The sequence below is a fragment of the Nelumbo nucifera genome, chromosome 4 (assembly GCF_055504915.1).
Source record: "Nelumbo nucifera cultivar China Antique chromosome 4, China Antique-T2T, whole genome shotgun sequence".
In the NCBI taxonomy this organism is placed as follows: Eukaryota; Viridiplantae; Streptophyta; class Magnoliopsida; order Proteales; family Nelumbonaceae; genus Nelumbo; species Nelumbo nucifera.
In genome coordinates, this window is record NC_142652.1 from 7,364,337 (window position 1) to 7,423,377 (window position 59,041).

General features: G+C 37.2%; 2 protein-coding genes across 4 annotated transcripts; both read right to left on the reverse strand.

Moving 5' to 3' along the window:
• Positions 1-875: 875 nt before the first annotated feature.
• On the reverse strand, positions 876-24,290 carry LOC104591589 (lysine-specific demethylase JMJ705). Of its 2 annotated transcripts, none has more exons than XM_010250478.3 (7): positions 23,229-24,290; positions 21,691-21,769; positions 21,482-21,549; positions 19,069-19,219; positions 9,970-10,667; positions 3,428-4,249; positions 876-2,430 (listed from the first exon to the last, which is right to left on the reverse strand). In XM_010250478.3, the coding sequence occupies exons 1-7, from the start codon at positions 24,076-24,078 to the stop codon at positions 1,133-1,135; spliced, it is 3,966 nt and encodes a 1,321-aa protein (XP_010248780.1). In that variant the 5' UTR covers positions 24,079-24,290; the 3' UTR covers positions 876-1,132. The 2 variants fall into 2 exon arrangements, with proteins under 2 accessions (XP_010248780.1, XP_010248779.1); XM_010250477.3 differs by having other exon boundaries at positions 3,428-4,282.
• Positions 24,291-33,800: 9,510 nt separating this feature from the next.
• On the reverse strand, positions 33,801-57,637 carry LOC104591586 (DNAse I-like superfamily protein). 2 transcript variants are annotated; one of them, XM_010250472.3, is made up of 9 exons: positions 57,187-57,637; positions 54,093-54,185; positions 45,712-45,856; positions 40,407-40,608; positions 39,023-39,101; positions 37,124-37,185; positions 36,135-36,221; positions 34,831-34,934; positions 33,801-34,167 (listed from the first exon to the last, which is right to left on the reverse strand). In XM_010250472.3, the coding sequence occupies exons 1-9, from the start codon at positions 57,433-57,435 to the stop codon at positions 34,097-34,099; spliced, it is 1,092 nt and encodes a 363-aa protein (XP_010248774.1). In that variant the 5' UTR covers positions 57,436-57,637; the 3' UTR covers positions 33,801-34,096. The 2 variants fall into 2 exon arrangements, with proteins under 2 accessions (XP_010248774.1, XP_010248775.1); XM_010250473.3 differs by lacking the exon at positions 54,093-54,185 and having other exon boundaries at positions 57,187-57,572.
• Positions 57,638-59,041: the final 1,404 nt, after the last annotated feature.

Below are 59,041 nucleotides of genomic sequence, written 5' to 3' on the forward strand. Positions count from 1 at the left end.
ACAATTGGATAATTTGTCTTTATGGGAAAGTGATTTGCCCACTTAGAAAATTTACAATTATCTAAAAAATGGTTTAAAAATTTACAAAAGAGTATTTTCTATAAACCCTATAATTTTGTAGGAAAGAATGTAAGGAAAATAACGTAAATTAACTCTCCCCAGCCCCCTCCCTTTGTTCCCAACAAAAGGACAAGACCTAAATGTAAAGTGGGTTGTATAGAGCACAAGACAAAAACGAATGATTCACGAAAGCACATTAGGCTCAGTTTGGAAGCAGTACAAAGGCTCAGTTTGGAAGGAGTACAAATGCAAATAGGTAGAGTGCAAAGCCTTATATTTTGTATATATTTGCACTGTACATATTTGCATTTGTATTCCTTCCAAACTGAGCCTTATAGTAAAATTTTGGTGGGGGACACACATGCCGTGTGTTTAATAAAATGGAACCCAAAAATGATATCGATGTGTGGTGTGATTCGCTTTTAAGAACAAAAGATGAGAATTCCGCGAGATACATATATACAGTTATAGTTGGGAACCGGGAACTTGGGATGCTTCAAGCCAACAAGCTTTCATTTCAGCAATCAACACTGATAACTTGAATCTGAATGGGTGGGTCGTGGGTGGCAACCACAAACTTGGCAAGCTTTCACTTTCAGCACTGTTCGTGAACCTCAATTGCAGACTAGTTGCAAACTTGCAATTCCACCCAATCAGATGAACGATTATCCGACCGAATCATCTTCGTGTGCACGTATTCCATTCCATCTTCCATTTTTCATTAGAAATCTTCCGACTACGGAGGAAGTGACCTGAGCAGTGACCATCCCAAGAGTCCCAACTCCCAACCCATTTCATCATTTGGAATATATCTGTTTTGGATGGAAATAATTTATCTGGTTTAAGTAAATTAACGGGCCCAATGAAGACCCCACAAAACAGATTCAGAGTGTCATCCACTCATCTTTGAGGAAAGAAAAAAGAGGGGCAGAAAATACAAAAAAAATTACAGAGAATCCTTGATTGATTCCAACTCTAACCATCTATCTATCTCTACCCCTGTCAATGGAATGGAACAACAGTATTAATCAGCCAATGTTATGTTACAGCCCTTTGTGTTCCTCAGGTTCTCCTATACCTTACCCTTCTTTACCGAGTGGCCAGTCTTCCGCTTGTGACGGCTAAAATCTGACACAAACCGAAATGTTTGACCACAGCCTGGTTCATGGCAAACGTAAGGCCGGGCACCAGTGTGCACTCTTATGTGCTCAGTCCGTGCCCATGCCCACTTGAACGTCATCTTACACCCCTTCCATGGGCATTTCAGGGGGCGGTCATCCATGTGGACACGCCTGTGCTGCACCAGATACTTGTGGGAGAAGAATTTCTTCCCACAACCTTTTACCGAGCAGATGTTGCGCTTGTGCAACACCAGCTCTTGCTTTGAGCTAAAACCCATTGTGCATCCCTCCATATCACACTGGTATTCTGCTTCCTCATCTTTCATATCTATTTCATTATTACTTGGAGCTTTCTTGGCTTTTTTCTTCTTTGTTTGCTTCTCATGCATCATCTCCTTCACTTCTCTAGAGGGCTTCTTCGGTGGTCTCTTTCTTAGGCGTGTGCTGGGTCCACCTTCAAGGTCATCCTTCTCATATGAATCCTCCCATCTGATGTTATTTTCACAATCATTACGATGCCGTATGGTCTCTTGTCTCATCTGTCCACTTCTGACTGTTCTGAGATTCTTCACACCAGACGGTGTATCAGGTTCAGGTGGCTCATCTACAGTTGCTTTATGGTTCTCTCTTTGCAGACATTTCTGTTTCTTGATTGCTCCCTTCTCAAATCTTTTCCTCTTCCGTCCAGACTTTTTGGCTACCATAGTGTTTATTCCACCTGAGGATTTCTTCTCTGAAAAATCCGGTTTTTCCTGGCAGTTAATGTCTAGTTTCCTCTCTGGCTTTTCTTTTGGCATTGCTCCTGTGGAATAGCTTTTTGCAAGTTCTTCTTCATAGTCATCTATTTGACCTAAAAAGGGATGAACCTGGTTCGACATCCAGACCTTCCCACACCATCTGCCCGCAACAAGTATCTTCTTCTGCTTGCCAGGCCTCTTCCCAGAAACCTTTGGTTTTGTTGGAGAGTTGACTGGAGAACTCCGTCCAAATGCCTTGTATATGACTGAATTGTATGGCATCTGTTTGCTGTAGAAAGGAGTGTAGCTGAGAATGGCACTGTAATACAGATTGATTCCTAACTTGGCAGCCCAGTCCCCATTAGTGGGAATAACTTCATCATCATCAAGGGCCAAACGGATTCTCTGCTGATCTTCTTCAGTGGCCTCCCTGAATGGAACATCCTTCCATATATAATCAATTCCCATTTCTTCTGCTAACAATTTTGCTTCTGCTTCTACCTTCAGATACTCTGCAAGGTGAAAAAGGAAAGAAAAATGAATGCTTGCACTTTTTATTTTTCCTTTCTTTTTCTGAAAAGACTGTTCTCAGTAAAATAATTAAAATAAAACGACAATCATACGCAGCAGTGATATGTTTTACTGCTCATGCCCACTGAATTTTGGGAAAGCTTTTTATCTGAAGCTAAAAAGAATAACCAAGCTGTCAGAATTTTAGTCAAATTTATGATTGGACAGTGAGTACAGTGATGGAAGTACAAGGCAGTTATGGAAGCATCAATACATTAGACTATGAGTTGATCAACAGTTCAAACAGTAAATCTTATTATAAACAGAAAACCTTTGTTTCCACACCATAATGTTCCATAACAAGGAGATTGTCTGTAGATCAGAGGATAATATTCCCTGAGCAAACAGTGTAATATTAATAACAAAATCAGCACCATATTGTGAATCAGCAATCATCCCAATGTCTCTGGATAAATACAAGTATCCTCTCAATGAAATGGGATCAGTCCCCTCATTATAATTAACCATTGTCGTCATAACCATCATTATTATGGGGTTGGCTACATGAACTTGTTTCGCTATTCCGTTCTGTTCAGTGTCATATCTATCATCAAGTCATAGGTGCTTAAACCATTTCTTACTGCTTCCACCCAGGTCCTTTTTGTCTGCCCCGAGCTCTTCTAGACCCTTCCACTAGTAACAGATCACTTTTTCTAACTGGTGCTGTAGATGGTTCTTCTTTGTACTTGACCAAACCACCTCACTCTACTTTCTCTCACTGTATCACCTATTAGAGCTACTGCTAGGTTCTTTCCTATGATTTCATTTCTGAACCTATCCATCTAATAAATATATAATATTTTATTTTCATAAAATACATAAACCATTACATTATTTTCATACAAATGGAAAATATACTATATACTTAACATATATTGCTAGTTTGATTTAATACAACATGGAGGACTTTTCATGCGTCAAATTCAAACCATAACTCACCTGGATGACACAGAAGTAAAACATGCACTCCACCTATGGGATGAAGTTGCTTTTCAACTTCCACAGCATGCTCAAGACAGAATATATGCAATCGAGAAGAATCACTATCAGGCCTTTGCATCAGTGAACTGGCTTTGCCCTTTACCGATTTATCAGCATCACTGAACTCAGCTCTTTCAGCCAAATTAGCAAGAGGGAGACAGTTTGAGATAGCATTTGAGGAAGTAGAAGGCCTATATTGAGGACCGGACTCTGAATTCTCCAACTTTCCATCTCTGTAACAAGTTTCAACAGATCTACTTACAACCCTCCTAGAAAGTGCAAGTGGATCCCTGTATGTATCATCTGAATTGTTCGATTCCAAGGTCACTAAATTCTCTCTGTCACTCTCAAGTGGGATATCAATACTTTGTTGATTATTCATGAAAGTAGCACTTGGTCGTCCAGGAGTCCTTTCTGAAGCATAATCTTGAACAGAAACTTCATTCACATAACTTACTGTATTGCTGGTTGCTTCATCCTTGTGGTTTGGCTCAGGCAAAAGAGGTGATTTATGTTTAGATGGGGGGTCTGATTGTGCAGATCCAAGTTCTCCTGAAGAGTCTCTAAAATCATTTTCGTCAGAAAACACAGGTTTCTCAGTTTTGTCCTGATCATCTTCAGAGTCTGATGAGTCATAGGCAACTGCTAATAGATCGAGGGAGGAAATGCCTTTCTGAGCTTCAGCATCTGCAGCAACTTTACTACTTCCACCTGCCACTTCAAATTGGTAATCACCAGACTGGACTGGGACATCATACAGACCACCCTTCCCCATTTGTCCTGTGTATGAAAAAGTAGGTATGGAATTAATATCTGCACCAAGGTAAACATAAAATGAATCATAGGCAAAACTAAGACAAAAAGCAACCGTTGCAAGATAGAAAACAGCACTGTTTCCAGGTATAATTCAGTTGTTTGAACAAATGGATAGGAGGATCTTTGAAAGTGTAGGTAGATGCATGCCTGTGATGCATTGAAATCGCATCAATGCCTTTAAATCAATTGATTCTTCTGAACACCACCCAACTTTTACATTCTTTAGTATCACATGCAAATCCATGAAAGCATAATTTGTTCAAAAAGAGATTAGGAACTTTTCATACCTAAAGCCCGCAATTTTCTTGTCAACTAGCCTAGCTTCTTTCCAGGTTAATTTTTCTTTTTCAATTGATTCCAAGTAGCTTAATATGGTTTTTTTTTTTTAGGCTGTACAACCATTTAGGTTTTTCTTTTTCAAAATAAATGCATATCTGTGTAGTATGTAAAAGGTAATTTGTAATCATCAACAGTTCTCTCCCTTTCAGCAATACAATTATTTTACTTACCTTTCAAAAAAAATGGTAATTTGTTGAGGATTATATAATAAAAAAAGGGTTCTAGTACACTAAACTAATACTGGCTGGTAACCAAAAAAATCTAGAAAGTCCACTACATAATTTGAAGGTATTTGAAGAGGAATATAACAAGTTAAAAAGAGCATTATTGAAATGTTTTCAACATAAGATTTTTTTATTTTATCTATAGTGGCTACAGCCAGGGGCCATTACTTGGTGTAAATGTGTAATGATAAAATCTTCAACTGGCAAGCATGAGAGGGCAGGTTCAAGTCTGAGAGCAGCCATTTTGTGCCCAAAAAGAATGCCAAATGCTAGGACTGTATCCAAACTACCCCTCTCAAGGCCCCAGATAGCCGGGACCAACATTGGGTAATGGCCTATTGTGGCTACAACCATCTACATAGATCAAGGGCTAGGATAGTCTGAAGCTAAGATTTAGTATTTTTATTAAAAAAAATTGAAAAGCAGCCATACACTTCTTTAAGGATGAGAGAATATCTAATTCTTTTTTAATAAAAATCTCTGATCAATTACCAATTAAAAAAAGGGTGGGAGGATACAGATAAGTTGTTTATTTGCCTTATCCAACAAATATTGTCAAATTTCTTTTGCTAACTCTCTTTTGCACAGATACATTTGACACTTGCTACTGATCTGGATGGAGGACTTCATGAAAGAAGAAAATAAAATTAATGTTGTAAAAGAAAATATCCCCCTTTATTATTTCGATACTACCCATAAGGATGAGATTGGAAGTGAGAGAAGTGGGATCAACACATCGTCAACCCAAGATGATGATGGAAACGGATTACCTACTGATGAAACACATCTAGTAGTAAAGGTGATTCAAAACTGGTAGTGGAATGGCTGCAAAAGGAAGAAACTGGATTCTGGAATTTCAATAGTGAAAGGAAGATATTCAAGTAGCTGACACAAAATATGGATGTGAGACTTGGTTGGGTTAAAAGAACTGCTAATGCTTTTGCTGATGTTCTGGAAAAACAAGGGGTGGGAAGAAGTCAACTGTTTCTTTTTTTTTTTTTTGATAAATAAGAAGTCAACTGTTTTGGGCTCAATTGTAACTTTTAAATTTTTCTTGAGGAGAGTTAAGAAAGTTAACCCCTCCACTTTCTTGTATCTTTTCTCCCTTTTTAATCATTAATGAATTTTGTTGTTATTGATAAAAACACATGTAGTAAACAAAATAAAAAAAGATTGTAGAGAAAGGGATTCAAATTGGTAAGAAGTTGAGATTACTTTTTCTAGGAGGTAATGGCTTGCAAGAAAAGTTTTCATGGAACCTGAAGATCAAGAAAGAGATAGAGGTCAAGTTAATCAGACCACATGGGTTTGGTTTATATGAGCTAATGTTTGAGGATCTAGGAATGTGGAGATTTGATTGTCTTAGGGTCAGTTATTTGGTGATGACTTGGTGGAGTGCGTTTAAGTGGGTAGGAGAGTTAAGTAGATCAGGGGTGTTTGAGCCTTTGAAGTGAATGATAAGTAGCACATTCCTAATTCCATGTGTAAGAGCACAGAGTTGCAAACCGCCATAGACCCGGTTAAGTCTACTTGGTTTTGTCTTGTCTAATAATCAACCAGGAATTTGTGCATATGGTCTAATAATCCACTCCCCCCCTCCCCCTTCTCTTTTTCCCTAGATTCTTTCTCAAACCTTTTTCCCTCAGATTTCAGATCACCAACTCACATGGAACTATGACAGCCTGATCCCTCACCGTAGGGTATGTAGTGCAGTCCTCCAGGGGTCCGACCCTCAACCTTTGGATACAACTAATCATCACCAAACCCATTGACTTTACATGACTAATGTAAATACTGTGGATTTAGTACTTTTGGTCAACTCCGAAAATTTGATGGAAATAGGATGAATTGAGAAAGCCAATCAATGGCTAGACCCCCAAAGGGGCTGCACTACATACCCTCCAGGTATGAGAGACAGACAGAAAAATTGAGAATCAATAGAGGATTAACAAGGATGTCTCCTTGGAAAGCTATTAGCAAAGTCCTACCTAAATTCCTTCAATTTTTATCAGGTATGATATTTGCTCAGGTAATTTAGTTAAATTTTGGGAACATACCTAGGTAGGTTCTATTCCTCTGAAGGATCGGTTTCCATCTCTGTTTGCTCTTTCATCCCTAGAAGGGGAGCCTATATCAAAATTTGTTTTCCCTTCACCTTCAAGTAATGGATTTGGTTGGGATTTGGGTTTCAGATGAGGACTAAGAGACTCTAACCTTCATCTGTCACTAGATCTTTTAAACACCCTTAATGATGTTTCTTGGATACTCTAAAACCTGATAACTGAATTTGGACCCCAACTCCTTCAGGATCCTTCTCGTGTGCCTCCTTTTTCAACACCCTAGCTTCTCCTTTGACCCCTCTACAACATTTTCCAGTAAAGAGATTTAGGCTAAACCAACCCCACCCAGAATAGGAGCCTTTGATTGGGAGGTTTATCATGAGAAAATTAACACTTGTGACTTGCTACAGAAAAGGAGACCTCACTTATGCTTATCTCCTCATTGGTGTGTCCTTTAAAAGGCCAATGGTGAATCATGCTTTCATTTACTAATATCTTGTCCTTTTTTTATCAATAACTAATATCTTGTCCTTTCGCTACTGCCATTTGGGAGTGGTTTCTTACTTTGTTTGGTTGCAGATGGTTTCCCCCTTCTAACATGTCAAGCCTTCATGTTTCCACTCTATTTGGACTATTGGAGGAAAGAAATGCAAGAATTTCCCATGAGAAAGAAAGTAGGCCTTATAGAATGCATATTCATTAGAGTTGTATATTGGCTAAAGACTTTAAGAGCTATTTTCTGATTTTTCGATGGATGACTTCCATAGAAAATGGCTGGCTAGCTCCTCAATGGTGACAGAGTTATCATCATGGACACCACCAGATGAGGGTTTCATAAAGTTAAATTTTGATGGTAGTAGTAGGGGGAACCCTGGACCTTCAGGTATAGGAGGCATCTTCAGAAATGAGCTAGGTCATGCGGTGGCACTCTTCTCAGGCCTAATTGGCACTGGAGACTCTTTTAAGGCTAGACGTCTGGGCAGTTGTGGAAGGGTAGTCAAAGCAAAGGAATTAGGCGTGCAAAAGCTGATTACAGAATGCAACTCTCAAGCGGTGATCAAGTGGTTACAAAATTATGGGAATGATTTCTAGTTGCATCGAAATGAACTAAAGAAGATAAGATGGTTATCTAGGAAAATGGATGTGAGAAACCATTGGGTCCAAAGGATGGCTAACAGTATGGCTGATGCTTTGGCAAATCAAGGAACTGGAAGATCTCTTTTGTTTTAGGCTCTTTTGTAATTCTTGATCTTGGAGATAAGCTGTTTTATCTCCAAGTGTATTGTATTCCTCTATCTTTCTTTAATTAATGAAAGTTTCAGTTATTGATAAAAAAGGAGTCAATAGAGGATTACCCCATTAATTTCTAAATATTTATTATTTATACTTTCTACTCATTAAATGAAGTGTTTATGCAACTTTCCATGCCTCATCAACTAAAGTGGAGAGTTGTCAGCCACTTAACTTATTCTTACGACTTGCTCCAAATTGCTGCTTGGTGTCCCAAGTTGGCAATTGTTTGAGACTGAATGGACTTGGTATGGGTCAAACCAGGTCGATGGTGATTTGCAAGTCTATGCTCTTACATCATGAATTTTCCAGGGAAAAATACTGTTAATTTCAAGGATCAATTTCGCAATGTATTGGCCCGTATCAGCTGAAATGTATCTGAACGCTATTGTAGGGAACTAGGGATGGTTTCGGAGTTTGACCTGTTTCAGGGGGTAGCCAGGCCTTATACTGACCCCGTGAACATGTTTGGAAAAAAAAACTAAAAAATAAAAATTATAAAGTGCCTACCGATGGCATATCAGTCTGTATCGATATATAGAACCTTGACAGTTTTGTTCTTTTGACATCTAAGGTCCTCCATACATTTGTACTAGATGGTTAACATAACATCTACCAACAGAAAAGGACACAGATACAAGTGATTATGAGATGCACATGATAAGTAATAGAAGACATGTGCGTATGTGTGAGAGAGAGAGAGGGAGACAGAGAGAGAGAGAGAGAGATTTGCAACAGGATAAAGCGGAGGGTCAAGATCACATGCATTCAAGAAGTTGGAAGTCAAAAGAACAGCACAAAAGTTTCTGTGAATTTAACATCTAAATGATCAGACCTACATCTAACCACTGATTCAGCAAGAAAATCATGCACAATCAATTGTGACTTGGAAAAGACGTATTGATGTCATTGCAATGATATAATTCTAAATAATCAGAAGATGATTCATGCACACCCCTCATTTTTATAAAGAGGGGCACATTGTTAAATCTTGGTCAAGAAACATAAGTTTTAAAAAGACAAAAGCACTCCTTTTTTTTTTGAGAAAAGGTAAAGTATATTTGTATTAATAAAAGGTCCTGCGTACAATGAGTAGCTGTACAAAAAAGCACTCCTAAATCAGTACCTAATATTTAACATAATTAAAAAACTTGAAAACATTTAGTCACAGACAGCCATCCTATGCCTTGAAAGCTTCCTTCCTTGCCTAAAAATGAAAAAGAGCCTAGTATCTGAGAATGTACAGATGAATCTCAAGAAAAATATTAAACAGAAATGTAACTTATAGAAGAATAAGAAAGAAAGACATCATGTAACTTGTCCCAACTCCCAACTATATAGGGTCAGCTATGGACAGATACCTGACTAAGCATGGTAATTACAATAATAAAGAAAATCTGCTGACAACAGAAAGAAATGACCCATATAGCAAGTTCATATTAACATCTCATGGTCAACCCAATGTCATGTGAATAGCATATCTAAATAACAACAAACTTCTAGATAATAATTAACAACATGTCTAGTTTTGTCACTATAGTAATGTGCTAGAAATTAATGCAAAAGTCCAGAAAATAGACAACCTTTGCATCCATTAGTACCATAAACACAAATAGGCTAAGGCCTTTAATTGCAATGAAAGAAACCATCATTGCACATAAAAGACCTTGGAAAAGAAGAAGATTGGGAACTTGCTTACGGCATAGGTTAACCACTGATGCATTCATCAGATGCATGATATTATGGAGAACGATCATCAATCACAGCCTACCTGAACAGGAATTCAACCCAGTCATACTTGCATCTCCAACTGAAACAGTATATCTATCACTAGTTACTTCAGAACCAACAATCCAATCATTAAAGACGCTACAATCAGTTGACATGAGGTACTGAGCAGCCGCCTCTCTAGGCTGAATGATAGCTGTACATGCAAAGGTCAAAATCCCACATGTCACACATGAAAATAGCCCCTGGTCTACTAATCCATCACCTTTCACATTACTTTCTCTTTCAGTATCTGTGCTCTGCTTTTCTGTAGTGGAACTGCAAAGATCATCATTCCCACATAATGCATGAAGGCTTTTCTGTCCATAGACAGACGAAGATTTTCCTTTCACTGAATAGAAACCACTCAAATGCCTTAGATGTGCATTTCTTTCTCGCATGGCATCCTCTGAAAGTAAATCTTTCGAAGCTTCCATTGTTTCATCAGGACTACACAAGCTAAGTGGCAATCGGGGTTTTACCTTTTTCTGGGAACCAACACGCAAATTTGAGCATACAGACATATCTGAAGAATGTGGAAGAAGTACACATGAGGAACCTTTCTCCAGAAGAATATGAAGAAGGTCATTATTATGCATGATATTTTGCACAAATAGCTCTTTAACCATAGCATCCCCTTCACCCCTCTTCTTATCTTTTAGTCTAGAGCTCCGAGGTTCAGTACCAATGCTTGTAGGTATGCTGAAAACATCAAAACCAGGTACAGATTAAAATAATTAGAAGATCATCTGCAAGCTACTTTGTATTTCTTGAGAAACTTATTCAGATTAGGGATTTTATTCCTTCAAAAGTTGAGTAAACAAGGCTCAAGAAGTATGATGACATGCAGAAAACCACTATTCAACAGGGTTCGCGTTTCTAAGAGAAGGGTTCTAATCTTACCAGGAGGGGGGAGTGGAAATGAATATACAAACATATATGTGCCAATAAGGGGATTTTCTTGTATCTATTCATTATTTTAATGGAATTGATGTTATTTATCAAAAAAAAACATATATGTGCCAATAAAAGAAGCGAAAAGTGGAGGTCAGAAGAACCAAGTTCTGTCAGAATATAATTTTATTGAATGGGCATAAATGATGATAAAAGTTGTTTTTTAGATCCATGAAAACAAACAAATTCGTTAGGGTGTGTACTGAGTCCGTTGTTGTGTTCACCTTTCAGATGGTTCCAGAACAAGAAATCCTGTTTCAAGCATTCAGTGATTGGTGGTTCTACAACCAGCAATCCATGGTTCCAGAACCAGGAAAAAAACTCTTTTTTTAACACACTAATTTATAGTGTTCTAACCCAGAAAACATGGTTCATTGAAGTAAGCATGACATGGCAGTCATATGGTGTACCTCATGCACCAATAAAGCTCCAATCTTTTTTTTATTGGAAACGGTAACTTCATTAATACAACTTAAGCATAACTCTCCAGAGTTAAGTACAGCTGTCAACCCCTAAAAAGGTGTTGAGACCCCAGTAATCTTTCTTACAAAACTTCCCAGAACATTCTCTCCCTAACAGTCCCTTGTTTAGCTGATCTTCTTGTCCATTTGAGCCCCAGTAATCTCTCTGTCTCTCTCTCTTTTTGGCTCAATAATGACCATATGATATGACCAAAAGTAAGTGGTGAACATGTGTGTACATTAGGCATACAATCAATACTCACATATTATAGTTCAGAAAATGAACCACAAACAGAACAGCCTCTTTTGTACTGTCTGGTTCAGAGATGTTTTATTCAATTTGTTTAGGTCCATCATTTAGTTAAATCAACAGCATGAAATTGCTGTTAAGATAGATTACTTACACATGGCAGCTGAAAGGGCAGGATCAAAGGGTCCATAAGCCCAACCACTTCAACCCTTCTTCACCTGTCTCAGCTCAAGGACATTGTCAACTTTCCATATGCAGAGCACCTTCTCTCAGGTTTTTCTTTACTGTTCACAAATTTTAGAAACAAAAACCATGAGCTACTTTCACATTGGCAAACACAATGGCCAATGCAGAATATTGGACAAGAGAACTGTTAACAATGAACTTCTCTGTAGTGAGAATGGGCTGAATGGGCCTTAGTGTTCTTTATTTCTTTTAAGTAGTATCTAAAAGTTATGTTTCTTAGTTATGGGCCTTATGGGCCTTTTTTTTATGAATGAAGATAATTTTATTAAGCCAGAAAATTAAGGCATTACAGGAAACCCATGAAGAGCATGAGCTCTTACCTCTTCTAACAGAGTATTACATCAAGTTAAAAACAGGAATTAACAGAAATAAAATTACAGTGCAGCCCAAAATAAATGTTCCCTTGAAGCCCCTTGGTTAGCTAACCCATCCGCTAAGGTATTTTCTGATCTTCCCACCCAAAGAGAGGTAACAGTCATGCTTCTTGTGAGCCAATTGACTTCCTCAATAAGTCTCTGTGTCGCCACATTGCTGAAGCCGGATCTGTCAGCCATCCCACAACAATTTTGGAGCCTCCTTCAATTGCCAAATTCTGAACTCCTAATTGTTCTGCAATCTGAATACCTTGTACAGCCACTAAAATCAGCTCTATTAGAGTCTCCCATTCCCACGGGGCCTGAAAACAAGGCTAAGATGTTGCTGTCCTTATCTCTCAGCACCCCTCCTATCCCCGATGGGCCTGGATTTCCTTGGCTGCTACCATCAAAATTCAGCTTTGCCCAACCTTCAGGTGGAGGCACCCACACTGCAGATTCCCTGTCCTTCCTCATATGACTATTAGCCACCGCTATCCAGTTTCTCCAAATATCATCAAAAGAAAATGTATGAAAGAATTCCATAGTTCTTATAACCAATGGATGGCCCTAGTGAAGATACAATCCTTTCCTTTTCTTACAATCCTCCACATAGTTTTTCCTTTTTTGTAAGCCACACAAAAAATGAAGGATCGAACAACTGACTCAAGTCTATGGTCAGATTCCACCTGCATCCAAACAAAGCAAAAATCCAACTCCAAATAGCACTAGAAAAGGAGCAAGATACAAGTAAGTGGGAGCAATCCTCACCACTAGCCCTGCAAAGTACACACCAGTTAGGGGAAAACACATGAAAAGCCTTTTCTTCTGCAAGCAGCCCAAGGTATTGATCTTTCTATAAAACACCTCCCAGCAAAAAATAATAATTTTAGGTGGAATAGGTCTAGACCATATCTCCTTGGTTGGAAAACCCAACTGTCTCGAGGAAGAGAAAAGAGCCTTAAAAGAAGCACAAGTGAAGTAACCTTTTGGATGAGGGGACCATAATCTCACATCCAAACTAAGAGGGTCCAAAAAGACATTGCCGAAAAGAGACAACAGATCTGAAACACTACTAAGTTCATCATCCCTCAAGCCTCTCCAAAGACCAAAGTCCCAACTTAAGGATGAGGGTGAGGAAAGAGTTGGGAGAAAACAAGAGATAGCTTTTTTCTTGTAAAGGGAAAGGGAATAGAGAGACGGGAATCGGTCCTTAAGGGCAAAGGTACCTACCCAAGTATCTTCCCAAGATAAAACAGAGTTACCAGAGTTGACATCATACCTAACAAAGTTGAGAAATTGAGGGAGGATATTCTTGATTGCTTTCCACGGAGATGCCAACGTAGCTTGACGCAATACACCCGATCCCATCCATTTTCCAATCTGCCATGTATACTACCTATCACTTCATGCCACAACCTCTCCCTTTCTCTAAGCCACCTCCACAACGATTTTCCTAAGAGAGCTTTATTCTTGAGAGCTAACCTTCCTGGCTTCCTCTTTATTCCTACAAACCATTTCCCAGTTAATTAAATGATCCTTCTTTTCCTCCCCAGGCTCCCAAAGAAAAGTTCTCATTAATCTCTCCAACTTCTTAGCATCCCTAACAAGAATCCTAAAGATAGAGAAAAAATAGACCAGTAGGTTTGCTAGGGTAGCTCTCAATAAAGTCACTCTACCCCCTAGAGAAATGTAGTTCTTTTCCCAAGTAGCTAATCTTTTCTCAAACTTTTCCAAAACTAGGGTCCAAAAACTACATATGTACTGCAAGGGCCAAGAAGAAATGGTACACCCTAAACAATCCGCCACAGACTCAAGAATCCTCTCATTCATATTAACACCTACCACACAACTCTTATCTAGGTTTATCTTCAGATTGGAGACATTCTCAAAGTGTTGTAGCAAGGCTCTAAGATTCCTCACTTCTCGCCTATCACCACCTTCACAAAAGATTATGATGTCATCGGCAAACTGTAGGTGGGTCACACAGACAATGTTCCTTCCTATCCTCCAATCTCTCACTTCCTCTTCGCTATCTACCTTAGAAATTAATCTACTAAAGACATCTGCAACTAAGGAGAAAAGAAAAGAGGAGAGTGGGTCACCTTGTCTAAGGCCTCTACAAACTGGGAAAAAGTCTTTCACCACCCCATTAACCAAGCATGAGTAATGGCAAGAGATAATACAACCCTTTACCTAATTGCACCATCTACCTCCAAATCCACAACACCCAAGGACCTCCAGTAAAAAGCTCCAATCCACAAGATCATAGGCATTTTCTAAATCTAGCTTACATGCAAAACCTTGATTCCCTGACTTTCTCATGTCCTCCACGCACTCATTTGCTATTATGATCCGATCCGTTATTTGCCTTACTTGCACGAAAGCACCTTGTGCTTGACTAATGATGGAGGGTAGTACTACTCAAATTCTCATAGAAAGCACTTTAGCCAGGATTTTATAGATGCTTGTCACCAAACTAATCAGCCTAAAATCCTTAGGGTCCTTTGCATAGTTATCAAGGCGCCGCCTAGGCGACTAGGTGCCCTTAACTGGGCGCCTCACCCAAACGCCTCGACATTTAGCAACTAGGCACCCTTCTAGGCGACTAGGCGCCCGCTTAGGCGACTAAGGGCCCCGCCTAGGCGACAAAAATGACAAGGTGGGCACCTTTTATAATGTCATTTATATTGATATATCTTATTAATGTATGTGTTAATACATTTTATTATATGCTATATATATCAATTATACTATGTTTTAATGTTTTACTATTGAAATTTAAAAGATCAAAGGGTTTTGAGGAGAGAAAAAGAAAGAAAGAAAGAAAGAAAGAAGGAAAGAAAGAAAAGAAAGAGGAAAGAAAGAATAGAATAATAAAGTTCTTTTTTTCTATTCTCTCTCTCTAATTAAATAAAACAAAAACTCCATCCTTGTTTTTTTTTTCTATTTTACTTTATTTGAATATTTATCATATAAAGTTAGTAAACTTCTTAAACTGCTAATTAATATGAACTTGCTCTATTAAATACTTATTATAGTAGTATTATTTTTGAAAATAATGAAATTAATACATGTAAAAGATTTTTATCTTTTAGATGTGATGATTTGCCACATTTTTAGAGGAAATTTAATGCTCTTATTATTTTATTAAAGAGAATTGCTATTTTTTCAATTAACATACATGCTGAATGGTATATAAAACTAGGAAACTAGCCAAAAGTCAGTTTTTTATATTATAAAACTTTTATTGCCTAGGCGACTAGGCGCCCCAATGTCACCCAAAATTGCCTAGACGCCTTGAAAACTATGGTCCTTTGCATCTATCTTCTTTGGTATTAGGGCTAAGACAAATTCCTAAAACACCCTAACAAGGTCTTCTCTAATCACATCCCAACAGTCCAGATAGAAAGCCATGGTGAAACCATCTCAACAAGACCCCCCCCCCCTTTCAACTAATGTTGTGCATCTTTATTCTTCTTGATATAAAAGACTTTTATTAAAAATAAAGAAAAAATGAGATCCCCCTTCCTCTTCATCCTCCACCTAACCCCCCTCCCCTTAAGGAGGCTAACACCTCCTTGTGTTCAGGAGACTTACGCCTCTTGCGTTCTGAACTACGCCTCACGCCTCTAGGTAGTGGAACACCTAGCGTCACACCTCCGCGTTTTAAAACAGACACATTGTGGAAGTTGAAGGAACATTTCTTTTTGTTACCCATGTTCCTGTGAAGTTTTGGGGTGACGTAGTTTTAACAGCTACCTACCTTATTAACTGCAAGCTTTCTCGAGTCTTGGGGTTAAAATCTCCTTTTGCAGTCCTTTTTCTTGTTGTTGAGATTTTCTCTATTCATCTGAGGGTCTTTGGTTGCACTTGTTATGTCCACACTCCCAATTCCAAAAGACACAAGTTTGACCCCAAGGCTCGAAAGTGTATCTTCCTTGGTTATGCCTCCACACAGAAAGGCTATTGTTGTTTTGACCCCATTAGTGGCACCCGATTTGTTCCCATGGATGTCACCTTTGTAGAGTCAGTTCCTTTCTTCAGCCATCCTTCTGAGGGGGAGAGATCTCTCGAGTTGTTCTCTTCATCCCTTCCTTTGCCAACTCCAGTTGAGTCTTCTATCAATCCCTCCATAGTTACCCCCATTCCCGTGGAGGGATCCTCTCCTTTGAGGTCTTCCACTCCTACAGCCCCCCCTCCTCCTACTAGTCCTCCAATTGTTTCAACTTATCCTATTCTCCAGAGGTGGTACCAACAGCAAAGGCTAAGGGAAACACAGGTTGATCCCACACCTCCAGTTGAGTCTCAAACGCTCTCGATTATTGAAGAGAGGATATGTCCATCACCTCCTCCACAAGCACCCTCGTTTCCAGACCTTGACCTACCCATTGCTTTGAGAAAAGGTAAGAGGAAATGTACAACTCATTGTATTTCCAAACACCTTTCCTACAACTTGTTGTCCCCATCCTAGTATGCCTTTCTAGCCTCCATCATTTCCTCTCAATCCATCCCAAAGTCTGTTTCAGAAGCCTTAGCCACACCAGATTGGAGGGATGCTATGAGTACTGAAATAGAAGCCCTTCATAAAAACAATACCTAGGATATTGTTGACTTGCCAGCTAGGAAGGAACCTGTTGGGTGCAAGTGGGTTTTCACTATCAAGTATCGTTCAAATGGGTCAATTGAGAGGTATAAGGCTTGGCTTGTTGCCAAGGGATATACCCAGGTATATGGGATAGATTACACTGAGACCTTTTCTCCAGTTGCTAAGAAGACTTCAGTCAGAGTCCTTTTATCCTTAGTAGTGAGTTATGATTGACCTCTATATCAATTTGATGTTAATAATGCATTCCTTAATGGTAATCTCACTAAAGAGGCATATATGTCCCTTCCTCCTGGTATATATGGCAAGGAAATGCAAGGCAAGGTGTGTAGATTGAAGAAATCACTTTATGGCCTAAAACAGTCTCCACGTGCTTGGTTTGACAAGTTTATGGCTGCTCTTGTTCAGTTCGGCTACACTCAAGCTCAATCAGATCATACCCTCTTTGTTAAGAGAAAATGCACTATAGTGACATTTCTTATAGTTTATGTAGATGATATTGTGGTTACTGACAGTGATACAGAAGAAGTTAGTGCTCTCAATAAGTTTCTCAATTCTGAATTTGAAATTAAAGATTCAAGGGAGTTGCGATATTTTCTGGGCATTGAGGTTGCTAGGTCCAAGGAAGGTATCTTTATTTCTCAACGGAAGTATGTGCTAAACCTTCTTATTGAGACTGAAAAACTTGGTGCTAAACCTGCCTCTATCCCTATTGATGTGAATCATAAACTCTCAGCTAATGATGGAGAACTTTTAGCTGACAGGAGAGTGTTTCAGAGATTACTAGGGAATTTTCTTTATCTATGTATGACTCGTCCAAAGATTTCATATGTTGTGAGTGTCATCAGCCAGTTCATGCATGCTCCCAGAGAGACACATATATGACTGCTGTAGAAAGGGTGTTTTGCTACCTTAAGGGAACCCCCAAGAAGGGTATATTATTTGCTAAACATGGACACATGAAGGTAGGAGCATATACAGATGTTGATTGGGCAGAAAATGTGGATGACAGGAGATCCACATCAGGATATTGTGTTATGGTATCCGGAAATATTGTTTTTTGGAGAAGAAAAAAGCAATCAGTGGTTGTTAGATCTTCAACTGAGGTTGTATTGTGATAATTAAGCTGCTATTAACATTGCTCACAACCTAGTTCAGCATGATAGAACTAAACACATTGAGGTAGACAAACACTTTATACGGGAGAGAGTGGCTTCAGGAAAGGTGTGCCTACCTTTCATTGCATCAGAAGAGAAGCTAGCAGATTTTCTAACTAAGGGAGTCCCAAAGGCAAAGCTTCAACATCATGTAAGCAAGCTAGGCATGATTGACATCTATGCTTGCTTGAGGGGGAGTGTAGTGAGAAAGGGCCTAATGGGCCTTAGTGTTCTTTATTTCTTTTAAGTAGTATTTAAATGTTATGTTTCTTAGTGATAGGCCTTCTTTTGTTTTCTTTAATTATTTCTTTAGTGCTGGCTGCCCCATTAAGGGCATCCAAGTAATTGTACTCAGACTTAGAATTATTAATAAAAGTGATGAAAAGGGGCTAGAGAGAGGTTCGAATTCTTCTTTTCTTCTTCCACAACCTATTGCTGAAACTTCTTTCTTCTTCTTTCTCTTTCTCTCTTTTCTTCTTTTCTTGCTTTGAATTACTGTAAGTGTAATTTTCAACTCTCCTATTAGGGTATATGATCACTCAACATGCCCTCCATGTATTAACAGGCAAGAAAGTTTGATCCCTTACTAGATGCTAACTCCTTTAAAAAACTACTGTCATGACATTCCCATTACTTATTTCAGGGTATTACTGATATACATAGGACCACAGAAATGATGATAACTAGTTTTTCTCATGTTTATTGTTTACAGGTGAGGAAAGAATACTATATTTACCACAAAATCAAAGCTTGGCAGTGTCAACACATGAGTTATTTTTCCAAACAATTATTTAAGGGTTGGAAAACTTGGAATTGTAGAGATTTCTTTAGCAATCAATAAACAAACATTTTTTCAATGTGTTCACCCTCTTGTAAGTTGTAACACAAACACATTGCAGCATTTCCGGTTCAAACTTTTGCTACTACTCAGTTCAAGCCTGACCAAGTTCAAGAAGAAAGTGAATAGGAATCCACAAGGGCATAACCAGAGGAACTTATACTAAATTTTTTTATTGGAAACAGAGAATCCAATTTATCATAAGGGAAGGTTGCCACACAATGATAAGATAACAAACCTTGAACATAATGCTAGTGCAAGAGAATAGAGAAGCTGAAAATGAGACACCATGGGAGGATAATTTATTGAAGCCCTACGAATTGCAGCTTCTTTTGCAACCTTCAACCATTCAGGAGTAGCAATATTTGCTGCCTCTCCACAATTAAATCCTGGAAAGAAAAGTCCAATGAAGGGGTGAATGTTCCAAACAGTAAAACAAATATTTGCTTTCATCACAGCAAGCACTAGGGCCAATATCAGGAAATAAAAGAAGGTGCCAGTTTCCATCATCAGTAACCAGAATTCTGGAAAATGCTTAGATCTAAAACATGGGGATACCAAGCACAGACAGCAGGAACAACGAAGATGCTACTAGATCTTTCCTCTACAATTCTGCATGGAAAGAGCACCTAAAAGAGATACAAGGAACACAAACAAATAAAACAAATGGCATATGATCAGTGGGCACAAATTCTAGTGCCCATTAAGACTGCAATGCAAATCTGAACCGGATATAAATTATGATCCAGTTTAACTTTGCATTTGTAAAAATGATTTGCACTCCTACCTGATACAAAATTTGCACTTTTTGTCTCATTTGCACTCACTGGAAATACAAATTTTGCATCCCAAAAACTGATGCAAAATTTGCACCACCTTCCTTCTACGTCAATTCTCTATCATATAAAGTGGGGACCAGATCATGTTATTTCTTACCTCACTCCCCAATAAATAACCCTCCTATCTCCATCTCTTTTTATATAGAGTAGGGGGTTACTTTACTTAATTTTTCCTCTCATTTTGCTTCTCACAAACAAATAAAAAAACCAAACCTAAAGCGACAGTAAACCAAAATTATACTCAGCCTATTTGCATTCCCATGTGTTTATACCAGTGCAACTAAACTTACATGTAAACAAATGAGCCTAAATAACAAATATTTGGAAAATATCATCTACAGAAATAAACCTAAATTCATAAATTCATCTGTTGATTGTAAACCAAAATCAAGAATTATTTTATCAGTAAAAAACCAAAAAAAAAAAAAACAGTAAACCTAAAAGAAGAAGCCAGTAAACTCTTTAGAGTCTTCCCAATTGCAGTACAACAGCCAACAACTTGAAAAACTTAAACATGCTTAGTATAGCCATGTCATAGTGCATGGGTATTGAAAAAGATACTTGGCACAATGCTTAGTATATTTTGGCAACTTATGCCATAACAAACCTAGTAAACGTTTGGAATTTCATTAAATCAGCATCAAAGAAGTATTGAAAAAGATACTTGGCACAATTGAAAAACAAACTTAAACATACCCTATCGTCACATTAGATGAGATGCTCATATCAGCATCCATTTCCTAGATTTTGAGAAACAATGCATGGAATTTAATTAAACCTAACACGAAAGAAGTATTTAAAAGGATACTTAGCACGGTTGAGAAAACTAACTTAAAGGTACCCTATCAGCATATCAGATGGCATACTTATATCCATATTCATTCCTTAGATTTTGAGAAACCACAAGTCAAATTCCCATATCCTACATCTGTGTCCACATAAATGTCTGTATCTGAGCATCTCAGAGACAGAAACAGATGAACTTGATACAAAGAACCAATAAAGACCCTATATAGTTGGGATAAAGCTTAGAAGCTAGTCTCAGCTGGGTTTTCTTCGAAACTTCAACTCAAGTAAACCAAATGGTTAAACCGTTTGACCCATGACCCAGTGACAAAAATCAGTTTGTGCCCAGCTCAAGTCTAACAACACTGTGTGTGACTAATCCACATGTGTAAGAAAGATTTCTAGGTTCAGGAATGGGAGCTCAAAACTAGAAATTGGAAGGAAGCTTTGATTAAGCCTCCTGTTTTTGGTCTTTCTTGAGCTTTAACTTCCACGGGGCTGTGTCTTTCAAAGAACACCTTACCAAACAACAAATGATTTTCTTGCCCTTTAATGGCTTTCAAAACCTTAGCCATAGCCTAACCAAGCAGGGCCCTAGTAAACAAGGTATTTATAATGCCAATTTGACAGCCTAATAGCAACCAATAAACAATACCCAAATCCAACTCAGGTTGGGCTATGACTAAGCACCTAAGGTTAGCCTCCAGGTTGTGTCAAATTATTGTTCAGAGTTTGGGTATTCAGTTTACACCTGTTTTTGGCTTCTTCATACCTGACCGGAGGTGCTCAATCTAGGGGTGCAACTTATACGGGCTCAGGTTGGGGTTTTGTTAAAATTTGAATGGACGCAGCCTGGTAGCCTGGCCCTGATGCAGTCTAAAATCCTCAAATAAGGTATCTGACTTGCACCCCTAGCTCAATCTGAGGTTATCCAGTTGTGATGAATTAAGATTTTGATTTTAGAACCAAGCACCATTTTCCTGTGGCTAAGCTAAACACAGTTGTTCCAAGTGAAGGATGTCTCACCATGGCTGAACCCTGAATGATATGCCCTTGGGAAAGTGACAACAAACTCCCCCGCATTTTGCACCAATCTGATTTTAGGATAAAATAAATGAAGTAAGAGAAAAATAGAAAACAGATTCGTGCAACCACCCAAAACACTTTCTTTTCTTTTCTTTCTTGAATTAGTAAGCTAAACACTAAATTTCTGTGCAGTGTAAGTTAAGGACTACCTGCAGCATGGAATCCCTAAACTGACGAGTACTTCAGGTGACATCACTGTGGTCTTCTCACCAAGAATAGCAAAAGTAACTGCACAAAATCATCAACATCAGAATAGGAGATAGCTGAATTTCATAAAATGTTCATCTTCATTTACATGAGAATATTGAAGTTCATTGAATAACTACCAAATAAAACCAGAGTTGCTTGATAAGTTATAGTCCTCTATAACCAACAGGATCATTTAATTCTACTCAGTATACAACCCTCATAAGATGACTAGCTGGATCACAAGTGAAGAGGCCTATGGGACAAGTATATCAATCAAACAACTCAGATCACAAAAGCCAAAAAGAGAAACAAAACAAACGAGTGGTAGAATGTAGAAAGAGAATCGTTCTTTCACAACCAGGAATGAGAAGAGGGGAAAATTGAAAAAAGAAAAATGATGTACATGCACAAGCATTACAGTCATGACAGCTCCCACTCTCACCCCCCCCCCAAATGCCCCCACACATATGCTCCCTTAATCTTTCTAAGCCCCAAACCAATGATGATCCATGATGCCCATTTTAACCCTGTAGCACATGTGGCAGCTAGGAAAGCCCATCATGGAAGAGAATAAAAGGAAAATATTCTAGAGAACATGCCAAGGATATGTCTTGCATTTTTGTTTCTTTTGTAATTTTCCATAACACCAAAAACAGATTGGTGATATCCCAACACCTATGATCAACTGGCTTTTTGTCTACCATGTAGAGGATTCATATACCAGTAAACTTCCCAACACATATAAACAAAGGATCCTTAGAGAATACTCTATAAGGCATGTTGAATAATCATACTTAGCGGACAGACTTCCATGCCCCTCATCCCCTGCAGCCCTATGGAAAATCTGGCCTCTAAATCTCTAATCACTCCATCCTAGTTCTTTAGAATTGTTCCCAAATTTATACTAATAATGCAGAAAGTAAATTACTAGCAGGTCAAAGTTCAAAGTTCAAACTTCAAACATGTCACTGACTCAAAATTAACTATCTAAGCATATCATCCACCCAAGCAAACTCTAGCCTCACCTCCAAACAGGAAGTGAATGTTGTTATAAACTCCAATACCACCTGAAATATAGTATGGATCATCTCCAAACCCTACTCCTAGAAACTCAAACAGAGTATACCATCTAAGAAGGGTTCATCCGATAGGAATTGGCCTTCCTTGCAAAACCTCCACAACTGCCATATGGATAGGGCCTCACATCGAAATAATGAGCAATATAATGTAAACAGAGAAATACTGGAAAATGAAATGATACATGGATGTAAAAAGAGTAAAACAGTCGGATATTATAGTAAGCAAAACAAAACACAACAGCAGTCCAAAGGCAATGTAAACATACAAAATCAATTAATAGCAAAAGTTCAAAAAATAAAAAACAGAAAGCGAGGGAAGGTCATTTTTTATTTGACAACGATATAGAAATTAACTCTAGGAAAGATAAAACAGGGAGAACTCGTGCTTTTAATTGATCATGATGTAGCAAAGAACTGACCAAGAGGATTGACTTCTCCTCCATATCCATGGACTCGGACAACTTCCTCGAAAGCAACAGCTGCTTCCCTCGGCACTCCGTACCAAGTCTTCGCTGACCCCATATGCAAATAGTTTAAACTGTGCAAATCATGATCTTCCACATGCCAGGCAAACCAACTGAACATCATTGCTATATACACCATAGGCGAAGTCACACCAGGTATTTCCTCCTTCATAAACCGTAACAATGAACCTTTAGCCCTCGAAACACCTCGCATATTCCACGCTGTATCTCCAACTGTAGTGGCTTCCCCTGATTCCCTCCATTTCTTACCATTAACCGGCACAAAGGCTGAGCCAGGCATGTCATTGGCATACTCCACCGAAAAGGGTTTGTCCACACTCGCCTTCCAAAAAAGGGTTTCGATTTCCAACGGTGAGAGCGCCTTCTTCCCAGTTTTCCTCAGATGGGTCTTCTCGAACTGTTTGGCTTTGGCTTCAAATTCCTGAAGAGTGTAGGTCTCTCCACTCTGCCACACGGGTTTCTGAACGGGTCGAGACTTCCGGGGACAGAACCCGATCTGCTGCTGCCTGGTGGTGAATGTAGGTGGTGATTTCGGGTTGGAGTTAGGGCTTCGAGCAGCGAGGGAGCGGTTGAGGTTGGCAATTGCGGTTTTCTTCGGCGGTGGTGGAAGCGGAGGAACGATCTTACAGATGCCAAACTTGGACGCTTCTTTCTCGATCTTGAGAATGTACGCGATAGGGTCCTGGAATTCTGCAACGGTAGGATGGTATTCGGGAGCTAAAGGTAGGGTTTTGAGCCACGGAAAGATCTCTGGAGGAGACTCTGCTGCCGATACTGCTGCCATTAATTAATAGTGGGTCAGAGGGATATTGAGAAACTCATTTACAGACTCTCATGACATTGAACAAGGAGGGAAGCAAAGAAGAAGAAAAGAGCATATCATATTTTCTTTGGCTTCTTTCCTTCCATGAGCTCTTCTTCTTCTTCTTTACTTTGCTCTGCTTTCCTTGTAAACAGAGTAGAAATGGTGAGAAGAGAGGGCAGCAAGTGGGAGAGAGTATATTGAGTGGGGTTTTATTCTGGTTTTGGGTTAACTGCAATAAATGACATCGTATTTTGCTTTAATTCCCGTCTTGCCATCCCATTTTAATTTTCTTTAGAAAAATACACATCAATATAATATACCCAGCAAGCGAAAAACAATTTCAATTTCCTTCTTTCCAAAAAAAATAAGAGGAAATACTTTTACAGGTAAGCTGTAAGCAAGGGGCAGTAAACGATTCCTAGACGAGTCGCTTAGATTCCTTTTCAGCACGATACCACCCACGAATGACGTGGCCACTCCAATGCCATCCATTAGTAGGTGACGTAGGCCCCGTGTGTCAGCTTTAAACGTTGCATTGTTTTTTACACCGTAACAGCATCAGCTTCTATGTTGAGGTGCTCGTCTATTCGGCACTTGATATGGTCAGTGGCGATCGTGTGTCGCGTGACTCATCCCTTCTAATACATAAACAGGATATGGTGGGGACCCACATTGGATGGGCTATATATATAGATCCTGATTTTTCGAAGGCCGAAAATTAGGCCCATGTAATCATGTCTTGGTTATGTGACTTATGTCGGGCGTCTAACCTATGGTGGGCCCCACGGCTTCCATTTAGATTAAGTTTACGCTTTTAACGTACGGTCCTCCCAAGTGCCAACCTTGTATTGGCGAGAATCCCATCCGATGATTTAGAATGCCTCCACGAGCGAGGGGACCCACGTTGAAACGTGGACTAAAAAGGTACTTTGATTTTGAAAAATAAAAATAGAATTGATTTTCTTTTTTTTATTATTTTTTAGGAAAAAAAAAAGGAAACGTGAAACCTATTTTATATAAAATAGATTATATTTATTTTTAAATTTTTGGATAAAGACCAAAGAGTATCAATTAACATCAACTGCTACGGAAGGAAGAGCCGGAGCCCTCTGTTCCTTGGAGAAAGAGCACCGAAGTGAAAAGTAAACAATGGGCGCGGGTTCGCCTGTATTATATTTTGTATGTCGTTTATGCCCACTTTTTTATTTATTTATTACATTGAATCAACGATTTAAAGATGAGGGCAGTAGAGGCTCGAATAAAAAAAAGAAACATAACAGATGTTTGAACTTTGAACGAAAGATCCCAATCGTATGGTAATTGCTGCAGTGCATATTAATGTTGCTTTGGGCATATATACACGTTGAAAACTCGAGTAATGCCACTCGCGTCACGTGTGGCCGTGTAGGTAAAAAAAGGCGACAAGAAAAGAAAATTTGTGCATTTTCGGTCAGGGACAGTTTGGTCAATAAAAAGGCTTTATATACTCTGATTGGTGGTTGCTGGAGGGTTGTTGCCTGTTGGTTGTTACTCCAACCTGGCTAGCACATCACTTCCCAAACATTAGCCAGTTGGCAAGTTATAGGTCTAGTATAGTAGCAGACCTAGAGACGAAAGCTTTTAAAAACACAAACTGCATATCCTCGGGAGAAGCAAAGTGAGCCTTGCAATCATTTTGCAGCTAACCAGTTAGGCATCCCAACAGTAAGATGGGCCCGAACCTTGGTCCTACATAACCTGATCAATTGATGATGCAGCCGAGGTTTTCATTTGGGTCCACTTGACTCTCGCTATATTACGTGGCAAGTTCCATGCTACCACGTCGGCAAAAAGTCCACTCTTTGTAAAAGCACAAGAGTTGCATAGAGATTCGGAAAAAAAAATTTAAAAAAAAAAAAAGGTGAAGTATAAAACGGGGTATAGGGCTGACGTGGATAAAGGTATATTTCTCATAAAATTATAAATCTAGATTTGTCCATGTCATATTTCCACATGGCGAAATTCTAACCAGTTGTAGTTATGGATGTGAAAAGATATAATTCAACTTTTGTCTAATTGTATTACTTATGGGCCCACTATATCTTTACTCCTTAGGGTGCTGAATTAAGGGGTTGCACGGGGGAGTTGTTTGCTAGCATTGATCGTCCTTGTAAAAGGCATGAGCACATAAGATATAGGTTAGGGTTACTAAATATAAAATGAATGGAACCTCACCGCGCTGCAACTGCGAGACATGGTACGACCTTTTTTTGTCAACCTCTGGTTCATTGGCATCGCCTATTATATGTGTCCCATCATGTCTGTATTGAATTGAATGCTGCTGCTGAAACCATTGCCAAGGCTCTCGTATAGACACTTTCACTGACTTTGGTAGACTTTAAAGTCTAGCAGCAACATAAACAGACTTTTTTTTTCTCATAGAACTGAAGTGAAATACATGATGGTTAGGGAAAATAGTTTATCCAATAGATATATTAAAGTAGGGGTACTTTAAGCCCGACCTATATATATGAAACATTATGATAATGGCACCTAAATTATATATGATATAATATTATATTATATAGTGTATAGAATAAATTTTAAGCATTTTTCAAGTTCAGTCCCTTCAGATTTCGTTTATTGATTCCGCAAATGTATATTCGCCCAATCACCCACCCTTTATAAACACTATCCCTCCATGAATTGGAAATCTTTCCCCTTCACAATGACTTGAAATGTACGATCTCATTAGGAATTCTAGGGGAGGCTGATCTCAAATTACCTCTATATTTTATTAAAAAAAAGTCTATGATGCGAAAAAGGCATGATATTGAAATGAAAACTTAACCAATAATCAAACCCTCCCTCTTGTGAATTTTGATAAAAATTCGTTTCATTGGTTATCACATTTATGATGTTGGTTGATTGGCTATAAATTTTGATTATATGACGTATGATAGATAGATAGATAGATAGATAGATAGTATAAGTAAGTTATAAGTCCAAAACCTGGCCGATCGAACCTATGATTACCCCTAGTCATAAGTCCTTTCATGGATGCTCATTTATTTTTGATGTAGCATATTAGAAGTCGAGAAACAAAGACCCATTTGGGAGAAAACCCTAACTGTTGGGATCATTCTTGGCATGACTGGTCAACCCATTTAGTGATCTGCTTATCTTTTTGGTCAAATGACAACAATTGAAGTCAATTATTCTTTAATCCTACACCCATGGTAACATGTCATGCCCAAGAGCATTCCTAAGAGCCAAAGTTTTTTGCCATTTGATTGCTTAGAGGATATAAAAAAGTGAAAGAACCCAAATAATAAAGAAAATAATAATTTTTTATCTTTTAAAGATATTTGATTTGTGAGAAACAATAAGAAATCTTAAAATTATAGTAGTTAATGGCTCCATTCACGGTTCACTGGGAGGGACCTGCCACCAACAGGCCACTACATTCATACATTGAGAACATCTCCCTCGTCATTCATGGGTATATGTTCTCAATCTATGACCGCAATGGCTAGTTAGGTTGTTGTTGAAAACATGTTTTTTTTTTTTTTTTGACTTTTTCAAATAAAAGCAAAGAATATCATTTTAAAATAAAACTTTAAAAGCACAAATTGATAGGAGGTGGGGGAGCCAACTTGGTTATTACATAGTAAACTTAGGACATTTCAGAAATATATAGAATGGAGACTTAATGGATGACTTTAATTTTATGTACATTGAAGGCCAGAAGAATTTTTATTTTTTTTATCCCTCTCGCAGTACCCAAATAACTACACTCTTTGGTCGTCTTACACGTTATGTATGGCCTCCTCCTATTGTGTCTGTGTATGTTTTGAATCATTCTACATGGAGTCATGAGTGAGCTACTGTGTTTAGTGACAATCACATGACTTGATCACATGCCTCCATATTTCAACAAGAACTTGCAGTTACATGGATTTGATCCCATGCTTTCATATTTCAAAGAGATATTGAGTGACAATCTCAACTACTGTAGTGCAACTTTTGTTTGATCCTTCATATAGACACTTCTATCTTACTTGGTTGTTCTTGATCACATACATACATAATTTACTCTCTTTGGTTTTCTTTTTATATTTTAATGAGAGACTTGTGTCAATATTCGATTTTTGCTCGGCCCATTGTCTAAACCCTCAATTCACTTTGAACACCCAATTAAACCCTTTCAAATTCTTTGAAAACCTAACCCCCCCCCCCCCCCCAAAAAAAAAAAAAAAAAACCAACTTTCATATCAAAATCCTTCAAATCCATCGTTAAATCTACCTAATACCAATCTGATGGCCTCGATCAACCCCCATTTACACCTTGACCCTTAGATCATACACCACCATCAAACCCCAAACATCCTACAATACATACCCATGAAATTTCAAGTCACGTTCCCCGTTTCCCCTTGCATCAAATAAGTTTCCCTTTTGAGCCCTGTTGTAGCCTAAAACACCCGGAACCCAGCTCCCTTTGATCCTAACAACTCTAAAGCAGTTAGATTGTATGATTGAATCTTAGACATGTTAAAACATCCACATACAAGGTTTCTACCCAAAATTTCCCTATTTACCCCTCAATTAAACCAAAATTATAATTTGGATCCTCTTGTTAACATAAATTCCCTTAATATTGACTTCCCTAAATCAATTGGACATTACCATCAGATTTGAGCATCCTAAAATCTCTATATGTAAAATTTCACCCTAATATACTCTTATTTGCCTCTTCATCACACAAAGATTTCATTCCGATGCTCTACATCAACCAAATCTCTTACCCCTGGATTTGTTTGATCCAGGCCCAATTAGGACAATTTGACCCTACCAATCTATCCAAATCTACCATTGTTTTCTTCTAAGCCCCCAATAGCTATGTATAATTTAGTATGTTTATTGCCATTTTTCAGATTTTTCACGGCTTTAACAATTGCATAATTCTTCCCGGATTAATAAATTAATATTAACAAGGATATTAGTAGTTTTCTTGAATATTTTATTATAGATTAAAGTTTAGATTGCTCTCGAATAGGATGCTTTGAAGCTTGAAATCCTTGAATATCAATTAGTTCTCCACTTTCTATCATTTGGGTTTGTTTTGTCCGCTATGATTAAGTCTTGTTTTTTTGTAATGTGTATTACCTTTGATTTGTGATCTCAAACTGAAATGAATAGTGTAGAATTTGTTTCTGGGTTGATGGCGATGAGATGTAATAAATGTGTAGATCAAACTAAAAGGAGGGGGATGTTGGCTATAGATCTAGGTGTAGCTTGATGGGTAGGGGAGGGAATAAGTGGTCGAAGGAAGAAACATTAATATGAAAAGAATAACAAAAAAGAAGAAAAAATAATAAAATTTAAATTAAATAAAAAACAAAAAAGATAATAATAAGAAAATTGTTATAAAATAAAGAAGATAAGCTCTATGAAACAATGAAGCAAATAGGGTAGCATAAGCAAATAGCAAAAAAATAATAAAAATATTTAAAAACAATTAAAAATATATATAATAAAAATAATAAAAAATAAAATGAAAAGTAAATAAAAAAATAACTAGATAAAATTTTAAAAATAGGAAAACAAAATGAATAGAAAATATAAAAAGAATAATGATAATAATAATTAATTAATTAATTAAATGAGAAAATAAAAGAGTATAATAATAATAATAAAAGGGGAATAAAAAATATATGATAAATAAATAAAATTGAGTAAATTCATTGTTGTTGGTTATTCTCAACTCGTCACTTTCTATATCATTGCTATGCTTTTGATTGCTCATGTATTTGTGATTATGCTTATTTGGGATGCCATATGAGGTCTACCTATTGGAGCTAGGAGAGGGGTGCCTAACACTTTCAATTTCCCATTGGAGTCTTACTTGGATTGGTGTAGTTAGTGCCTAAGCTTTGAAGTCACTATTAAACCAAACATGCTTTTTGGTGTATATTCCACATGTCCCATCACCTATATTTCACATAACTTATGGGTGGCGACTCCAATTCAGCCCAAGTAAGTTGTTTCCCCGATGCTCACAACTTGTAACTGAGTATGAGTAATTTAATTTTTGCTTCAAGCTTAAAAAAAGTTAGTAGATCATCAGCAACACTAGCACACGAAATTCAGCATGCTTGCTTTACCTTTTCATCTACAACATAGGGTTGATTTTCTAGCCAATTGATTGACACTTTTAGAGTCTGTTTAATTTGCAGGAATAGGGGTTTATAACCAATATCAGAATTTGGTTGGATGGAATTGAAATCCATTCTCATTCCCGGTGGAATGGCATTCCCCAGTATCAGAATTTGGTTGGTTGAGGTAATTTGGACTAGCTGAATGCTATGGCTGTTCAGCAGGCTGTGAAACCAATGATGAGGTTCCACGCCAATAATAAATCCATAGCCCCAAGAGGAATAAATCATTCAGATTCTGATTCATAGGGATTCCCCGATCTTTAGATAATATTGGCAGGATTTCTGCTATTGCAAAAAGTACACCTTCCATGCAAGTATAACTACTCAAAGTGTCAAAGAAGGTACACAGCTCTCTTTTTTTGGCTCTTGTACTAAAGAAAACGCCAATTTTTATTTACATACTTCGTAGAAGACAATAGAAAACCAAATTTGGGCCTGACCCAGAATGCTCAATGAATGAATAAATCAAGCGCAATTACTGAAAAGAAAGCGATTAAGGTCGCACTTGGGCGGGTCCAGTTTTGTAAGGGCTGAACCTGAGTTTTCAAGTTGTAGGCTAGGCTTGGGCTAGTAAATTTGGGTCTGACTTAAACTTGTCTTGGGCTTTAGGTTGAGGTCATGGATAGTCCATTTCCAATCCAAGCTTGGCCCAATTAAACCTGAGCTTATACATATGTGTGTGTGTTTGTGTATATGTTTATAAAGGAAATTTGTACATATTTTCAATAAATTCTATTCATAAATTAAGACATAAAACCCAATACAAGATGTCTATGCAAAATTACATTTATAAATTCTTTCAAACCCAACCAACCTACCCCAGCTAATGGATTCAACCAAAGCCAAACCAGGCCAAAGCTGTGTTGGGCTAAGCTCAAACCCAGCCCATTCTGGGTTTTGGGCCTAAAACATTAAGCCCAGGTCCAGATTTCAAGTTTATACTTTTATATGTAAAATATTAAAGTACATATAATATTTTATATTATATATCATATAATGTATACAATGTATTTTATACATAAAATGAGGAATTTCCAAACTGGGCTGAAAATGACCACCCCACGCCACATCGTTCTTCATCCGGATTTGTTCCTCAAACCAACCTCACAGCACTTTCAGTGCATCCATTGGAAACATCTCCTGAATTTGTATATTTTCATCCATGGGAAGATATTCCTAATATACGGTTATGATGCACTGTAAGGTGTGCATTGCAAAGAGCAAATCCGATTTTGCAGTGAAGGTGCATGCCCATGGGTAGGATCATGGTTTTTAAAACCGGATCAGACTGGATGATCAGGCTGAAAAACCCAGAAACCACTCAAGTAACAAGTTCTGTTTTACCCTAAAATCGTTTTTGATAAAAAATCGTTGATTTGATCAGTAACCCACTGACCCGGGCAATCAAACAATTGTCCCAGACAACAGTTTTGGCCAATTTTTTTTATTATTTTTATTTTTTAAGTCAGAACAGACCATCCATTCGAGCTGGATAGACAGACCGTTCAACCCAGAAACCGGTCCCTAGAATGGTTCCCTGTCCGATCCGATTTTAAAAACATTGGGTAGGATGCAACTGGGCCATATTCAGGTTGAAATATGATAAAATTTTAACAGGTCCGATGCTGTGTAAATCCTTCTTTTGAATCTTGATTCCACAAGGACAATACTCACTATTTAGAGAGAGAGAGAGACAGAGACAGAGAAAGAGAGGAGCATCTTCTGCAAATTATGGTTGTTATTCTGTTAGAGCTCTTAATCAAACACAAACGCACTAATAATGGAAATAGAAAAGCATAACCGGTGGTATGTATTTATATTATATCGAGAGCCTCAAGAAAATGGCACAAATGTTAGTGGTGCGAATGTGCCACAAAACTCAACTGGGAGTGTGATTGACACTGAATAAATCGACCACATGCCTTGGGTAGAGGTGCTAATCTGCTCCCTCCTCTTTTGACTGTATTGATACGTCTATATCTATTTATGTACCTACCCCCACCTCCAGTTGACCTTTTCCATTTTCCAAACTTATTTTTTCCCTCTTCTGTTTTTTCACAGTTTTCTTTACATGTAAAACAAAAAAAAAAGGGTGCAATATCAACTGGAGCTATCACCATCAGGCAGCTAATTGGTAAGTGATTACTGGAAGTGAATCGTTGTGGCAACAAAAGTGATTGAAGTAGAAATCTAAAAGAAGATCAATGATAAGGTGAAGGATTAAAAAAGAAAACAAAAAAAGGAAGGTGATGGCCTGATGGATCATGGATGGGGTATTTATTTATTTATTTTTTCAGTAGCAATAATTCAGCCTACCATTTGGTGGGTCATTTCTAACTGGTAAGGTACAGTGGGGGCCCATCCCAATCTAATATTCTATCTCTAACGGTATCATATTCTCCAAAGTTGCTCTTATATCTGTTGAATATTACATCTATGCCATTTTCCCATTATATTTGACTTTTTTTTTTATTAATCCATTTATATATTCGACATTGGCAGTGGGGTAAGTCGGCTACGTGGAGGAGTCAGATAGAGATTTCTCTTGGATTGGTTGTGTGTCCAATCTCACAGTCCACAACACTCCTACACCCATTCAATAAACTTTTTGGGTCGATTTTTTTTCCACTAAAAAAGGGTGAAACAGGACAGGAGCTTGGAGGTTTCTTTATTTATCATCCCATCCTCGGTCCTCACGAGAGAGAGAGAGAGATCTAATGATTAGAGGAGTGTGGGTTGGAATCTAACGATTATAATCAATGTATAGGTGTAAGGTATATGGAATTAATTAGTGCTATTACCCAAAAAAAGCAATTAATTAGTGAGCTTGTACAGGTGATTAGAGGCTACTTTTTTGTTTTTATTTGATGGGGTTTTGGGGGTTTTTAAGATGGCTTAAATTAAATTGTCATATCTATCCATCTCTTGATATCTGCTAAAATTAAATTCTAGTATAAACCATCCCATTAATTTTATAAATTTGCCCACCGACACTAAACATTATTTGGATTTTTTACACCATAATATTTAACCCATCAGGATTCAGGTATTAATATTTAATAGGGCCCCTTCTTGACTTGAACGTCAAAAGTGATCAAATGCAAGTTGTCCTAAAACATCCTGATCAGCATCACACCCATTAATGGCTCTTACGAATTAATCTTCAGTAGAATTTTAAGCTACCCATTTTGGATCGCCACAGTGGTCGTAAACTGATTTTGGCCTCCAAGTCCAATGATATTGGGGGCCATTTTCCCTCACTACCTTCTTAAAGTTGGTCCCAGAGCGAGGTCAGTCTGTCATTTTGTAATTTGCAGGCTGCACAGAGGAAGACTCTGGTAACTATTCAAAGATTTTAATTAAAGAATAGAGTGGCATCGTCAATCAACCCAACCCCTTCCTCCCCACATACAGAGAAAATTACAGACAGAATCTGGTAACTATTTCGGCTGGGCCAGGATCAGTCTGAACCTGACACTTCATCCTGTTGAGAAATGACAATGATAAAACCAACTTATAACCTATTGGATTAGACCCCGAATACAAACAGGTTTTGCTTTTGTGTCAGTTCGTGTTTATAATTTGCAGTTATTTCACAATGCCATTTCAGTACACCTGCAATTAAACAAAAGGCATATACATCTTTGGGGATGATTAAGAAAATAAACAATCATTTTGATTTAACAAGGCCCCTATCATAGTATGACAATTCTTTAGTAATCCATGAGAAAATGATCTGCAGCCATATAACATAGGGGCATGGCAGCTTCAAATGCCACGGAAAGGCTTGAGTAAAATTAGCATTTGTTTGAATCAATACTTGGCGCAAGCTCAAGAGAAACAGGGCAATGATCACTCCCATAGAATCCTGTAGATAGAAGAAAAAAAAAAGATTGACCTAAGACGGTGGAAAAATTAACAAGTATGCAGATAATCTGAAGTGATTGATATCATAGAACATTATTATGCCCACAATGCCTTCATCCGCCATTGGATTAATATTTCTGCTCAATTTATGGGCCATAACCAAAATATCATATTCACAATGAACCAAGGAATTGATGAGATCTGGTACTTGAACCATGCTAATATAACCAAGCAAACTGTATTGCCGGCATAAGCAGATATGAAAGGCTAAATGTTGCCACAATTTGCTGGCATAAGCAGAGAACCAGTAAGTTCGGGATTCTATAACAACAGTTGTCAAAAACATTATTGAGGAAAAATCACCAAGAGCCAAGAGGTAAGAGAGGGTCTAAATACATATGATTAACAATACGAAGATAAGGAATCAAGATATAGCACAAAAACATTGGGATAGATAAAGATTCATCACAATAAGTCTACTTAATGTAGTATTGTCAACCTAATAAGTAAATTAAATTGGCACCCTGACTAACAATCAAAGATGGTGCTGCCAACACCTGATGAAAGGGAGGTCTACATTGGCCTACCACAGAGGTTGTGATAGGACATCTTTTTTTTTTTGGTGGTCTTATTTGTCATAACAAAGAATACAATGAGATTGTACCTTGCAATTCAATGCCTTGTCCATGCATCTCACATGAAACAATCCTATCTTTGAGTTTCTCAGAAACTATAAAGTAGTCTATCCTCATCCTTTTCCCTCGGTACCTGTAACAAAATCACTCATTCTCATCAGTGACAAATTATCAGGGAAGTTTCTTTTTTCCTAAAAAAAAGAGATAAGGGCCCACTTGTTAAAGGAAAAGGTCCAAATATAGAAAAAGAAGTGTCTAATCCAAAGTCCAAACAGATTTATATGCCGAGGAAATTTGCCTCTCCAATAGAAGTTTTAGTTATTAGCAAAAGTGGTTGTTTAAATTGTCAAAAAATGCCCTTAGCAAATGAACCTTCCCTGCATTATCAGAAAACCTTCTTGAATTGAACAGTTTCCTTAATTAATAATATTAAAAAAAGAAAATGTGATAGAGAAATTAAGAAAGATACACATCTCAGTATGAGAGGTTTAGTGGGACTATGGGAGTCAACTTTCCTGCAACCAGAACTCATTTGGAAGTTATACCAGAAAAACATGTGAGAAATGAAACATTTTGCCGGATTCAGAAAAACCTAGTCTTTGGTTAAGACGAAAGACTTGTGATGGACGAAACAACCTTACTTGGAAAACAGTCATGGTGAGAACACACTTATCATCAGAAAATAACTAGATTACTAAGTTCAGAAGACTGCTCAAAGTTTTGCTAAGAACTCAACCTACAGCTCAACTCAATTCAGCATAATCCCAAGAACCCAACTATTTGGGGTTGGCTATATGAATCTTGTCCCGCCAATTGTGACCTATCAAGAAATACAAATACATATCTAGCTTGGATTGAAAAGCCTCAATTACGTTAAAATAAAAGGGACCTTCTTGCACTTTTCAATACAAATAAATATAGAGTGGATTTTATATTTAATGTAGAAACACATGGTAACTTCTGCCTGTGGGATGGCATGTTGTGCTCTACCATGGAAGTTGATGTGTTATAAATGCAGTATCACGGGATCCAACATCCAACAAACAACCTAAGAGATCACATTGATTCCCCTCCCCCTTTTCTTGGACCATTTCAATCCATTCATGATATTCCAACAAAGTTCCTCTTGTAAGATTTCCTAGGTGGACCCATTGACTATTGGGCCAACAATAGTTGTTGGTTGACCACTTACACCGCATTCTGCATTTCTGCTATCAAGCCAAAAATAATCTACATTGCAGCCACTTTAGATCTTCTTTACAAGAAAAAGTTATCAATCCAAGAAATAAAAGAAACATGTAATCAGATTTAAAAGTGTTGTGATGTTGCTTACTTTCCAACAGGATTTCCGGACCACGAGAACCCTCGCTCCATATCTTTTTCCTTGTGTAGGAATCTATATGCATCTACCAGCTTTCCCCTGAAACATAATCCAGAAACAGTGCTAATACGTACTTTTTAGGACTAAGGGACTGTTTAATAACACCTGAAGTGGCTGAACTGAATGGCTTGTCGCTTTATCTTTTATTGAAGAAGTTACTAAGAAGGTTGTGAAATCTGTAATAGTTCAAGATGAAGTTGGGTTGAATACTATACCCTCAAATGTTTTATTATTTAATTATTTTATCCACTAAAGACAAAATGATAAGTCATTCAGTTAAGCCACTTCAGCTATTATCGAGTGGCTCCTAAGAAAAAAGAACAAAACCCTGGCATCTTGAATTTTTATAATAGTAGTAAACAAAGAATAGAAGCCTAACAACTTTATATTGTTTTTAGATCAGGGTGTATTTGGATTTGGTGATGGAATCATGAAACTGAAGTTATGTCTGATAACCACCGATTTCTTTACTTCAGGTTCATCTTATGGTGGAGTAGAATTAGGCAAAATGCAGACTTCTAGACTTCAAATTTATTTTATAATAATTTAAAACAACATGAGGACAGTAGTCATTTCAACATATGCAGAGAGTGAGAATGGAATTCAAATCCAAATCCACTCCTGCAATCCAAACATAGCCTTAGTTTTAACAACTAAAGATGTAAAGAGAAAAAGTGCCAGATGGTCATGCAGAAGCCTTGTTGGCATTGATTGGACAAACCCCTTAGGATGGCTATGCTGATAACTTGTTCCTATAAGCTGCATGAATTGGGATTAATGATGCATAAAGAGTACTTATCTCTCACTTCTTCATTAATAAAGTTCCTTTTACTGATAAAGCAAAAAATTCCACCTAAGCCCCACCAGTTGCAATGGCATACTGCCTCTTGTTAACGTGACAACAATAGAAGTAATAACACTAAAATAAAGAAGTTACACACTCTGATAGTATGTTTCCAAAACGCCTCCTTTCTGCCAAGGTAAATCCAGGCTGCCCAGAGTCCTACACCAACAAATTAGAGCCAAAGACCCCTTTTTAGTTATTGTTATTTTACATCTGAGAAGTATGGGATATGGTGCACATGATAAACATAGTTCCATGAATGATGAAAGGTCACAATTCCTTTCAGGCAAATGAATGCCTGGAAAGGTTCTGAAGACCTCCTCCACCTTTTTTTTTATCAGCCAGACCTCCCCCACCTTGACAGTAGTATTTGTATTACATTCAAAAAGTATGGTAGAGGTAAACTCCCTATACAAAAATATGCAAGGATATACTTTCAGCTCATGCACAGAATCTACGAAGTCCCACCTCCATTATGAGCCAAAAATTATGTTTTCCAAATCATTACAAAAGCTATGATACCTGCATACCAGTAGTCCTGTACAAGGGTGACATATCGTATTATGTACTTCAAAATTTAGTGTAAATTCTGTATCTGGTACCATGTCCAGCCATGTTGTATCTGGTACATAGTACAAAAATTGGAAAAAACTAGAGCTTTGAAGTTTGTAAAGTTGAGGCCAGAGAAAAATGTAAGCCCATTTTCTCCAAACACTATCTGTACTTTACAATAGCTACCTTTCATTCTTTCCATAAACTCCAACATTGGCAAAAGGAGTCCCATAAGAGACTGCCTTTTTTGCTATAGCCCCTAATATGCCATCAAAAGGAGTCCCATAAGAGACTGCCTTTTTTGCTATAGCCCCTAATATGCCATCATCTATTCTACGTGAACTCCATTACATTTACAATAATGATATAACATAGAAAGTAATAACATAAACATGCTACTTAAGGGTGAACCATTTACTGCAAGAGCATTAATAAATAACTTAGCATGTTCCAACCCTAACTTCTATCAAATATTTACTGCTTAGTCACCAACTAACAGAACCATTATGATGTAGCAATTACTTCCAAAAACCTCCTTACCAAAAGAAAATCTTATATAATTAACCTCCAGAACATACTACTATAATTACTGCCAATTCACCTTATCTGTGCTTAAGTACATTGTGTAACCCAGTACTACAATCATGTATTGCCATGGTTATTTTATCAGGTTTGCTCTAAAATTAAAATTTAATAATCAGATGGAAAACAATAAAACTCTTGGTTGAACATTAGTTTTGGAAGCTCATTTTCAGCTGTTAAAAAGAAATATGGAAACAAATAAAGGTGCGTTTGACAATCCTACATAACATTATTGAAGTCCCTTATGATGCAAGACTGTAACTAAGGAATTGCTCATTTACATCTGTTAAAATCAGCAAGGAGACAAATAAAGGCTTGTTGATGATCCTACATAATATTATGGGAACTGAATTCTTTTTCCATTTTTATGGTTTGAAGACTGTAACTAGGAAGCTGCAAGCTGAGGAAATCATTGTGCTTAAAATGTAAAACAGCTTTCCTTTCACAATCTTATAGCAAGTCAAGAATGGTGATTCTAGTATCCTCTAACATGCAACTGAATACGCAAATTCTTGTACTCTAGATTTTACTTTGTTCTTATTTATTTTTCTTTTGTTTTTGCTTCACCTAATTTTTTTTAAGGTGGACAAAATAACAAGGTTTAATGAACAAACTTCCATCTCCTGGATCACATTACATAGAAAATGTAGAACGATTCATTATAATAGCAAAATTGAAATGGCAAAAAAAAAATAATCTACTTATTTAAACTATATCAGAAATTACAGATCTCGCCAGCATTTTAGAAGAGCACCATTAGTAGTTTCTTGTTAACTGGAAAGTTGACAGAAATATCGGATATGAATTTATAGAAAATATGTTAGGTTGTGCTAAGGCAAGCTTATACAAGAAATGTGCACACCTCTTTGTTTGGAGGAACATAACCATTTTGCTTTGCGTTGCTGAAGAAATCTGGATGACTCACATCAATCTCTTGATGGCTGTGAAAATATGCAGATGGATTATGAGAATTTTACACAAGAAAGCCCAAGCATACTATGAATAAAAAATAATGGTACAAATGGATAAATTAGGTAAATGATGGTGGAGGTTTAGTGAATTGCCAGACTCATTATGAAGGAAAATTATAATGGTGAAGCATACTCAACTCAACTAAGCCTTGTCCCAACTACATGGGGTCAGCTTATTATGGTGAATTAAGTGTCAACGGCCAATAAAATTGTATAGGGTCAGGTGAGATGTAGCATGTACTTAGGTGTGCAGTTTGAGGAGGCATTGAAAAAATATGCCCTTCCTTCATCAAAAGGCCTTTTTGTAGGTGATGGCTCTTAAAATTAGATTTCAGTATGATGTTTGCTGTGACGACTGGCCACTTGTATCCCTCTCTAGTGCTGCTGAAAAAAGAAAAGCCTTGATAAAGGAATGCTATGAGGAGGGTCATGACAGAATGATTTGGAACCCGAAATTCAGGCACAATCTTAAAGATCAGGAGATTTACTCTTTGGCTTCTTTGCTGCAAAAGATTCAAGAGAATTCCCAGTTGCTGGTGGAGTTGGATTTTAGAATTTGGACATGGGACCAAACTAGAACAAAATTTCAGTTCTCATATGTTTTTAGGAAGTCTAGGTTCCTACTTAAATACTTAATAGATTATAGTTTTATATTGATGTCTTTTAATTTTGTCACCCAGGCAACACCTTGCTGCCTTAACTACAATTAGTCAACATGAAGTAGGAACTTTTTGTGCAGTGTAACTTCTGAGCAGTGAATTTTGTTGCATTGTTGAAGTTTAAAGATAAAACAGTTGGCTAGAGAGTTAAAGGCTACCATTAGATGGACTTAGGGGTCAACCAATGGCATACTGATACCTTTGTAAGACAGGGAGCAATCAAAAACAAACAATTTTTAGAGGTGGCATCCCGGGGAAGCATGTAATGTAAAGCAAGAATTTTGTAAATACTAGACAGTTGTAAATAGGGGTAGGTAGCAGGGCTACCCCAATGTCAGTGATGCTTGGCATATAATGATTGCACACAATTCTTTATCAAAAGTTAATACAACTGTTTTTTCCTTCAGACTACAATATGATGGAGGGAATACTTGAGTTTTGATCTAGGTAAAATATCCCTAGTTTAATTTCAGCATATGGTAACTTTTCATTGACATCTTTTGTATCTAAAAAGCATAACTTTAGATAAGCAATGAATGCACAAATACATACCTGAGAAGAAATACATCTAGAATTTAAAAGAAGAAACAACTGCAACAAAACAGAATGCGGTTACCTAACATTCAGGTCTCCACACCAAATTAACGGCTTATCTGAAGATTGCAGAACAAACTCTAACATTCTTTTATCCCATTTTCTTCTCCTCTGAAATGAGGTCTCTTCCTCTTTCCAACCATTATTTGGTGCATATGTATTCAGTAAGCGGAAAGATTCAAATTCAGCCAAGATAACCCGGCCATCTGGTTCATGCTTTGAAACTACCAACAGAGCAAAATATATGAATTGACTAGCATTTTTTGTCCTTGATAATAGACAAATACAAAAGAAATCCTAGAAACAATATTCTCAAGAAAATCTAATATGGAAGTCATTGTTTTGTGAAATTAATAATGAGATGCATTAGAAATAAGTAAATATATTTGTCCTGAAGTAAATGGAAATGCTTTGGAAGAAAGCTATATAGACAGAATTGTCCAAGTTCTTTCTCTCTAATATCTTTTTAAGAGAACTGAAATCCTCTGGTGAACATCCATTTAGCTGTGTCTGAAGATCAGAGATATCTATAGATGATAGTCTAGATAAAGCAGATCTGGACAGAGCTTAGTTGTATGGAGTTCTAGTTTTGGTTTTTGTATTTTGTTGATTGCTTTGACCATTTACCCTGCCTTCAACAAAAGGTCAGTATTTTAGTTCATAGAGGACTTTTTTTTACCTTATACTCTCTTTTAATCATTTGCTTCAATAAAGTTCCACATTTTTTATAAAAAAAAAAGAAAAATACAGGACTTCATGAGTATATAGAAAGGAAAAGTAATTACCAAAAAGAAAATCCGATACTTGATCTAGTATTGATAATACTGTTTTTTTCCACAAGGTGGCCAATGCAAGAAAGAGAGTTAATTGCATTCAAAAGTTCGATTTGGAAGGAAGGGTAGTGCATAATGAGGAAGACATAGCAGATGCTTTTGTTAATTTCTATAAAGGTTTGTTCAAGGAACCTTGCAAGAGAAGACCAAGGCTGGATGGTTTGATCTTTGACTGTTTGTCTGAGCAGCAGGTTTCAGAACTGAAAAAACCCTTCTCAGAAGAAGAGGTAAAGAAGGTTATAGAAGAAATGGAAGGGGAGAAGGCGCCAGGCCCGGATGGTTTGACAATGCTGTTTTTTTAAGAAGTTCTGGGAGCTCTTTAAAGCTGATTCACTAAGGCTTTTGGAGAAATTCCACAATTCTGCAGCCCTCAAGAAAAGCTTAAATGCTACTTTTATCTCCCTTATCCCCCAAAAGAAAGGAGCTAATGAGCTGAAAGATTTCTGGCCAATCAGCTTGGTTGGAAGTGTACAAGATCCTATTTAAAATTCTGGCAACCAGATTAAGGAAGGTAATGGATTCTTTAATCTCTAAGTACCAAGGGCCGTTTGTCCACAACAAGCACATTCATGATGTAGTTCTCATAGCTAATGAACTATTAGACTCAAGACTAAGAGGTGGAGAAAGTGGGCTTATCTGCAAAATTGACTTAGAGAAGGCTTATACCATGTTAACTGGTCTTTCTTGGATTATTTGTTGAAAAGAATGCACTTTGGCTCCAAGTGGAGAAGTTGGATGAAAGTTTGCAAATTAACCCCAAGATTCTCAGTGCTTGTAAACGGGACAGCTAGAGGAAATTTTAGCAGTTCTAGAGGTTTGGGGCAAGGGGACCCTTTGTCTCCTCTTCTCTTTCTAATAGTAATGGAAGGTTTAAGCAAGTTAGTGGATAGAACTGTGGAGAGGGAGCTGATGGAAGGCTTCCAAGTGAAGCCTAATGGGACTGCTATTCCAATTCTGCAATATGCTGATGACACACTCTTCTTTTGTAAGGCTTCAGAGGAGCAAGTTACGAATTTGAAGTACATTCTTTTCTGGTTTGAGATTATATCAGGACTGAAAGTAAATCCAGCAAAAAGTGAGATGATAGCTGTGGGTGATGTCTCTAACATCCAGGGTCTGGCAGACTTGTTGGGCTGCAAAGTTGGTCAGCTGCCAGCAAATTATTTGGGGTTGCCATTGGGAGCCAAATGCAATTCAAAAACCATTTGGAATCCAATTATAAAAAGAATGGATCAGAAAGTGGCCACTTGGAAAGCAAGGTATCTCTCCAAAAGTGGAAAGGTAACACTCATCGAGAGTGCCCTAGCAAGTTTGCCAATGTATTTCATGACTTTTTTTCCTATACCCTCGGAAAGCAAGGTATTTCACACAAATATCATCTCGTAAACTGGGGAAGACTTGTAAACCCCTATCTCAAGGGGGGTTGGGGTTAAGGAGATTAAAATCTTTCAACCTAGCTTTGCTAGGAAGTTGGCTATGGAGGTTTGCTGCTGAACCTGACAACTTCTGGAGGAAAGTAATAGCAGAAAAATATGGGCTGGATGAAAGTGGTTGGGGTAGTCGTCCACCCATGTCGACCTATGGATGCAGTCTGTGGAGAGGAATATGCAAAGCTTCAAACCTTTTCAAAAGGGAAGTTGGATTTAAAGTTGGAAATAGAAGAAGGATTAGGTCTTGGTTGGATGCCTGGACTGGGGAGAATTCCCTTAAGGATATTCCCATCCTGTTCAGTTTCGCTGAAGATAAAGAAGCCTTGGTAGCGGATGCATTTGTGATAAGGGATAATGCTATTTGCTAGGCTCCAGCCTTTAGAAGGGACTTCAATGATTGAGAGATTCAGCAGGTGGGGAATCTCCTGGTTTTGCTTCAGTCTCGGGTTTTGAATCTGCAATCCGAGGATTCTCTAGTGTGGAAAGGGAACAGAAATGGGGAGTTTTCAGTTAAATCCTTCTACAATGTCATAACAGGAGGTTTTGAAACCCTCTTCCCAAGCCGGGCCATTTGGGGAACAGTGGCTCCCTCTAAAGTAAAGTTTTTTGTATGGGGGGCAGCATTAGAGAAATGTCTCACCAAAGAGATGTTGGTTAGAAAAGGTTTTAACTGCAGTGACCTGAGGTGTAGCTTCTGTGGTGGGGATACAGAATCAGTAAACCATCTGTTTTTACATTGCAACTTTGCCTCACAGATCTGGAGCCACTTCTTAAGTAGTCTGTCGTTAAGCTGGTGTATGCCAGCTTCAATTAAAGCCTGCCCGGAGACTTGGCAGATCCAAGGGATGACTAAGAAAGGAAAGATTTACTGGTCTTCTATTCCTTTAGCAATTATGTGGGCAGTTTGGACAGAAAGGAACAGCAGGGTCTTTGATCTTAAAACCTCTACTGAAGCTAAAGCCATCAATTCGGCTTTAGATTGTGTTAGAAGTTGGTTGTCTATACATACTGAATTTAAAGAGGTTGCTTCTGATTGTAATTTTTTGAGGATGGCCTTTGAGGTCCTGTTTTGGTGTGTACAGCTTCTCATTGTACAAAGGACCTTTTACATCAATACAATTATACTTTACCTTTGCTCAAAAAAAAAAAAAAAAAAAAAAAAATTCTTCCAAGACAAGTACCAAATATTAAGCAAACTGATAATAGGCATCTCAAATGACCTAGATTTCCAATGTATAGATCAAGGGGTTATTAATAACTAACATCCAAAAGTTGCTGGATTTTATGGAAAGAGAGAAATCATACAATCTTCCAAGGCAAGGAAACTTATATTGAGGGTGTCATATGGAGGCTGAACATGCTGCTGTATCATAGGCCTCAATTAGGAAGGAATTTGCAAAAGGTGTTCTTTGTATCGTCTTAGAGAGGACTGCGACGAGATTATTTTCTGAACCACTCCCCTTTTGCACTTTTGTGCGTCTTGCCTTTGCTCTGGTAAGGGTGGAAACTCCCCCTTCCTTAATAAATGATTAATTATCAAAAAAAAAAAAAAACTATCATCAAAAGGCATTATAAGTGAAATATCTTGTCTTTTCAAGGTATAGCAGTATAGCTATAACCTGTTACCTGTTGATGTTTCTGACCACATGGGATAAGCCTGTATTTGCTGTAAAATTTTGAACTGCTGGCCTATTATGCATCAACCTTTTTGTTCCTCTAATAGAAGTACATAGGTTGCTCTATAAAGTTGGAATTTAAATTTCAAAGATCAGCTAGTTATAGAAGTGAGAGCAGAATTCGCAATTTCACATGGGTCCATAGATCAGTTAACAGCCTCGCTGATGCACTAGTGAAGTAAGGGGTCAATAGAAGAACACTATTTTGGGGGATTATATGTAGTCAAATTCCTCTGGATTGTGGGTTAGGTGTCTGGTGCTGGTTTAAATTTAAAAGAGGGAGTTCTTGGCACACTTTGTACTTTAATTCTTTTTCATTATCAATAAAGCTTACTGTTTTTTTTTTTATTCTTTGGGGTAATCTTACCCCTTTCTTAATCTTTGTCAATAAAGCTCACTGTTACTGGTCAAAGAAAAAGAAGGAAAGAAATACATAAAATTTTTAGCATCTAAACTCCTTTTCCTTATCCCAAAGCAAACATATATCCATTTCCAAAGCTCTCTTAAATGAGTAGATAAAGCACCTTTCTTTGGATGTGAGATCATGGATCAACTACATAGTTTTGGCCATTTACAGCCATATATATACATGGAATAGTGGTTGCCTTTAAGCTAATATACTAACAAGGCCCCGTTCGTTTACCAGTAAATAAGAGGGGAAAGTTGGCCAATGGTATCTTTTTCTCATTGACCAACTTTACAGTGTTCTTTTTGCAATAACTATTGAGCCCCACGGCAAAGAGAGCCCCATTTACCCAGGTCAAACTTACCCATCTCTCAGGTGGATAAGTAACTTTTTTTCTTTTTTGATAATTGAGGTGGGTTAAGTAACTTTCCCACCTGGGGGAAAAAATTATAAAACATAATGGGACAAGTTTGCTCATTTTAACATTATATTTTTATGGGTAAAAAGAGTCGTTATCTTACTTACCTAGGAATCAAAAGAACATGGGTACGTGAACTTACCCGGGTAAATGTTACCTAGGAAACATTTACCTGAGCAAGGTTCAAAGTATTGATACGTATCGTATTAGAGCCTTCCCGATACACCCCTATAGGGGGTGTTTCGGGTCAGAAAGTGGTTCAGGGGGTAGACCAGCCTTAAACCGGCCGCTCTGAACCAGATTTGCAAAAAAATAGAAAAAAAAAAAGAGTACCGATACAGGCCGATACGCCCGGCCCTACTGGCGTATCGCACTGTATCGATACTTTGAACCTTGTACCTGAGTAAGTGCACTTACCCGGGTAAGTGAGAAATTTGTATACAAATGGGGCCCAAATGTTTTGTATATGCATAGATGGGCATGGATAACCAGGAAAAACATTTATAGTTGTATCTTGGCAGTACATAAAAATCTCTGGATCTTCAACAAAAAATGCACATTTACCTGTTCGGTCAAGAGAAAAGAAGATATTTTTTGGTTTAAAGCACTTCTTTACAAATAAAACAGTGCCTGCATACTTTGAGTCTGCAAGAGACCACCAAACACGATAGTTCCCAAAGGGTGCATTTGAAATTGCACGCATTAATATCTGCATAAATTTTGAGAAATAACAATTGGACACCATCAGTAGGTGGCATACCCCAACTTGGAATTAAAGACATATTATATGAAATTAGGCATATAACATTGTTTCTTTCCAGAAATTATCAATCAATTGTACAACCAATGGGGTGAACAATGATGAAAAAAAGGATTCCTATATTGCAATTTAAACAATTCTAAATATCATTTTGCTGCCATAGAAATAACATTAGCATTCAGTTCAGGATTTTGGGGGATCAGTTCAGGATTTTGGGGGACTTGCTTAATTTCCAAGAGTCATGTGCGTTCACAGGCCGGGCTTCAGGCTTGGCCCATGAACATTTTTCTTTGAAAGACGTAAGGTAAAACTAAATTAAAAGAAAAGAGAGAATATTCTGTTGGCTCCCCAAATACAGTGGAAGCCAACAAGATAGGTCCAACCAGGCATTGGTAAAGCCACTTATCCCAAACCCACCCCCAAACCTAGATACTGCTCCCACCTTAAAGACCCACAAAACAGAAACCAAAGCAAAAAACCCAAAAAGGCCTGGCCCCTACCCCTAACCAGCCCAAAACACAAAGATCACCCAAATATGCTCCTTCTTCCAGTTGGAACAAGCTCTTGGTGGGCAGACGAACTGGAATTCAGAAACTCACACACATTTACCTCTCTGTTTGGGAATGAGACACACAACGTCCTCCCAAAGACCATTAATGCTTCCACCTGTTGATCAGAGACGACCTCAGCACAATAATGTCCAGATGGTGCCTCTGACTCAACCTCGTAGGTTGGGTTTCCTTGTGCCACCTGGGGAACAACAACCCTCTCTGCCTCCGAGTCATCTGTGCTGACCCGAAGAGTGTCACTAGCATCAGCCCATGAACATTTTACACTGCTTCGGACCAGACCCATACCATTCAAATTTTTGCAAAAGCTCAAACCGAGCCCAGTCCATGAACAGGTCTAGTGCTAGAACTGTGCTGCAAAGAACCATGGATATACAGACTCAACTGCAAAACGATCTCAGCATTCCTTAATAAAACTTGAGGTTGTTAGACCTTTGGAATATTGCAAGAAAGTACCAAATAAACCCTTGAAGCTTGTAGACATTGCAATGGACAATTTTCAGAGGGTTTCGGAGATCAGAGTGTATTGGACAGATTTTCTCTTGGCATGGTTTTTTTTTCTGTTGATTGTTTTTATATTGCTCTATTGGTTTAGCCTTGTTAAGGCCTGGGTTAGGGTGTCATGAAAGACCAAAAATCAATAAAACAAAGTTGATTGTTTATTTTATTTCTAGAGTTGTATTGGGAGATTCTCTAGTGTTACATGATAGGATGTTTTACTTATTGAGTTTATAACTCAAGGAGAGGCTCCTAACCCATTGCTTTTAACCACTGGTTGTTTTCATAGGATATACCCAAAGACAGATGGAGATGGGAGTTAAAGAGATCCCGATCTGGTAACAGAAAAATGGCTTCTCATGTGACAATTTCCTCATAGAATTAAAATCCATATTTGTCATTTCTGATTTTATTTTATTAGTTTCCATGATATGTCCATGTTCAGACTCCAATGTTTGTTTCCTTGTCCCCTAAATCTTGTTAATAGATGGATAGATCACATTGCATATCAAAGTTCAAGAGGGCCCCAAGATCATTGCATCTGAATTAAGAAATAAAATAGAGAAGTAAAATTTTTTTAGAGAAAATCTATTAAACTCCTCTAAGATCAATGACCAAAAATATAGTAGTGATGGTAGTTATTGATCAACATAATAGTGATATTATTTGCCTACAATCTTCTCAATAGATGGATATCTCACTCCACCCAAGTCTACCAACAGAAAGCAAAAGGCAACAACATCCATAATCAGGACTGTAGTTTTAAACTAAAAGCCCGAGTCAACCGGCTTTTTCATGTGTAGACTTACAATGAACAAGAAGATTATTAACAGATTTCTTTCAATCTTTCTTGCTTTGTAAGTGAAACAAATTACAGTAAAAAGTTTCCCTCTAGATACTTGGTGCTCAACAGTCAAAGTTTTGCATAGAATGGCGGTCCACATCAAAGTGACCTACATTGGAATAGGAAGCTCCACAAATATTTTGCAGGGAAAGCATTCAGCCTTCAAGTTATTATTAGCAGAGAAAGGTGTGCTGTTACAAGGTTTCTTTTGGTTTCCGACAACAAATGAGTCTTTCATCAAGGTAGGATGTTGGCGTGCCTTCAATGCAGGTGAAAAGACCAATCAGCTGGTAATTACTTATAATTACTTAGCAACACTACGCTATAATCCTTTTGAGGTAGCCATCTGAAAGAAACTAGGAAGGCAAAGAAGTAATGCATCCTTCCTGAGAAAAATGTTAACATAAGGCTTTGAGGAAATCAAGACTCAAGGTTCAAAATAATGAAAGCATTGGATACAGCAGAGAGAGACCCAGATAAAATTCTTAGGCAGTCAAAATAGTAGTTACCTTTTGTCAAAAAAAAAAAAAGGTTTTTTATCAGAAAAAAAGGATTTCATTTATAAATTAAAAAGCACAATACAAACTGTTGGAGAATTCCAACACCCTTAGTTGCAAGCTTACAATTTTGCCCAGAACAAGTTAGGTCTGTCAGCTCCCTGTTAGCTAGAACATCAGCAACCCCATTAGCAGTTCTTCTCACCCAGCTGAAGCTAGAATTTATTTGCTTTGATATGACATCAATTTCCTTAAAAGCATGTTTAAAAAAGAAAAGATTGGTTTAACAATTGCAGTTTTATTCAACTTGTTTACATATCAATGAAATTAATTTGGCATGACAAAAAACCAACAAATATTGTTAAATTAGAATTAAAGCATTAAGAATGGATATGAGAATACAACTAAACTGTTATTAGAGCCTATTATTTATGTTATTTAGCATCTGTAGTGAGAATGGGCCAAATGGGCCTTAGTGTTCTTTATTTCTTTTAAGTAGTAATTAAAAGTTATGTTTCTTAGTTATGGGCCTTCTTTTATTTTTTTTAATTATTTCTTTAGTACTGGCCGCCCCATTAAGGGCATCCAAGTAATTGTACTCAGACTTAGAATTATTAATAAAAGTGATGAAAGGGGGCTAGAGAAGAGGTTTGAATTCTTCTTTTCTCTCTTCCCTTCTTTTCTTCTTCCACAACCTACTGCTGAAACTTCTTTCTTCTTCTTTCTCTTTCTCTCTTTTCTTCTTTTCTTGCATTATCTGAATTACTGTAAGTATTATTTTCAACTTGGTATCAGAGCGGGTTCTCACTTTCGACTTTTTTTCTCCTTTCTTTGCCCATACATAGTGTGTATGGAGAACTAATCAGTTGATCAATCAGCTACTTATGCAGCCCACTTACGAAGGTTTTTGTAGAGTTTTGTGGAGGCTTTTCATCCTTAGTTGAAGCCCAGGGCAGGTTCTTGGAGATTTTCCCCGAAAACCCTAGATAACTAGAGAAACCTTGTTAGAAGTCATAGTCGTAGAGACAATTTGAACTAGGCGCTTGGGGATCAGAGGTAAACCTTTTAATTTCTATTAGGGGCGCTTTTGGTTGGATTGAATTCTAGAACCTCTGGAAGGGGCGGTTGAAGTCTCTCTCTTTCTCCCCATCCCACAGGACCCTATGAAACCCTAATTTTGGGGGGTTGAAAGGTTGTTCTTTGCTTAGAACAATAAATCTAGCCTAGTAAAGCCCTAATTTGATTTTCGTTTGCATCCATTTACTCAATGGAGCAAACTGGAGGAGAGACCAAATATTCCACAGATTCCGAGTTTGGACATGAGGGGTCAATGGAGAATCTTTTTGGGGTTGTGAATACTGTGAAGCTAAATGGGACCAATTATTTAACTTGGTCTCAATTTATTAAGATACATGTGTGTAGTAGAGGAAAATGGGGTTGTATTACCAGGAGCAAGAAGAAGCCGAAGGAGGATGATCCTACTTATGAAAGGTAGATGCAGGAAGACTACATAGTAGTGGGTTAGTCAAACAATGCTAAGGAATATTTTGAGAATGACCTTACCTCCTATCTTGAGAAGTTTGCGGTTATTTATCAGAGTTCTTGTGCCTACACTCCACAATAAAATGGAGTACGGAGAGGAAAAACAGACACATTGTGGAAGTTGCAAGGAGCATTCTTTTTGCTACTCAAATTGCTACTCAATTTGATGTTAATAATGCATTCCTTAATGGTAATCTCACTAAAGAGGCATATATGTCCCTTCCTCCTGGTATATATGGCAAGGAAATGCAAGACAAGGTGTGTAGATTGAAGAAATCACTTTATGGCCTAAAACAGTCTCCACGTGCTTGGTTTGACAGGCTTATGGCTGCTCTTGTTCAGTTCGGCTACAGTCAAGCTCAATCAAATCATACCCTCTTTGTTAAGAGAAAAGGCACTATAGTGACATTTCTTATAGTTTATGTAGATGATATTGTGGTTACTGATAGTGATACAGAAGAAGTTAGTGCTCTCAATAAGTTTCTCAATTCTGAATTTGAAATTAAAGATTCAAGGGAGTTGCGATATTTTCTGGGCATTGAGGTTGCTAGGTCCAAGGAAGGTATCTTTATTTCTCAACGGAAGTATGTGCTAGACCTTCTTATTGAGACTGAAAAACTTGGTGCTAAACCTGCCTCTATCCCTATTGATGTGAATCATAAACTCTCAGCTAATGATGGAGAACTTTTAGCTGACAGGAGAGTGTTTCAGAGATTACTAGGGAATTTTCTTTATCTATGTATGACTCGTCCAAAGATTTCATATGTTGTGAGTGTCATCAGCCAGTTCATGCATGCTCCCAGAGAGACACATATGGTTGTGCAAAAAGGGTGTTTTGCTATGTTAAGGGAACCCTTGGGAAGGGTATATTACTTGCTAAACATGGACATGTGAAAGTGGAAGCATATACAAATGTTGATTGGGCAGGAAATATGGATGACAGGAGATCCACATCAGGATATTGTGCTATGGTAGTTAGAAATATTGTTTCCTGGAGAAGCAAAAAACAATCAGTTGTTGCTAGATCTTCAGCTAAGGCAGAGTATAGAGCTATGGCCCATGGTGTTTCTGAGTTGTTATGGCTTAGATCTCTCCTTAATGAGATGAGTGTTTCATGTGGCGAGCCACAGATGTTGTATTGTGATAACCAAACTGCTATTAACATTGCTCACAACCCAGTTCAGCATGAAAGAACTAAGCACGTTGAGGTAGACAGACACTTTATACGGGAGAGAGTGGCTTCAGGAGAGGTGTGCCTACCTTTCATTGCATCAAAAGAGCAACTAGCAGATTTTCTAACTAAGGGAGTCCCAAAGGCAAAGCTTCAACATTATGTAAGCAAGCTGGGCATGATTGACATCTATGCTCATCTTGAGGGGGAGTGTAGTGAGAATGGGCCTCAGTGCTCTTTATTTCTTTTAAGTAGTATTTAAAAGTTATGTTTCTTAGTTATGGACCTTATGTGCCTTTTTTTGTTTTCTTTAATTATTTCTTTAGTGCTGGCCGCCCCATTAAGGGCATCCAAGTAATTGTACTCAGACTTAGAATTATTAATAAAAGTGATAAAGGGGGGCTAGAGAGAGAGGTTCGAATTCTTCTTTTCTCTCTTCCCTTCTTTTCTTCTTCCACAACCTATTGCTGAAATCTCTTTCTTTTTCTTTCCCTTTCTCTCTTTTCTTCTTTTCTTGCATTATCTGAATTACTGTAAGTGTAATTTTCAACTGCATCATAGCATAAAAAGTTAAGGGCTCTGAGAATTCCATCAATAACAATTAAGGCATGGTCTTAAAACCATGCTGGACTTTAAAAACATTGGTAACCCCTCTGCACATGCCAGAAACTTGACAAGTTACTAACCATAACATTACTTTCTGTACCATGGTTTCTGCCTCCACATTTGCTTTAGTGACCATTCTGCATTGGCTTGCTTCCTTCACACCAAACTCATAAGTTTTATATTATGGACATTTTCTTAATTAGCATATTACTCTAAAAAGAGTCATCACCCAATACCCAATGTTGGTCCCAGTAATCTGTATTGGGAGGGGTGAACTGGATAAGGACCTAACATTTGGCTTTTTTTTTCCTTTTTTTGCACAAAGTTGCCCATTTCAGACTCGAACCAGCATTCTCATGTTTGTTAGCCCAAGATTTTATCATTGCAGCAAGCAATGGTCCCTTCAATTAACTCATTCTTGGTGAAGGGGCCATTACTTGGTGCAATGGTAAAATATTAACCTGGCAAGCATGAGAATGCGGGTTTGAATCTCAGAGAAGCCACTTGGTGCAACAAAATGCCAAATGTTAGGACCGTATCCAGTCTACCCTCCAAAGACCCCAAATAGCTGTAACCAACATTGGGTAATGACCCTTTTTATTCTATGTGTATAAATTAGTAATGCAAGAGCAGCCAGCCTAAAATATTTGGGTCCAAATTTGGCATCAGTTCTTGGCCCAACAGGCCACACCAATGTCCAGTAATAGTTCATAGGTTCTACATCCACAATCAAGACTCATTAAAGTTCAATATATGTACTCAATGTTGACTTGCATTCAAGTAATCAATGGACATTAACATCACATATTTCCAAGAAGTCAAACTTGGAAAGTTGTATGGGGACTTGAACCCAAGGTTCTAAATATCGATGGGCATATCAGTCTGTATCATTGGGTGCTTCAATTTTTTTTATGTTTTTTTCCAAACTGTTCAGGGGTCAGTTTAAGGCCTGTCTACCCCCTGAAACAGGTCAAACCGTGAAACCTATCCAAAAGTAGTGTATTGGTGGGTCACTGATACGATACATATCAGCCAATACAGGCCGATACGTTGCGGAATTTCGACCCTTACTTGAACCAACACATCAAAGCAAGGGAAGCTAAATTTTGAAGCTTGAACCAAAATATTCACAAGACAGTCTGCAGTGGAAATGGGGTCAAACTTTGGAAGTCGAGTAAACATGTATTAGACTTCATCAACAAGAACTTGGACCATTAACCATCAGATAATAGAGCCTTCACACTATTAATCTAGAAGCAGTTTTACTGTTATCAAACCATCAAATCGTCAGTAGATCAACTAGCTAGTTGAGGGTCAAACTAACTCCATCAATCACTAGTAGGCCAATTACTATGATACGGTTGCCTGCACCAACAAACTGTAAACCAAGTGGACTAGTAATTTATGTTTATTTCTAAGATCTAACTAGCCATTCATATTGTATTATGAACATGGGTTGTCAAAGTTTTTATGATATTATGCAGTTGGGTTAAGTATAAAAAATAGAAAAACATAAATGAGGAATAGTACTCTCTGAGCCCATACAACCTTCATCTTCCATGTTTTCAAAATAGGGAAACATATGTAATAGGTTCTGCATCATATCTTTTATTATATATTTGCAGTCCTTACCAACATACATACATGGTGCAACAGGATTTATGTAGCGCTGACCCCATATAGTTGGGACAAATCTTAGATGATGATGATGATCTCAAATTTAGCATATATATTTCTTCTTTTATTTGACCATAGTCAATGTCTAGGCACTAATTAGTTAACACATCTAATAGGGAGGCCAAAATAGTTAGTTGCAATCATTCTAAATTAACAAGAAAATTTAGAACTTGATTAAGGATCAGAATTATCATTTTTTTTTCCGGAATGGACATAACTAAGTTATAAGTGGGCACAGCAACCTTTTTGCGAAACTAGTTATCAAATTGCCTATAGATACCATTGGGACTATCCATGAGAAATCAATCTTTTAATTGTTCTCTTGCGTAGTTAAGCATTTTAGCTTACTTTAGTGACTCCTCTTCTAATATTGTCTTGGTTATTTTATTTAATTACTTTAGACCTATCTCTCATATTCGTGACATTGTTGCACTCTTCCAAAATTTTTAAGGAAAAATTAGTGCTTCAATTTCTATTCACTATTACAACCTACAATTTCCTACTCTCCACATCAGTTAATGATCTCCAAGTTTGGATGCAGAGGCACAGACATGTAAAGCCATTTAAACATTAAGCATCAGATGCACCTAATGATAACAACACAGTAATCTTAAAATCAAAACATTTATAAGTATTGGAGGACCTTTGATTGGATATGTGCAATGAAAATCAAAAGTTATCAATAATTTACACGTTTAGCATAGGATAGGAAAAAAGATAAATACAAATGGAAGCTTCTATGCATGTAATATATCAACCAAACAAAGGAAAGAATTCATACTTGTTTTTCCTCACGTGAAGAGCTTGTATCATCTTTCAGCTCTGCTGGATTTTTGGGTGCACCCTTGGAGCCAGATGCAGGCATTCTTACTTCCTACCAACACCCACCTAATGTGTCACTAGAACAATTCTCACCAATAAAGTACTTAACTAATTTGACATCAACCGCTTGCTTGATTTTATGTTTTTAAGAGTTTTTATGGAGAGTTCAAAAAGGGAAGGCCAAAAAAAAGTGAAACTTGTTAGAAAAGGAGCCAGAAAACAAGATTCTCAAACAAAAAGCCTTAAGTACATAGAACAAAGTTCTTTTTATTTTAATCAGTAAGTACATAGAACATGATTAACATAACTTACACATTCAAATGTTTCAAAAAGAGGAAAAAAAACTGATTAACCAGAAAGGTTTAGATTATATAAGCACCTAGCCTATATGGAAGAGATTTCCTATTAAAAAAAAAAAAAAACAAATCTAGGGCATTATAGCTGAAAGGTGACAAGAAAACGAACTTCAACAGAATGGTTGTGCTAGGCCGACAGTTCAACACTATTAATATCTGCATGTTAATAGTCAAATAGTGGAAGATGAATCAGAGGTACAATGTTAGGAACCTGCCTAACTCAGGGCTCTTCGAGGGGCCAACCTCCTGAATTCTTGGGAAGGAGAGAGAGAGAGATATTTTAATGCTGAAAGGGTCCTCCCTATTCCTTTTCTGCTCTACTACTTATAGTGCTACAATCTTGACTGTTACAGCTGTTACAAGTGGATGGCAGTTGTTACAAGTGGCTGGTTAGTTGAGCTGATGTGGCCTCCTCTTGTAAAACTGCCTTCTGTTGGTCTGTTCCAACAGTCTTCACAATCCAATTGGACGGCAGTTGTTACAAGTGGATGGCAGTTATTACAAGTGGCTGGTTAGTTGAGCTGATGTGGCCTCCTCTTGTAAAACTGACTAACTGCCTTCTGTTGGTCTGTTCCAACAGTCTTGACATACAATTAGCAATTGTTAATTTTTATAGAAACTTACAATCAAGCCAATCACAATTTTGGCCTAAGCTAGATGGAATTGATATTGATTCTGTTCATATCTTGATGGTGGAATGTAAGTATGTGACTGGATTGAGAGGCCCTTTGGCAAGGAATGAATGGAGAAAGCCCCGAAACCAAATGGCTTTTCAATTTCCTTCTGTAGCAGATGTTGGAACGGTATTGGAAAAGATCAGGAGATGTCATGCAACTGTTGGCAGCTATTCATGCAAATGCAGATCCCATAGTGCTGATTCAACGTTCATAGAATTTATATGAAAGTTTCAGTACGAGATTGAGATCAAGGATTTCAGACCCATTAGTTTCATGAACAGTATTAACAAGCTAGCATTCAAGATCCTTATTAATTGTTTAATGTTTATGGTGGAGTGCCGGGCCCAAATATCTTAATCACAAGGTGTTTTTGTCAATGGAAGGCAGATTATGATTGAGTCTTTGATTGCAAATGATTGTATAGATTTCAGAATTCACAAAGTCATGTCATGTCCAGCAGAAGTTTTTTTTTTTTTTTTGAGTATATATGTTGCAATAATTGGGCTTTGGTTTGAAGTGGAAAAGATGGATTCGGATATGCTATAGGTCTTGGCTGTAAACGCAGGTCATTACCAGCCAACTTCTTAGGCCTCCCCTTGGTGCAAGTCACAAATCAAAGGCTCTTCGAAACCATTGATTGAGAGATTTGGCTGAAATCTGGAAGGAAGAAATATTATCTATTTAAAAAGGATTATGTTAGCTCTAATTAAAAGTGCTCCTTCAAATCCACCAGTTTATTACCTTCCACCCTTCACTATGCTAGCTTCAATAGCAACCACCTTGGAGAGAAACAAAAAGGAAAGTAATTTCCTATGGGAGGGCCCTATGAAGTATGAAGAGAAGAAGTATGACTTTGTGAACTGGTCTTAGGCTTTGACTACCAAGGATAACGGTGGAGCACATTTAAGGCCTTTGAGAACAATGAATATGGCGTTGCTCAGAAATGGTTATCGAGATATAGCAATGGACCACCAAAATCATGGAAAGAGATCACGACAAGCATGGAAGGGCCACTCTTGATGGATAACTCTCTGGTCTCCCCCACGCCCCCGCCCCCCCACACAACAAAAAAAAAATCATATGGATCAGGTATCTGGATTCTGGATCTGGAAGGGAATCATGAAAACTCCTAGTACTCAAGCAATTCATTGCATCATTGCATACAGCCCTGGAGATGAATGAAACATTCATTTTGACATGACTCTTGGTATGGAGATCTGAGTCATCTGACTATATATTCGTTTTTCCCAATCTTATACAGGTAGCTGAAGTATCAATACCACAGTAAGTCAGTAAATGAGAGATACAAAGTGGGAGAGGGAACAAATAGTATTGTCTCAACATCTCCACCACCATGTGAATGATTGAGAAGCTGGTCTACTTGTGGAGTATAAACCACCAAATGCCCATGCAAAGTGGATCCTAATGGCCGTTTCTCAGTCATTCCACACAACCCTAAGAGCTTCAGCTGATACCTTGTTTGCATAATGCTGGATATGAAAAGCTAATGATTATATAAATGGAAAAAAAAAATCATCTGATACTCATCAAAAAAAAAAAAAAGAAAGAAAGAAATCGTCTGACAAGGCTAAAAGCATCCACTTTCAGGCGACACAGAGGAACCCATCATAACCCAGAACATCCACATTCAAGTTAAAAACCCAGGATGATAAAACACCAACTTCAGACGACACGCATTCAACAGTAGCTATTAGATTTCCAACAAAACGACTTCAGAACACTCTTAAAGTCAAATATCGCTAATGGCTTCCTAATTACGAACAAGTGGGAGAACCCAATCAACAAAAACAAGCGCAAAACCAAACCATCATCCAAAATCCCTTTTTGAAGTCTCACGCCAGGGAAACCCATCAGAGTTCTGACAATAAATATCTAGGTTCCGGTACAAAGCCCAAGATTATAGAAACGCGCTTCAGATGAAACACATAACGCTCTATAGATTTCTAGTAAAACAGGAGTCGAAAACAAAGAAGAGACTTCGTTGGAGAAGCAAAATCACCTGTAGTGCAATGACGTCAGGATCGATGGTTTCGACGAACTTCTTGAACTCGGACCAGTTATTCTTAACGCGAAGAAGCAAGCTGTTAGCATTCCATGTCAAGAACTTCAAAGGTTCTTTCCTCTCGTCTGCTTTTTCTCCGTCCTTCTCATCTTTTTGTTCCCTTGTTACTGCAGTCGTTGGAGAAGGAGAAAGAGCAGGCTTCTTAAACGACCCATCCTTCTCAACTGGTTTGAAGAATCGCTTCATTCTCAGCTCAGGTAACGAACTTAGCCGTTGTCTGCACCTCGATTATCGGCGTTGTACACTAGTACATATGAAGTACGAACCCTGTTCTATTTCGACTTCACATTGTAAAACGTGAGCTTGGGAACGATCCCCTCCCAGGCTGCTAGAAAGACTCTGTGACTGGGACAAGTTCGGAAGAACATTGGTTCGGCCTGCAGCCCTCAACAAAAGGACAGGGAATGTGTTTGGTTGCAAAAAGTTGATTTCCATAGCAAAATTTAGGCGCTGTTTGGATAAACTTTTATAAAATACTTTTATACTCTATGCAAACAAACCGCAAAGGCTATATATATATATATATTAAAATAAAGCCTCAACAAATTTTCTCTTTTTTTGAATTTTTTATTTTTTCATTCCATTTTCAAGACAACCAATGATATGCACTTTTCCAATAACCTAAATAATCTCTTCTCCTAAAATTTCTCTTAAACTACCTCTCCCACTATCCCCCACTTTCTCCAAAATTATCTCTAATTCCTATTTATTCTCTCTCCTATTTCTTATCTATATCTATCTAAAAAAGTTTAGATTAAAAAAATCAAGAATTATTTAAATATTCTAACAAAATTATGTAATAACTTTAAAATATTTATTAAAAACATAAAAAATAATTTTATATTTTTACAAAATATATCACAAAATTATGTACTAATAATTTAAATTATGTTTTCTTGGATTATCAATTTAAATGTTTTTCAAATATTTAATAATATGTAATAGTTTTAAATAAATAAAATTCAAATAAAAAAATATTTATCACAACTAGATTTTAAATAGTTAAAATAACGAAATTATGTAATAAATTTAAAAAAATTCTTCAAAGTAAAAAATTAATTATAACATATATTGAAATTAATAATAACTTAATATATTACAAAATTAATAATGAAATTATGCAATAATAGTATAAATTATGATTTTATGGATAATTAAATTCAATAAATAATTAATATTTTAAATTTTAAATATTTAACATATTATTTAAGTATTTATATAACTAAATATTTAACATAACTAGATTTTAAATAGTTAAAATAAAGAAATTATGTAATAAATTTAAAAAATTCTAAAAAGTAGAAAAATAATTATAACATAATATTAAAATTAATAATAATTTAATATTTCTAAATAATATTGTAAATAATTAACTCCACTTATATCAAGTAATAATTCAAGAAAATAACTTTCAAAAATAATATTTTTTAATAATAATTTTAAACTCTTAATCTGTATTTATATAATTATATATACTAAAATTAATAGTTATTGTATTTAAGTAATTATTTGTTGTTTTTTGTGATAAATGTATTTTCAATGATTATGTATAAATTTATTTTGTTTTGTTATTTAACAGAAAACTTTCAATAATTATTGGAGATTAAATTACTATTATTGAAATTTTTAAATTTAATTTATTGTACTTATTGTATTTTTGTTATAAGTTATTGATTAATAATTATTAGAGATTATACTATTTATTGACTAAGTTAATATACTTTTAGTACTTATTGTATTTTTGTAATTTCTGTACTTATTGTATTTTTCGTTATCAATATATTTTCAATAA

Bases quoted from the DNA above. Each gene is read 5' to 3' on its own strand.
- LOC104591589 (XM_010250477.3), bottom strand. From the start codon at position 24,078: ATGGCAGCAGTATCGGCAGCAGAGTCTCCTCCAGAGATCTTTCCGTGG. The intron at 19,220-21,481 runs GTGAGACATCCT...TTTTCTTTCCAG, and splicing joins TCATTCAGGGTTCAGCCATG to GATTTAATTGTGGAGAGGCA. The intron at 10,668-19,068 runs GTTTGTTATCTT...TGATGTTTTCAG, and splicing joins GCACTAGCATTATGTTCAAG to CATACCTACAAGCATTGGTA.
- LOC104591586 (XM_010250472.3), bottom strand. From the start codon at position 57,435: ATGAAGCGATTCTTCAAACCAGTTGAGAAGGATGGGTCGTTTAAGAAG. The intron at 54,186-57,186 runs GTGATTTTGCTT...GGGTGTTGGTAG, and splicing joins CTGACGTCATTGCACTACAG to GAAGTAAGAATGCCTGCATC. The intron at 36,222-37,123 runs GTGTGTAACTTC...ATTATGTTTCAG, and splicing joins TTTGGAAACATACTATCAGA to GGGAAAGCTGGTAGATGCAT.